The sequence below is a fragment of the Magallana gigas genome, chromosome 2 (genome assembly GCF_963853765.1).
Source record: "Magallana gigas chromosome 2, xbMagGiga1.1, whole genome shotgun sequence".
Taxonomy (NCBI): domain Eukaryota; kingdom Metazoa; phylum Mollusca; class Bivalvia; order Ostreida; family Ostreidae; genus Magallana; species Magallana gigas.
Window position 1 is genome coordinate 27,388,707 of NC_088854.1, and position 72,089 is coordinate 27,460,795.

At 32.3% G+C, this 72,089-nt stretch overlaps 2 protein-coding genes, 1 long non-coding RNA gene and 1 other non-coding gene across 5 annotated transcripts; 3 read left to right on the forward strand and 1 right to left on the reverse strand.

The window, feature by feature from the left end:
- Positions 1-4,831: 4,831 nt before the first annotated feature.
- On the forward strand, positions 4,832-16,679 carry LOC105317582 (tryptophan 2,3-dioxygenase). 2 transcript variants are annotated; one of them, XM_011414269.3, is made up of 14 exons: positions 4,832-4,960; positions 9,589-9,641; positions 9,857-9,947; positions 10,213-10,280; positions 11,369-11,434; positions 11,637-11,698; positions 11,985-12,060; positions 12,312-12,425; positions 13,523-13,633; positions 13,985-14,041; positions 14,205-14,259; positions 15,257-15,394; positions 15,926-16,016; positions 16,133-16,679. In XM_011414269.3, the coding sequence occupies exons 1-14, from the start codon at positions 4,936-4,938 to the stop codon at positions 16,344-16,346; spliced, it is 1,221 nt and encodes a 406-aa protein (XP_011412571.2). In that variant the 5' UTR covers positions 4,832-4,935; the 3' UTR covers positions 16,347-16,679. The 2 variants fall into 2 exon arrangements, with proteins under 2 accessions (XP_011412571.2, XP_011412572.2); XM_011414270.4 differs by lacking the exon at positions 4,832-4,960 and adding an exon at positions 7,115-7,254.
- Positions 16,680-35,774: 19,095 nt separating this feature from the next.
- Positions 35,775-37,282, reverse strand: LOC105328628 (uncharacterized). The gene is made up of 2 exons (XR_010710204.1): positions 36,659-37,282; positions 35,775-36,545 (listed from the first exon to the last, which is right to left on the reverse strand). It is a non-coding gene; the product is annotated as an uncharacterized protein (transcript).
- A 9,509-nt stretch (positions 37,283-46,791) lies between these two features.
- Positions 46,792-48,229, forward strand: LOC117681527 (uncharacterized). Its single transcript, XR_010710205.1, has 2 exons — positions 46,792-47,252; positions 47,376-48,229. It is a non-coding gene; the product is annotated as an uncharacterized lncRNA (long non-coding RNA).
- An 18,190-nt stretch (positions 48,230-66,419) lies between these two features.
- On the forward strand, positions 66,420-68,407 carry LOC117681528 (POTE ankyrin domain family member B-like). Its single transcript, XM_034446450.2, has 2 exons — positions 66,420-66,724; positions 66,838-68,407. Exons 1-2 carry the CDS (start codon positions 66,445-66,447, stop codon positions 67,188-67,190), a joined length of 633 nt encoding a protein of 210 aa, XP_034302341.2. The 5' UTR covers positions 66,420-66,444; the 3' UTR covers positions 67,191-68,407.
- Positions 68,408-72,089: the final 3,682 nt, after the last annotated feature.

Sequence of the window (72,089 nt, forward strand, 5' to 3'; positions counted from 1 at the left end):
CGATCGACTGAATGAAATTTGAAATCATGATAAAGCGACGGACGTAATCAGGTAATACATATGCATTTTATGTCCGACCTGACGTAGCAACTTAGCCGGGAACCGTAATAGTTATTGGTTGGTTTTACATGCATAATTACATGTATATATTATCTAGAGACATGGATTTCCACTCAAGCTTAATAGCTGACAGAGTCTATGAGGTATGTTAACTTTTTCTGTAATGATCGCTACCTTCATAATCCGCTTGAACCATCAGATCATTTTTATTGTTTATATTTACATCTTTATCTTAACAAATTGATATAAAATGAAAACTAAATTATTGTTAATGTACACCAAAACGTTAGATAAAAAAGAAATAGCCGAATCATCTCCTATGGGAATTAGAGTGTGACATTATCATGTTATGTTATTTTTTCTGCAATGATCGCTACCTTCATAACCCGCGTGAATCATCAAAGAAAGCATTTTATTGTTTATTATTTCATCTTTCTTTCAACAAATTAATGAATTGATCATAAAAAGTTAGTAGTTATTGTAAGTGTACATAAGTGTGTCAAAGAAAAGAATCAAAACAGACAAATAATAGTTTGGAAATAATATTATACTATGGGAATTTGAGTCTGGCATCATTATGTTTATTTCGTGCACTCCATGATTTTTCTTAAAGTCTGTCCAAAGATATTTTTGCAGCACATTTGGTCGATTTTTGATAATTTTTTAGAAATACACAAACCTGTAAAAGAAGTGCAACTAAAATAAATATACAAGATAATTTAATTCATCATTAGCGTTTTTCACTCGAAAATTTAAGTTAACAGGAACGAAAACTGATTTCTTACGGAGATTTCTCCCTTCGGAAGTCACTCGGAATACCTCGCATATTTTTCAACATTATCATCCGGGTCTGTTGCAATAGAAAATTCCCGTAGACATCACATTTTTAGCCGTGTATTAGAAACCCGATAAGCTAGAGCGGCTTTCGCAGGAGAAATCTTGGAAATGTTTCATACTTTTGAGTGAAAATCGTTTAATATATCACTGAGGTATTTACAAATATCGAGTAATTAATCAAAAACTGAATCGAGGATATCTTGGGACAGAGGATAGGTCGATAAAAGTCTCGACCAATCGATAAACTTGGCGTGTAGATATCAGTCATGTCAGTTTCAGTCGCTGTAGGTTTCGACCAATGGATAAACGGGGCGTGTAGATTTCAGTCATGTCTATGAATTGTAATCACTTTTAGTAAGAATTAGAGGGAATGGATGTAAATATTTTGTAATATTTTATTTCATGCATGTACAAGTACATGTAACGATAAAGTTGAAATCAAGTTTGAATACCTGAGTCGTCAGTTTGTGATCAAAAAGTAAATATGATCTGATTTACACAAAAACAGAATGTATTCTTATCGTGATGTTCGAAACAGAATTATTTATTATAGCATATATTTGTGTATTTTGATACAACTAACCGGCTAATCGGTCGGAACGATTACCCGATCGGTAATTCTGCAATCGATTGCCATCCTTAGTAAATTCTTTTAGTATTATTGTTTTCCATAGAATTCCATAGATGGTTTGGGGGACCCTCAAAATTACCCGCGGCTCTTAATGACAAAAAATTACATTTTCCAGTGTCTTTGTGTACTATATAACCCATAACTTCAAATGACGCCAAATTGAGGCGCCAGCGGGGTTTGCTTATTTATATTTAAGGTCTTCCGTTTCCAACGGAAGACCTTATAGTTTTCGTACGATTTCTTCTTATTATTATTTTTTTCCACAAATTTTGTGCACGCGATTTCTCGAAAACCATTCGACCGATTTCGACCATTTTTTCACAGAAGATGAAACTTTATGTAAACCTCATACAGTTTTGAGATTTTTTCTGTCGTCACTTCCGGTACCGATTTATCGGCCATTTTGTACATTTTTACGACCTATTTTGTGCAGAGCTGATCTCAGAAAGTATCAAAGATATGACTATGAAATTTTCAGGATAGGTAGTCTATAGTTTAAAGTTGTGCACTATTATGTTGCTTTACGCCAGTGGCGCTATTTCTTGGAGCTCGCCTGGGCACGAAAATTGGGTACGAATTCTCATTCAAAATTTTCATACGTTTTGATCTGTATCTTTTTATCAGTTGATATTTTGTTAAGATATATATAACAAAAGTGGTATATAATCATAAGTTCTTTCCAACGAAATCAAGAAAAAAGGGCTGGCCCCTTTATTTAGGGGCCACGACACTCGTAAATTCTATAACGAATAACTTAAAAATGATTAAAATTTTGTTAGCATTATAGAAGCAAAGTTGTTGATCCTAACAATATCTATCAGTAAAAATTATTGCCACGCCCATTTATTACGTAATTAGGGATTTTTAGGGGCCAAAGTATTTAATTTTTGACGCAATATATCTAGAGAAGGAGACATATTTTGTTAGACATTGTAGAAGAGAAAATGTCTGCTTTAATTTGATGATTCAAATCGATTCCACTAATCAAAAGACCAATGTCTGTCCCCAATAAGGACTTAGAGGGCTGGCCCCTAAAATATTCAATCATTTGTATCTCAAAAATGAACAACAATTTTAGATGTGTGTAAGAACAAAAGGTGTTAGTATTCTTTAGACATTTTCAAAGAAATCAAGAAAAAGGGGCTGGCCCCTTTAACTAGGGGCCAAGACACTCGTAAACTCTGTTACAAATAACTTAAAAACGATAAAGATTGTTAAATCCATTACAGAAGCAAAGTTGTTGATCGTAACAATATCTATCAGAATAAATCAATGTCACGCCCATTCATTACGTTATTAGGGATTTTTAGGGACCGAAGTACTTAAACTACTTTGACCCAATATATGTAGAAAAGGAGACATATTTTGTTAAGCATTGTAGAAGAGAAAATGTGTGCATTGATAATTTCAATCGATTCCATTGATCAAAGCACAAATGTCTGTCCTGATTAAGGATCTAGAGGGGTGGCCCCTAAATGTTCATCATTTGTATCTAAAAAATGAGCAACAATTTTAGATGCTTGTAAGGACAAAAAATGTTATTAATCGTGAAACCTTTTGAATGAACTCAAGAAAAAAGGGGCTGGCCCCTTAAATTAGGGGCCAAGAGACTCGTAAAATCTCGTACACATACCTTAAAAACGATCAAGATTTTGTAATGCATTATAGAAGCAAATTTGTTGATCGTAACAATATCAGTTCATAAAACTCATTGCCACACCCACTGATGACGTAATTAGAGTTTTTAGGGAACTAAAATCTTAAATATTTAATGTGTTGTATTTGAAAAGCAAAACTCTTTGCAAAGCATTTGAAAGGATATTGACAATCGTATGTACATTATCTAAAAGCGAGGGGTTGAGTGAAACTTCTGAAATTTCATTGATATTTTAATCGTATCGTTTACAAAATTGAACGGAAGACCTACTCGTTACTCGTAACGAGATCGTATCTAGTTAAATATTTAATCGTACGATGGCTTAAAATCATATAAATATAAATAATACGGAATCATTCTTTGAATATTATGAGGTGATAATTTCGGTCGGGGCGTGATCAAATCTATCATAAAGCCCTTCGCGCTTTATTGGATTTGATCACGCCCCGACCAAAATTATCATCTCATAATTCTCAAAACTACAATATGCAATGGGTAAAATGAACAGACCCTGGTTTAAATTTATTGTTAAAATATTGAATGATTGTGGTCTATCTATTATTTTGTATCAACAAAATGTAAATATCCAGTGGCTTAAGAAAACAGTTTTTCATATACTTCTAGACCAATTCAAGCAGTCATGGAATAGTGAAATGTATAATTCATCAAAAGGTATTAACTATAGAATTTTTAAAACTACATTATCTTTGGAAAAATACTTATTAGATCTGCCATACAAATATCAGAAATCTTTTTGTATGTTTAGAACAAGTAATGCTAAATTGCCTATAGAACGAGGTAGATGGTATGATATACCTCGTGAAAACCGTATATGTACCATATGTAACTGTATTGAGATAGGAGATGAATTTCATTATTTATTTCATTGTACAGATGTAACAATTAAAGATAAGAGATTTTTATACATACCTTCATACTTCTACACACAACCAAATGTTTACAAATTTCAACAACTCTTTAATACTAGTAATAAAAAATTGATGATTAATCTGTGTAAATTCATTAAAGTTATAATTGAGAGAGTTAGCTCTCTAGGTTAATTGTTTATCATACTTTTTTCCCTTTTTCATTTTTTTTTCACTTTTGTATTGTCACTCCAATGCATGCAATGTATGTTTTATATGTATTATTGTTCAAACATTTTTTTGTGATTTTTCTCAACACTGTAATTTATGCAGTTCAGAGAATAAAGAAATTGTCATTGTCATTGTCATTGTCAAAGAAATTGATTCCTTATTCCATAATTAAATGCATGCGTGACCCTATGCAATTGTTAGGATTCATTTAAATATGAACAGCTTAACCTAAAACTGTCCCAATGACCGAAATTAAACTTAGACGCTGTCTTACCTATGCAGATTTTTCAAAGCAATTAGTATGAATGAAAACCTACATGTAAAGCCGATTGTCAATACAGATCAACTGCAATTATCCTTAAGTCGACGTCTGATTTTAGACTCACTGCTTAGGAAAGTAGTGATACACGAGAATCGGTAAAGTTTTGATGTTAATAAAACTACTATAACTCGATCGCGATTGTTTGTTTGAGTTGAAACCCTTTTAGAAAGAAACCATGCCTGAAAAAGGTGTGCATGTAACAACCAATCAAATTTCAGTTTGTTTTAAAGGTCAGGGTCTCCTAGTCCACACAATTCTAAACATCGAAAGTTTGGTTTATTCGTATACGTGATTTATTGGCAGAATATTTAACTGTATTTTGACTTGACAAATGGCAACTAATGGAAAGCTAGAAGGTTAGTGTCTTATATTTATTTTTTGCATCGGAAAAGGTTTCCCCACCTATTTTGTCGTATGTCAACTTTGGGACACAATGTCTGTAACTATTTATATATCGTTGTTTCAAGAACGGACATTTTTAATAGCGATGTAAAAAAATAGGATGTCAGACTTGACGTTTAATTTATGCATGATTATGCAAACTCTAAACTAAATCTAAAAAACACAGAATAAACTGCCATTCTCTTAATCTTTAAAGACGAGCTGCAAGTGTACGAGTTCCATACACTTAAAGCACAATTTTAAATGCCTCTTTTTTGGACACGAATCAATGGTTTAAAAATAGAAAAACGACTTCCCAAAGTAAACTTTGAACTTTGCCAATGTTTGATATCGATTCATGCGATTCCTTAACCCCCCCCCCCCCCACCCCGCCCCGCCCCTCCCCTCCTTATTCAGTAGAAATAAAATAAATACCAATATAATGTGTATTATTCCATAAATTATATGATGCTCTACATATATTTGTTATCGATGATTCAGTTAAGTTTAAGTCTATACTGTATATACGTTCCCAAAGAGTAATACTATGAATTAAAAATATATATAGTTTTAATATTATCCTAATGGGAATTTTAAGAAAAAATTACCTGTCATATATACATATATACGTAAACCTTTGTTAGTAAACGCAAATTTTACTGCTAGACAATGCTCTAATGATAACTATGAACTGTGGTATGAAAATGTCATTTTTCATTTAATGTGTTTGTCAAGGTGTATACCTAATTATTCATACACATATATCAGTAAGACTAATCTCTCTCTCTCTCTCTCTCTCTCTCTCTCTCTCTCTCTCTCTCTCTCTCTCTCTCTCTCTCTCAATTTTTAGTTTACTATTACATTTGTACGAACATTTTTTTTTTCAAATTACAGGACTTGTAATAATAAAGTCATTATCTGGTTTCTTTGTTAATTTTTTTAACTAATAAATTTCAATTTCTTAGACATAAGCCTCTTTATGGTAAAGGAATGGAGTTTTGACATTAACACAAATGCGAAATAAAACCACACAGAGTATACCCCCGTTGCTCAGAGGACGTCATTTAATTCATTCGAAGTATCGCTTCATACACATTCGGAGATTCATGTCTGGTCGATTTAACTGAATATCACAATCTGCGAAAAGATGGAAACACATCGTTAACTTTGCATAGTTACACGGGATCTGTCGAATTCTTTTTGTATTTTCCCATCATTATTTCTAATCTAAAATCTACATACACTTTTCTCCCTTATAACGAGGGGGTAATTATTCTAAAAAAAAAGAAAGAAAGAGAATACATGTAGTTTGAGATTGGCGCGATAAAATCAAAATCGGTGAAAAATACAAGAATGATTTGTTGTCAAATGTAAGATATACTGTAGTATTCAGTTCTATAACGTTTACAAAATCTATGCAATGATTACTAAAAGAGTTGTTCTTACTGCTACCTGGAATCTTCATCTCTAAAATGAGAAAGGCGTGTCCGTACCATATATAGCACAGGGACGTATCATTTTGGAAGGGGGAGGGGGGCTGTCCTGCCCACTCCCCCATTTTCTTCAAAACAGGCATTTTTTTCGAGATTCACATCAGGAATAACGAATTTTAAACGAACTTAAGTAGAGCAGTATTAAAAATCACTGTGGGACATTATATAAGGAATTAAGGATCAAATTTGTTTAGAAGATACGACGTAATACACCTCTCAACCCCATCCCCATGGATTAGGGTTTTGAAAATCGTCGAAAGTTTTTTTTTCTTTCAGATTTGTGGGCGGGAATAGACCCCTCCACCTCTCTACTTTTAAAAAACTATGCTACGCACCTAACTAAAGCAAGTAAATGCTTTAAAATGAAAGAAAGTGTGTAATATTTTATTTTTCTGGGTAACCAACTTGCAAAGGAGTCCTCGTCTCCAATTAGCGAAGGGTTTCAAGGTCATTTTCTGATAATTCAAACACTCGCAGGTCCCGAGGGGGCGAAGTGCGGGGTCCCGACACTGACCCGGACCCCTCCCCCGTTCCTTTAGGTCCGCCCGTTTATTTGTCGTCAATATACATCCAATCGAATACATTCATTCATAATTCCTTGTATGGGTTTAACTCAGAAAAGATTTAAAAGAGTACCGTGTGATTTTAAGGAAAGGCGTGCAAACCAAACTTATTGAGCCGCAAGGCTACAAGTTCAGCTTGTCCTTAGTCATGTGAACGATTTATTTATATAAAATCAAGGTTGTTATCTCCAAAAGAACACAATTACTGACCAGGTAAGTCTTACCTATTTCTCTCTCGCTATCTAGGAAGTGGGTTTCTCCCTTTTCCACGTTGAGCGGGCTATCGCTTTAACTGTTTTATTCACTATTTACAGACTGAGGCGAATCGATTTACTTGTACCTCTGAACGCATGTCTGTAAATAATATCACTAATTCGTAAAAAAAAAAGTATAATTACACAGCAAATTCCTTTAGTCAAAATATTTCAGATTCAGAAAAAAAACCAAGATTGTTAAATGATAGCCCCAACTGATATTTCGCTTCATAACAGACGCTTTACATATAATTATAAGTGCATCTGCCATCGAATCTTATTTAAATTGACAATTACGATGGTGTAATAACGATTCAAAATTACGTTGGTGTGACATGTATAATGCTATATATTTTCTTGTTATATTTCTTTTTTATAATTTTTTTTCACTTCACCTTCATTCAATTATTGTCAGAAAAAAAATATTAGTACATCAGTCCTTTTTTGCCTTTATCTCTTCTATGTGTGTTTTATAAATGTTTTAATAGAAAAATTACATTTTAACTGAATAATTCAAAATTATATGAAATCTATGAATTAACCTATTCATTTTAAATATTAGACACCAAAGCGTTGTTACAATTATTTTTCCGGTGTTAAATGGTCGATTCATGAACGGGTGCAATTTTAAATCCTTAAATTATCAAGTTTGAAAGTGAGACAAAACGTCACGGTGACAAGGGGCGAGAAGTGTCAAGGCTTTGATGGTAGATAGTAGATATAGACATACCTATGTATCCAACAATGTTGCCCTGTGTTTTATTATGATAAAACACCCAATTGTAGAGTATACAAGGCGGATGCACATGCGGTGATTACAACTATAAGGAACTAGTCTACATCTAGTGCAGCTTTTACAAATGGTACATTATGTCGATTGTGAACCAATGACCTTTGTGTATCGCCTAGCTGATTACAATGTACTTTTTTCTTTTCAATATAATAGTTTTATTGTAATAGTATATAGTGTAATTCATTTTACGTTACATAGTGAGTAGCATGCGGCCAGAACGACCTTTTGCCTATCTGGTTTGGTATGGAAATGATTAAAAAAAGAGTGAATTTAGTCTTGTAAAGATCTTAAAAAAAAAATATTGAGCTTCAATTGTAAATTTCAGAAGAAGTAAACGAATTTTACTATTAAAAAAAAAAAGAGAGAAAGGAAAAAATGTGAATTATATAACTCTCTATCTCTCTCTCTTATTTTGTCGACCATTGTGTCCCCTCCACCCACCCACCCCCCCCCCCCAAAAAAAAAATCCATTTGTGTTTAGTCACCCAAAAATATTTTTATTTCGATGTGTAAAAATAAAGTTCAAGAATCAAATTCCTATATAATTTATATAGAATTTTAATCCAACAAAAAAATACATTGTTACGAAAATTGTGTAATTTCATTTTTTCCTGTTTTAGATATATATATGTAAAGGTAGCACGGATAATTTGAGTTTAATAACCACCGAATCTTTCAGGTCGAATACTTCAAATGAAATCATTCGTCATATTTAAAAAAAACATGTTGTTCTCTATCAAGACATGATCTAGACCACCTTTCTTACGGAGTAACGATTTCGAAGAATGTTTATAATACTGATAATTGTGAAGGAAATCGGGATTTACAAAATTACAAACTGTACACTGTTTATTTATGCAATACACAAACAAAAATACGCGACCGTAAAAATCACAGGGGCCAAGCCCGCTTGGCCCCTGTGGTAAAAATGTTTCAAAAGAATCTGTGTCCCAGGTTTAAGGTTAGTGTTTCGTTACTTTATTACTTTTTTTTACGACACATCCAAATTAACAGAAAACATAAAGCGTTTTGGCAAGGCAAAGAGGTCTCAGCAGGTGTCTGTTGTACATGTAATAAGCCCCACTTATCCTTTCCGTTTAATGCTTAAATTTATCGCGACACTTTAAATAGATATTTTTTTTACATTTTGGTTAACCATTTTTTTAACGACAATTTTATAGAAAAAGCCTACAAAAAATTTGTTAAGAAAAACATCAATAATTTTTACATGGAATATATTTTAGATTTTTTTTTTTTGATAATATCAGTTATACTTCTGAATTGAAATACTAAAATTGGAAACGTGAGTTATGTAGAAATATTCATTTTGCTGGTGTGTACATGTGTGTGTGTGTGTGCTGGGGGGGGGGGGGTGTCTGTAATATGATGCAAAATTTCAAGAAAAATCTTAATTCCCTGCGCACAATTATCATAAACACCACTCTACTTCACATGTATCATAATTAGTCAAGAGTTTTAAATATTTGTTTATATTTGTAGCAATGGAAGAAGACAAAGCGGCGGCGCCCAAAAACTACCAAGAGTACTTAATGGTATTGTCATGTTTTATGTAACTGTTGTATCATTTGTGACATTTGTGGCTTGTATATTTGTACATATATAGCATGTTATGTACCACGAAACAGCTCAACTAATGAACTTACGTAACAAACATCCAAAATGAACGTGATCAGCTAAAATATGTTGTTATGTGAAATCTTTAATTAATAGAAATTGTTTTGAAAATGTCCCTGTTTTTGGTTCGCAGCTTCAAAGATTACTGAAATGCCAGGTTTTACAAAGCGCCGAGGCAGGGAAGGCCGTCCATGACGAGCATCTCTTCATCATCACACATCAAGGTGGGCGAAGCAGTAAAAAACTGGGATAAAATAAAAGAAAGAAATACTAATGATTATAATACGCGACGAAAGAAAATAAGAAGTTGCTATCGCGATGGATCCGTTAAAAAACGGGTGTATATTTAGGCACAAAAAATGAAAATTTAAAAAATATTTCTTGAAAATCCTTTCAAAATATCGCAAAGAACACAAGAACCAACTCACAGTTTTGTAGTGACTATTGAAGGGTTATCATGTTTACTGCATTTCGGTCTTTTATTTCCAGCCTACGAACTCTGGTTCAAGCAGATGCTTTTTGAGATAGACTCCGTACGAGACACGTTTGCATCACCGGTATGTTTCTATGCATCACTTACAAAAATCCATATTTTTTTTACTTAATTCAAATATTTAAAATCAGTTGAATATGCAAACTTTAAATAACTATTTCTTAATTTCTAATTGCACTGCCTATATTGCAGTGATCTTTTTTTAAAATTCACCTGAGCTCAAATGAGCTTTTCTGATCATTTTTTGTACAGAGTCTATCTGTCATGATCAGTCCGTCCGTAAACGTTTTACATTTTGGACTTCTTCTTCAGAACCACTGTGCCAATTTCAATCAGACTTGGCGTAAAGCATTATTGAATGAAGGAGGGTTCAAGTTTATAATTGAAGGGGTACATCCTCTTTCAAGGGGGGGGGGGGGTAATTTAGAATATATGCCAATTTGTAGACATTGTTCAAAATATTCTCTAAAACCAATCAGCCAGAAAAGCTCAAACTTGTGTGGAAGTATTCTCATTTAGTGTAAATTCAAGTATGTTCAAATCATGTTCCTCAGGGATGGGGGAAAGTCAAATTTTTACATATGACTCTCACTAATAAAACTCTAATAGGACATGTGTTGATTCTTAGTTGTTTAGACTGTGGTCCTGGACAATTCTTGGTCCACGTAAGGGGTTCAAAGCTTAATTAAGGTTTATATTTATACGAACAGTACATGTATATAACTATGAAATCATCCAGTTACGATGTTTAACATATTCAGAACATCTGGAACACATTATATTTTTGTCCAGATATATTTTGTATATGGTTCCATAAAGCTGATCTTATTATAATAACTATTGTTCCTCAGATGAGCGGCGTGGTACACAGGCCTCATTTTTCTATGCACACATGCAAATATGTCCTTATTTCAAGCGACGATAAAAACATTTAAAATTTGATTCAAAATTCTTATTAGCTGTATTCTATAGATATATTTACTTTGCTCTTCACGGTTACACAACAGCGAAAATTTCACCTTTGCCATAAAATCAAATACAAGTGCTGAAGTTTTACCTTAATTAAAGCGTCTTGGCAAACAATGTATCTTCATAAAACCTGACATTTGTAGGGTTATTATTTTATAGATTTTTTGTTGTTGTTTTTTTTAGTCCATGAATGAGAGTCGAATGCTTAATGTGATTAACAGACTACAGCGGGTCAGCCTTATTCTAAAGGTAATCATAATCAACGAAAAGCAGGATCATTAACCTTGTGTGTTTCATTTACAAATCTAAAAAAACAAAACAAAAATAACATCAGTAACATATGTTACAAGATTATTTACCGTCGCATCAAATGTCCCATCATTATTTTAAAATAATTGATAATGGTATATTCTCGAAACATTTTCAAATTGACACTTATTTTTCATTTCAGCTTCTTGTGGACCAGTTTGTAATCTTAGAGACGATGACACCTCTTGATTTCCTTGAATTCAGGTAAAAACGAATATACCTAAAAGTGGAGGAAAAGGTCAAGGTTATTCCGTAATTATTGTTATTTAAACATCAAAAGAATTTAAAATCATGTGACAAAGAATATTGATCTATGGTGTCATTTTATTCTACATGTGTGAGACTCGCGGTGATGAATAGTAGGCTAGAAAAGAAAAAAAGTAGAAAAGTAAAAAAGGAAGCAGTAAAAGGGGGAAAATATCCGATGAAAAAAAAAATATAAAAAGAAGATAACATTTCTTTTCTATGTTTTCTATATTTTATGAAACAGACAGCACCTATCTACAGCATCTGGCTTCCAAAGTCTTCAGTTTCGTCTCATAGAGAATAAGCTTGGAGTCAAACAGGTGCGAGTTTATGTACTCAGTATCTTATATTATCGGATAATTATACAAAATGATAATCAAAACAAATTTAATTCCCTCATTAGAATACATATAATTCACGTTTAAAGAGCTAACTGTCCTTTAAAATGTAAAAATATGATGGTCCAATTGTGATCAATGAAAAAATAAATTCTATTAATTTAAAGTAAAAATGTATCCTCTTCTCAAAAGGAGAAAAATCATTATCTTTCTCTGTTTTCTTTGGAAAAAAGGAAAATCGAGTGAAGTACAATCAGCAGCATTATATGAAGGTGTTCAGCGATGAGGAATCCGTGAAGATGTTGATGGAATCCGTTGAGCAGCCATCGCTTCTTCTGTTGTTGGAGGTAATACCATTCACTTTGTTATTTCTCAGGCTTTAGAGCTATCTAGATCGTAATCGCATACATAAAGCTCATTAATAAAATCTTAGGGAGAAAAAGAGACCGTTAACTGCAGAAAACCTTTTAAAAAACGCCATTACCTTTTTTTTGTCTGTCTTAGGCCCATACAAAAAGACTGATAAGAGTAACCTACATGTATATTCACCCTTGCCCACAATCCTGTTTGTGTCTTGTCCGAATTACAATGATATTACCTACATAATCACAGTAGGAAAGCCGAAAACTGAAATATATATTACGGTCATCAAAACATGTCGCTCCAGCTGATCGGTAGGAATTTTTCTTTAAAGATTTTTTTTCATTTGTAAGCATATCTGAAACTTCAAATAAAAATTGAATGTACGCTAATTAAAACCTGCTATTGGCTATTTATATATAATTTGAATTAGAGAAAATAAAACTGTTGTACAATATCAAAGTTTTTGAGGATGATGACCGTAACAGAAATATTAGGATGACCGAAAACTCTCTTTTTTTCCCCATAAAGTTGGATGACCGAAAATTTATGATGACCTCAATATACTAATGCAATGTGTTTTTGATTTTGCTACAGAGGCAGATATATCCTTTTTTTGCCAAAAAAGACTCCGATGTTGATTTTTCTTTTGCGTACATTAATTTTTTATTGGAAGTTACACATATACATGTATGCAAACCAGATGTAATGAAAGAAATCTCGCCAACCTTTTTTTGCCCATCTGAATATATATTTTTTATGCATACATATTTTTATGCTTCATCATACTATTCTATGAATAAGAGTATTATTATATCTTGCACTTTTTATGTATTACCTTGCACCTTATGGAGAAGGCTTACATAGGCATTGCCTGCTGCCTAATCCATTTATGTATATGTATATTTGCATAATAAAATATGTTCAAATCTAATCAAATCAAAGAAATCTTGAATGAAAAAAATCCTACCGATCAGCTCGGCCGACATGCTTTGATGACCGTAAAATATGTTACGGCCATCGGCTTTCCTACATGTACAATGATATTTATTCAGTTAAGCATACTTTGTTATTTTGATTTCAGAAATGGTTGGAAAGAACCCCAGGACTGCAGCGTCACGACTTCCGGTTTTGGCAGGCGTTTGAAATAGCTGTCGGCCGTTGGCTGGATGAGACTATATATCAGCCATACATAGTAATGTTATTTAAAATTCATCTAAAGTCAATTTGTTCAGGGGGTTTTAAGGTTCAATATATCAATGGATATCTCATATCAAAAGACGTACAAATATGTTTATGGTTTAAGACAAAACGACATAAAATTGTATTCCATTATAATTTATGGCCAGAAAGTACCAGTTCTTTTGAACACATTTATGAAAATAATGTCATTCAGATTACATTTACTTACATGTACTTAACTTATTGAAAACTTCAAAAATTAATAAAAGACATCTATGTCTAGTAAAACACATACACTGTTCACATTTTCTAATATTAATTAACATTGTAAAATTAATGCGATGGAATTATTGCTTTATAACAGGAAGAAACTGACCCAAAAATAAAAGAAACATTAATGGCAGAGTATCAGAAACAGAAGGTGAATTCCAAAACCTATGAACATATTCTCTCTCTCTCTCTCTCTCTCTCTCTCTCTCTGATGAAAGAAAAATACTAAATCTTATCAATTAAAAAAAACATGTATAAAACCGAAACACAAGAAAAACTGTGCAATTTACATGATGAAACCACTTCATTTTCAGGATTCCTTTGATACCATCCTTGACCCAATAAAATACAACACTTTTATAGAAAGAGGTAAGTAGTTCTATATTCTAGAATATCACCGCACAGTTACGCTGAATAAAAATGACACCCTGCATGGTTCAGTGGTTGTGCCTTACCCCCTCCCCTTACTCCCCTAGAGGGACCGGGATACACACTGGGATTCGAGGTTTTTCAAAAGCCAAATAACGATGACTAGCTCAATAACTGATTGTAAATCTTTTCTCGATCATTAAAGAATCGAAGAAAAATTGACACGTGAAAATATACGTGTATAATGTACCAACAACTATTTAACCTTGGAGTCACATGAACAACTCAATGCCTCACGTGGATGGAAGATGGTATATAACTTGTCACGTTTTTTGGGAGCTGCCTTTTTCGTTACAAAATCTTTTTTTTTTAAATCCTGCATTTTAAATCATTTAAATAAAGCGATTATGAAATTGACAGTCGACAGTCCGTTTAAATGATTTTTTTCACGAAGCTGATTATCTTTTATTAGGTAATATATTTTAATAATAAATAAAACTATGGATATCACCATTTTTATGTAAATAATAGATTAAAAGATATTTTGTTCGTATTACATTTCATGCACTTTATTGCAAGTAAGGTAAAAGCAAAATCCTTATAAAACACATGTATATCTTTATGGAAGGAAGTAAAAATAAACAAAAAAATAAACCCTACAAAACATGAACATGTAGTTGTAGTGAAAGGATTATTAATAATTTCTTAAATCCATGACCACTTTGTACAAAATTATCGCAGAATTTTGTCAGGATCCTACTGCGTAGATCATGGGGAAAATTCGATATAAGACTGCAAAGTTGACATGTGGCTCTTTCTTCTATTTCGTGAATTTCAACAAGGACTTAACAAAAAAAAAACCGGTCTCTCAATACGATGATTTTTATGTCAGTCTTTGTGATTTTTTAGATAGACTGAAGCGTAAGGCAAGAAAAAACGAAGTGCATAATTTGGTACATATCAAATGATATATTACGCAGGAAGATTTTTTTTTCAGGTGAACGTCGGCTGAGTCACAAAGCATTTCAAGGCGCACTTCTTATCTCCCTCTACAGAGACGAGCCTCGTTTTCATCAGCCGTTTCAGGTTCTAACCCTGCTAATGGACATTGATTCCCTGATGACGAAGTGGAGATGTAATTTTTATCTTTATTTGATGAATATGAAAAATTTATATCAAATATGAAAAAAAAACCCACCGGAGTTCGAGATTTGGCAAGAATGCGTTAAATATAATAGACATATCATTTTATATCGCAACGTTTAAATGTTTAAAAATGGATAATTATAAGCCCGTTAACCTTTGGACAAAATAGAATATACATGTAGGACTGCAACATTTAAATATGATCAACTTGCATACTAAATCAAATGGCTCAATAATTATAACACAAGCCATACAACAATAAATGAATTTAAAGAGCTAGAGCCACGAATAAGTTGATGATTTAGTTTCGATAAGTTTTCTCTCTTCTTTATCTTTGTTAATAAAATAAAACTACTTTAGATAGAAATCATAAATAATTCTTATCATGTTTTATAGGAGTGAATTTAAATGCAAAATATTTTGAAATTTGGATTTGTTTATACGATAAAACCAATAAGTATAAATTATATGTCATAATATATTATATACACAAACACCTTATTTCTTTATCTTAATGTAGATAATCACGTGATGATGGTTCAGCGCATGATAGGAAGTAAGGTTGGAACCGGCGGGTCATCCGGATATCATTATCTAAGGTCAACCATTAGGTAAAGTCTAAAAAACTTTTGTCATCCATTTTTGGGGGGGGGGGGGAGAAAAAAATAGATAATTATTCAAATCTTAGTGTTTACTTATACTTCTTTGTACATTTTCACTACTTTAGTGATCGATACAAGGTTTTCCTTGACCTTTTCAACCTGTCGACCTACGTCATTCCACGAGAGTATATCCCACCTTTGACGATGTCAATGAAGAGGACACTAAGCACGCTGTTCACTGAAGCGGAATCAGAGAGTGGAATAGAAGACCAGAGCAGCAGTCTAGAGAGCAGTGACCAGTCAACCGAGGAAGCATCGAACGCCATGTTTACCACGTAGACTTCCGTTAAACTTTATTATGTAATCTCAGGCGTTACGTCACGTGAATAAAAAAAAATTAAATTATTCAAGTAGACAATGAAGTATCAAAATCTATTATACCTATGAAAAGATACTCCTGTAGTTCGAGTTTTTCCTGTTGTCTGCACTATTAGTGATTCAAAGTCATTAAATCACGCGACTTGGCGCCAAGCTTTAATTATGTAATTGTTAAACATCTCAATTTAACCCAGTTCCTATGGAATAATCTTTCTGATGTATATCTGTGATATCACATTATGAATGTAACATGTAGTGTATGGAAGTCTAGAAGCAGGTGTTCATGTACATGTAAATATTGATGTAAATATAAATTGTACTCCGAACCCAGACAAAGTTTGTTATGTCCAAAAGTATTATTGATTTATTTACATATACATGCATGTATTTTATTTTGTATATATGTACTTTTGCAAAAGAAAATATGCTTTTTCCTAGAAATATTTTAGATTTTTTTCTTCAAATTTTATGTTTATTTTTGAATGAAAGAAATATATGTTTTAATTTAGAAGGAAACAAATGTATATACATTATCAGCAAAGTTTTTACAGAATTGTTATTCACAACGAATTGATACTAACTTGCATAAAGCATTCGATGTAGAAAAACCGAGTATTCAAGATTTGTTATTTCACCCTTAAACTAAGTTTGTGAGTGTATTACTGAGACAATCAGAAAATGTTTTATTGTTCAATTAGGAAAGTAAAGATTATCCTCATACAACTGTTTGAATTGGTTCAATTCTGAGAGGCATGCAGTACCACATGACTACATTATGGATCAATTAACCACAGGCTGTGGATCAAGGTCTTACTGCGTTTTAAAAAAAAAAAACTTGCTACTTACGACCAAAACAATGAACTCATTGCTAATCAACAACGTACTAATCAATGCTTTATTCTAAAGACTGTAAATTTTAAATATAATTATGGAAATGAAAGTAGTTGCGTGAATAAATAGTTTTACATAAGTTTTGTTCAGTAATGATCAATTCATAAAACTGAAAATACCCGTTTTTAAGATTTTATCGTAATTTCTTTTGTAAAACGCAGATATACATGTAACTTACATTATAACATGTACTTATACCCACTGTTTACAGACATAATTGTATTGATTGTCAGATGTGCGTACTTATTTTCCTACGGGTTAGTTGTACCGATTAAAATACGTCATAGACTAACACAGTCCCTGAATTATTTTCCTTCAGATGTTTGTGCATGTATGACATTTTGCAGCTTCACAAGTATTTTATTGTGTCTTCTTCAGTTTAATATCCCTCCTAAAAGAAAGGAAACGTGACATTCCGAACGCAATCCACTTGATGGCAGGAAGTTGCAATAGCTGTTTCAAAAATGCACTGTATCTATACATTTTAAAAAAACATGTAGTCAATAAATGTTTGACGAAAGCAGTCATCCTGCAGTTATATGAGTCTGGATGCAAAACTGTAGCTATACGGGAAGTGTGAATTGATGGACCTTAGAGCTATATGAAAAAAAAACCGACTTGCTAGTATTGAGTTTTATTGAAATTGAGAGTCATATATACATTTATTACCTAATCAAAGATATTTTGTTGTTTTATTACAAATTAAATATTTGCATTAAATAATTGTATAATATAGATATATGATGAAATTTCTGTCTTTCGGTCGGTAATTAAATACTTAACAATTCAAGATCCGGTAAACACATCAGCTCGACTCCAAGAGATTGATATTCACGAGAGAACCTGCAAAGACAAAAAGAATTTTGAAGATGTGATACCGACTGTACATAAACAAGACGTGTAGCACAATTGGATGAACAATTTAATACTTTTTATTTCTTTTATTTATTTATTATTTTATAAGTCATATATCACTGGGTACAGTGGTGGCGGCCATTAAAAAGGCAGGTGTTTGCTTCATGTTCTTGCCCATACATGACCTGATAGACATGCAGGCGGGTTTACCGTCCTCTACCTATTGGCTATCTTTGTACATGTACATACATGTACGCCCTACCCCAATCCTCGTCCATCTTTTTTCCGAATTTCAATATTGATATTTTCATGCAAGACGTTAAGCACAAATTGTAAAGTTCGTTAACATATTGGGGGCCTATAGGTGTCATAAAAGTTTTAATCATACGGTGATAACGAACGGTATAATTCAAAATTGTTTAATACTTTTATTCAAGATGATAAACACAAACGATATTAATAGCTCGTTAACATTTTGGGCCTCGAACTTTTCCTGCTACGACGCAGGATGAACTTTTAAAATGGTGAAAACACGTTAGATGCCTGACCTCGTTAATTTTGTTTTAATACTTTGTCAAAAGCTTGGAGTTTCAGTGTTCATTGTTTATTTCAAAGTACCAATCTGTTTTTACTTTTGAAAACGGAGTCCCAATTTTTGTTAAGTTTTGTTTCCTTATGATAGTCTGGTTTGATATGGGTATATAAATAAACAAAAATATTTTGATTCCATAAAACAAATGTAAATGATTATTTTTATGTACAAATGGATTTTAATGAATGAATGTTTTTGATTTTATACATTGTTGCAAGTACATTATAATATTCATTGTTTTGTTGTAAAGACAAAGATGGATCACAAAGTGCATTAAAACTCGTTCAATTGATTGCTATATCGATACCTGTAGCTAATGCACATTTAGCCTGACACCACAATATGTAGTGACCGTGACTTGTTTAATATGTTCATGTAAAAAAGTATTTTTTTTTGTTTTTGGAATCTTTCTAAAAAAGAGTTCTTTAAGCTTTCCAAAGAAGACTTAATTAAATCATTTAATTGGAAGTACCATTGTTTTGGAATATTACGTAAATAAAAAGGAAAAGCAGACAATGCCGCCGATTCTGACATATTAAAATACACCACCATGGCCATAAAAAGTGACCACCACTGACTGGCCGGTTCAGCCTGGTGGTACTGAGATAGCTTAATAACATTTGGCGCGTGTCGAACCTCTTGTGGAGGTGCAGTGATGGAGGATGAGCATGTATAAGGCGGTAAAGGGGATACACAATTTACAGAAGGAGACAGAGCAGACGAAGAAACTATATAATTGCTTGTGCTTCCAACTGCTCCATTCGATGAACGTGCTGGCACGTTTGGAGATGGTGTTCCTGTCGATGGAGAGCTAGTGAGATCGCTCAGGATTCGTCTAGCCTTTTGTAGGCCTTGCAGCCTTACAGATGATGGTGTCGTAGGGGTTGCACCTATGGAAGTGGTTGGTGCTGAAGTTAGTCGGATTGGGAAAATTCCATGGAAATTGTCAATTGATTTGCCATTTCTGAGATCCATTCCGGATATCGTTTTATTCTCCACCAGATTGTAATAGTTGAAAATATATAGTTTGCGGGGTGCGGGAATGGTTTCAGACTCTATGTCTTACTAGACTTATTTGGCCTTTGAAAAAAAAAAAGGTGTGTAACATTAGTTTTATAATTTTAATGAGAAGAAACCGCAACTCTTTATTAGAAGAGAAAACTATCCTGAAAAATAAAAAAATGATTAATTACTTCTTAAATTACAAATTATTGCAGTTCCGTTGCGTTTACTGAGTACTTATAAATAATATTACTAATGCTAAGATGATTAGAATTGCACATACGTACCTTAAAAGAAAACAAGTTGTGTAGTTTTACAATTTCAATGAGAAGAAACAGCAACTGAGGTCGCCAGGGCTCGCATGGCCATTTCATACCTTAGAACCGGGTTACTTTCTTAGTAGCCATGTGATTTGTCCGCATCTGGTCAGCCTGTGATCACTGTTTCATAATCTTACTTAATTGATTAAAGTAAACCCATTGGCAAATTTCCAATTTCATATTTCATGACCCCAATATCAGAAATGGCCTAAGATAATAAGCTTTGTAAAAATTCAACTTTCTAATTTTTACTCAAACAGTGATCACAAACATGAAATATTTGATGTATTTATTACGAGTAGTTACCTCAGTACTAAGTTGTAATCAAAGATTAGATAATATGTTGATCGTCTTTCGATAGTGACCACCTGAGTTACATAATTTGTGAATAATATCTCAACACTGACCCATAACTTATTTAACATTTGATCTTGCACTAGATATACGAAAAAGACCTTTAAAATAAATGAATACTGTGAATATACAATCGAATAGGAAAATCTATACTACTATATTGAAATAATAGACTCGATTTTTTGGTCTTTGATACCGAGAAATCGGAAGAATACTGTCTTTTGTTTTATATATTTTAAACATTATTGGTACTTGAAGATTACCAATTTGTTTTTATTTTTTCTCAGTTAAGCTTCGCTAATTGAAAATCAACGAAAATTCCTCAAAAAATCCCGGAAATCACCTGGCTTTTCTGGATTTTACAATCTTGCGCTTGCGCAATACATTCCCGCTAACGGGATCTTTAGTTTATGTTTCCACAATATCACATCTGCATGAATAAACTAAGAAATGATAATACAAATACGGGTAAATTTTCATTGAACTTTTGCTATATATATTCTGTTCATATATATTAATGATTTCTTATGAGAGAAAGTAAAAAATAACAAATAAACATTTCAACTAAGTACTTACAATGTACTTTTGTCTTCGTGATGACAAAAAATATTTGATTACATGCAAAAAAGTTACATTGTATTTGTTAGGAGAGTGAAGATAGAATATGTTTTATCGTAAAAATGAATAATGTCCTACGGACCTAGTTTTACAAAGAAAATACGTGTACGTTGGTGAAAAGGTGTTGAATTCTTCCATTCTATGGATTAAAATTTTTAGTTGAAAGATATTAATATTTTGCAGTCTCAAAATGGTTTGTTGTGATGAATTTGACTGTCATTTTCAAGGCAACTTTATTAACTTTTTCCAAAATCGTTCCGGAGCGATTCTGCACTTTTCTGTTACATTACGGGTATAAGGGAGGCATTCTAACTGTGGTGAGGGCCTTTCCCGAGACACAGTTAGATTATTCAAACTAAGGAAAGAGTAGTGAAATTAATAGCATTATTGTAGGCATATAGCTTTGTAATGTAAATGTTAATAATAAGATGTGTCGATGTACCTATTTCGTAAATTATGTCCGATATGCAATGTCAACCAGTGCACGCACGGGTCAAAGTCTAGTAATACAATAAATTCTATATCGTATGGCTTAACCATTCATCGGAAGACGTATAAAATTTGGAGAAACAAGGATATTTGTGCTCAATTTGATTTGTTTGCCATCAAACAAAGAAAGACAAGTCAGTAAGAATGCTAGTGTTTTATTATTAACCAACGATTATGTTTTGTGTGGCCAAAACGGATCCCAAACATCGATTTTCAATTATATTGTACTGTAATATATTTTTCACGTCAACATTAATTAGAACCATTTTAAAAAGGCTTTAGACTTTCAATAGGGCATAGCTTTCTATTTCTTGCGTCAAAACAAATTAAAAATGACGCGGTTTCAAGTAAAATATGCACCGATTGCGTAGTTTTAGCTCAAATCCAGACAAATCTTGTTGATTTCAAAGAACTATAACTGAGTGGCTAGCAATGAAATAGACAAGCCTTCGTCACATTGCTGTTTGACACAACTACCCAATTCCAAGCTCTTGTTAAAATGGTTCTAATTTGACATCCGGCTTCTTTATAATATTATATGAAAGCAATAAAATTCTTCCTCTGTTGATTCATGTGGGATATGAGGGTAGCAACATTGCAGAATTTTTTTTTTTCTGCAATGATCGCTACATCCATAACCAGCATCAAAGAAAGCATTTCATTGTTTTTTTACTTCTTTTTTAAACAAATTACCTACTTGATCATAAAAAAATCGTCCCCCATACTGAAACCTATTACCTTGAATGGATTGATAGTATCAAAACTACGTTTTATTTAGAGATTAAAAAAACGAACAATCTAATTAACAAGCGATAACATTCATGTATATAACAGATAACTGAGAGCGAGATAAAAGGACTAGTTTTAATTAGATTGAGAAACGAACATCATCATTGGTCACTGATGTTTGCTGATGAGCGAACCCGAGATCTAAATATTTTTTTTAAATGTTGATCATCAGTTGAAACGTCGGACAAAGTTTGAGTTTTGTTCGGATTAAATATTGACCAAGAGCTGAGGAAGAAATTACGCTAGAAGAAATTCCATGCCTAAAGTGTTCTATCTTTGGTCTAAACATGCTCGTATATATTCTTAACACCGTTTCATTGTATTTTATTACAAGAGTTGCATTTCTTGTTATAGTTATACTCAAAATAGACTTCAAAATACATGTAATTATTATGATGGATTGTGGCAGTATCAGGCAGAGTTTTCAAATAATCATTGCAATAACAATACTTTGGAGAGTAAAAACTTATGATGATAATATATCAGATTCGTGTAGGTTTAACTTTGCAACGATAATCATGGAAAATTTGACCATGATATATTTACCATAATGTTGTTGAAGCCGCAATGTACATTATTATTACTTATTAGGTTAGTTACTGATTCACTACGGAAATATATTGGGTTGATCAATCTCATAGATGGCGAGGCGAAGCCGAGCCGTCTATGAGATTGATCAACCCAATATATTTCCGTAGTAAGTCAGTAACTAACCTAAGTAATAAGTGTTTTGTTTTCCCGAGGACTATTAAGCGACATATTTATTCACAGCGATGATCAAGGCACAGCCATGTACAAGATGCCTAACATCTCGTCCAATTTAACTCATTTAAACTCTTCAAAATTTTCAATCTCACCTTTCAAATACTCTAAAAATCTTTGCTTCACCCATGTTTACCTACAATGTTTTGTTGCTATTCAATTTTAAATGTTTTCTCCCTTTTCCCTGCAGAGATTTGAGCAAATTTCGACGCTGCCATTTTCTTCTGCTCCAGACAAAACAATGTGACGTCAATATTCTAAGGGCAACTACTCTAATTTTAAAGAATTTCAAAGGGCAACTACTCCAAATACTTTAAGAACTTACGGCATGCGGTTTATGTATTAAATACTATGAAATGTCGAAATGAGTAAGCGAAGCGTTGACCAATGACGGCCATATTGCCTAATGTTTAATTCTCACAGAACAAATATAGAGATAATATATGAGGCAATCACGTGCTATGTTTAAACCAATGAAAATGTGACATTTCAGTCCAAAGGAAAACAATGAGGTCTTATATTGTAGAATACTTGGCCAGCTATTAGTAATAAATGCATGAAACAAAATTACCCCACACTGATTTGGCTTATTTGGTGTAGATATCCACCTTAAAATAATGCACTAAAAAGAACTTTAAACAAAATCTAAGAATGTCATGAAATCCTAACGCAATGCAGAATACAATGTTCATCTTGTATACATAGATAACACTGTGCCGGTGTTGATATTTATGGTCCGGCTTTCCCCTATAAGAAAATAGTCTGACGGGTAGGAAATCCTAATTTCCTATAGGAAAACTACCTGTTTTAATTAAATTCAAGTAGGAAATACTTTTCTCCTATAGGAAATACAAATTCCTGTAGGAGTTTTTGATTCATGTGAGAATTATTATTTTCCTATGGTATTTTAATTTTTAAAGGTAAATATCCCACCTGGTGCCACCTTCACCAAAATTTTCAAACCCTCAAACCAGTCCTCAACTCAAATACTCGACAGAAATGTACAAAATTTTGAAGTCAATACTCGAACTTGAGGCTGATTATTGACTACGGAAAACTACCCAGATTCTCCACCAATTATAACCGCTGGATTTGTACCGTATGGGGTAGTCTTCCGTATCGGGCGTTTACTAGGGAATTAGCTCAACACTCGCTGTATTTTTCACACTTATTCATTTTCATAACACAATCATACAAACAGGTACTCTCCTCTCTGTACACATTAAAAAGGTGGAACTCGCTTATTAATAATTCTAACTTAATGTTATCCTACATATGGCAGTGAGGGAAAACGGACGATTTGCATTTTGATCTTAACCTCTAACTATTGAACTCTGACCCCGACTCTTTAGACTCTGACTCTCTTGGATTCATAAAATATAACATGTAATAATATTTTACTATCGTGACCTTCTAAATAATTTACATGCATAAATCATCCACTGGCATATTATCCGGTGTAATGAAGAATAATGACCCCCGTAGAATAATGACCGGGGGTCATTTTTCGACGTAGAATAATGACCCCCCGGTCATTATTCTACGCAGAAAAATGACCCCCCGGTCATTATTCTACGTAGAAAAATGACCCCTTTGCCTGAAGAATAAGTGTCATTTTCATAAAAATGAGCACACTCCACATGAAGAAAAGTGACCCCTGTAGAATACTGACCCCCCTTGTAGATTAAAGTTTTTTCAGTATATTTTTTTATTATTTGTGAAATAATCTGTACACTATTGTAATTCAACGCTGCAGTTTACAGAAAGTGACAGAAATTATAATTCATATTTAAATAAACTTAAAGTAAAAAAAAAAAGGGGGTATATCTTAGAAAATAAAAATCCTTCCGTTATAACAAGACATTGACGTGTTGCATCGGGGTATGGTTGTCATCTTAAACGGGCATGGTCACGATTTTAGTCAAAACTTATTTTTCCGATTTTAATGTTCACAATACTGCAGTAAGGCATTTTTAATAGGCAACCAAAATTTGAGTGTCATTCGTTGAGTTATAAGCAAGTTACAGAGCTTGCCATTCTTTGCTATGTAAATGAAGCTTTTGTTTACTTTTTGAATATTGAAGTAAACATTCCAATTTTAGACCTAATGAATGTGTTAAACATAAGGAAATGTTTATTTATGCTTAAAATGAATAAGAAGATAGACAAATCAGCTTGAAAAAGATTTTTTACTGGTATATTGAACCTATGTAAACAAAAGCAGGGCACAAACCTTGTTTACATGACACAGATTTGTGAGCCCTGTATCTTGCCTATAACTTTACAACTGACCCTCAAATTCCATTTGATCAGTAGAAATGCTTTCCTTAAGCATTTTAAATAATGAAAACAGAAAAATAGAATTTGACCAAAATCGTGACCATGCCCCTTTAACAATTACATTTACATATATCGATAGGGCCACTTCGACCTTAGGGCGAAGATGCGAAGTTGCAAAGGCGATTGTGTGAAGGCGAAGGAGCAAAAGTGCGAAGATGCGACGACGAAGCGCGAATATGTGATGCCTAAAGTGCAAAGGTGCGAAGGCGAAGGAGCGATACTAGCTACTATCGCTCCTTCCCAACTTCGCAGTTTGGCCTTCGCATCTTCGCACTTTCGCCTTCGCCTTTTTTTATTGCATTCAGCAAGTATCGGTCGATTACATAGAATTTAATGCAGACACCGTACTTGCCAAGGTTTTACGATCAATCCAGGCTATTATTGGTACGCATCCGCTAGGCCATCGCGCTTAAAATGAATGTTTATAAATATTTTGATGTGTACATGTGACATATACATGTATGTTTACCAGTGCTGGCTATGCCTAATCATTATATAGTCCACATAAAATTTAATGTTCACAATAATGTGTACATTTGCACTTCCAGACTCATGTCACTTACCAGCTGTCTGTTTACCGTGGACCAAACACAGTAACATTCTAATTTCATTATGCGACACTCCTTGCTCATGCATGGATCTAGAGGGGGAGTGGGGGTCCGCGGAAAATTTAATATTAATAATTTCACGCAGTAAAAGGGGAGAGGGGGTCCTGACCCTTTCCCCCTGGATAATTTAAGTTTATCAATTTTATAAAATTCAAATTTCTAAAATATGCCTCTGAACCCGAAAACGATAGAGAGCTCCGCAATTATAAAACATAGGTAATCACAGATTACAAAGCTCACTTAGACGAGGCATTATCTTTATGAGGCATCAACTTAATGAGACCACATTTATCATATTATATGAAAACCATCCTTTATAATCTTGGATATTCATGGATTCTTCGCCTCGCCATCTATGAGATTGATCAACCCAATATATTTCCGTAGTAAGTCAGTAACTAACCTAATAAGTAATAATATTGTATAATATAGTATGATATTGTAATGTATGATATTGTATCATGTTTTATAAATAATATGACATTGTATTATACATGTATGATACAATATAATTTGATACAATATTGTATCATATCGAATGATACAATATCATGGGATAAAATAAAATATTATATAATATCATATCAAATGATACAATATCATGGGATAAATAAAATATATATAATACAATTATATTATACATATTGTATCATATGATACAATAATTTATATAACAACATCATAAAATACAATTTCATGTGATATGATAACATATCATATAAACCAATATCATATTATACAATATCGTAGGATACAATATTTTATAATACTACAATATCATATACACAATTTCATTTTATATAATTCTATATTACAGAAACCAATATCATATTATACAATACTGTATGATACAATATCATAGAATATACAATATTATATCATAGGATGCAATATTATATATTGCAATATCATATATAATAGTATCATGTGATTAAATAATTAATTAATAATACAATATAATATTATACATTATTATGTCATAATATACAAAACTATACATAACAATATCATGAAACAATATCATATCATAAAATATAAAAAAGTAATACAATATTATACCGTATCATATAACGTTTTACAATATAACATATGGTATTATATTTTCTCATATTAAACAATAGTGTTTCATGTCATACAATACTATATCATAGGAATCATGTTATATCATTTAACAACAACCTCATCAATCTATCAAGCAGGTTTGAGTGAGGTAGGAGATTTCTATAGCATCCTTGATAATGGAGATCAGACTCTGCATCTGAAGCAACCTCTGCCTTTCATTTATAATATAGTTAAATCAACTATGCAAGCTATCATCTATAAAACATGTGACCTGTTCCAAAAAAAAAAAACCTAATCAAGCATCATCAACCTATGGTTCAGATTCAGCATTCAAGCCTGTCAGGTGCATCAGTATCATAAGACGCACCATCCATGCAAATTTGGTGAGGTTAGGACCAGTAATAACTACGATATCATCATCAGAGGACACCAGGAATTAAAACATTTACCTCCTCCAGCATCCCCAACCTATTGCTCTGATTCAGCTTCAATGCCTGTCAGGTGCATCAGTATCATAAGACACACCATCCATTCAGGTTAGGTGAATTTAGCAAGTTTGATGAAGATGAGACAAGTAATAGCTTGGATACAGGAGCTGCAACAAAAACTTTAACCAGCTCCAGACGCCGACGCCGGGGGTATAGCATTAGCTCCTCTTGATTTCGTCTCTGTGAGCTAAAAAGGCGAAAGCGCGAAGATTCGAACGCGAGAGTGCGAAATTCCAAAGGCGTAGCGGTAGTAGTATCACTTCTTCGCCTTCGCAACTTAGCTGTTTCATCTTCGCGCTTCGCCGTCGCATCTTCTATATTCTTCATAATTTATTGTTCATGAATTATACTTGCATTGAGGATTTTCACTATTACTTTGGACACAATAAAGATCGTGTGATCAAAATCAAGGGGGATATAAACCCCTAACATGGGCCCTAACCTCTTATCAACGTTTTTAGAAACAATCTTTTCTTATTATAATCGATCAGTGTTTATCATCTATTAAGATTTACTATAGTCAAGTACTCTTCACACATTTGCTATAAAAGAATAAAGTCTATTCATGATCACAAATACAACATTACAACAAATGTTTAGAATATTGATGTCCATGTATTATGTAGAAGAAAACAAAACTAACGCAAAATGATTTTTTAAAAATCACTTTCCTCAAGAAATGTAAATAAGAAGTATTCATATTCATTCGTTACATGTATCTGCCCCCTTAGTTTTTTTCCATAAAGATATATACATGTATCATTCTAAGATTGACAATGAATATTGCTTAATATATTATTACAACAATTATTCTTTCATGATTATTGTTCGTAAATTATCACACAATACCCTCATTGTGTATGAATCTTTCTTTATTTGTGTCATTTCGTGTGCTTGCTACGGATATGAAAAACTATATACAGCGATTTATTTACGGGACAGCCTATTTCTTTTCATGTTTACAGGGGGGTCATTTTTCTATGGGGGTCATTTTTCTTCATGTTTAACATGAAGAAAAATAACCCCTGGGTCTTTTTTCTTCAGAAAAATCCAATTATTCTTCAGCTAGGGGGGTCATTATTCTACGTTGAAAAATGACCCCCGGTCATTATTTTACGGGGGTCATTATTCTTCATTACACCGGCACAGTGTTAGACGCAAACCATGAAATATTTCTATAATAAAATCTGGAATCGGAATTTGTAAGCAGACGACTAAAGTAAGCCAACGAGTTAAAAAATCCTTTTTGTTATGCTTTTATTATAAAATTATTTTCAGAAATATTCTAATTAATGAAGTTTGTTGAATGTTTCCACTTTGTTTGAGCTGTTTGAGAAAAAAAACAGTTTCCCATCAGAATAACACTGAATTCGTCCCTCAGAACGTTTTCAATGAATTTTTCTCTCTCTAACTATTGTGTTCACCAATTAACTGCTCCAAGAAATCCAAAGTCAATGTTCAAATACAGGAATCTACAATATCGTTAGCTCCAACCCTACATTTGCAGATGCTCTATCCTGCATCGCTTTGACTTTTGTAGCCATCCATAACATCCTTACCACCGCTCATAGGTACTCCACAAACTGGAGATTCAATTTTAATGCAGATAAATCCAATGTTCTTAGATCCTCCTCTTCACAATTTGAAACCAATTTGAATCTCTCATCGCTTCTTGGAAATAAACCTGTCAATTATCGGAATCATACAATTACTTAGGAATCTTCCTGCAATCTAAATTGGTCCATTCCGAAAAAATCGAAAACGAGTGTAGAAAAATACAGAACATCTAAATCCTGACACTACATGTATATCTCGACTGTATAGAAAGTTGTCCTTCACTCTATTCTCTACAGATGCGAACTCTGGTGCGACCTTCGGCAACGAGATCTCAAAGCACTCAACAAGCTCCAACACTTCATATGCAAAATTGCTATGGGCCTTCCAAAGACAACAAGATTCGATATTTGTGAATTTCTCTTCTCATATCATCCTAAATTGATAAAGGAAAACTTCTTTTCGTCGATGGATTATGTGCTGTACACTACCTCACCAAACAGATATTCCTATATCGGCTGCTTTCCTACCCAAAATCCCCGGTACGCAAACAACTTGACTTTATTCACGACATCTTTGCTCTCATGCTTAATTTCCTTTACTACCTCATAGTTTACCTTTAAGTTAGCTACTTTTCCCCAAAACTTCTCTGGAAAAAATCCGTCAAAAATGCAGTAACGAACTTGATTCAAGACGCCAGCGAATGCTTTCCGACCCAGATTTTTACCTTTTCAGTAAGATAAATGCAAGAAGACATCTTCTGCTATATGGAAAATCCCATTCAATGTTTTTGAAATTGAACTCTCTAAATTCATTGTTAAATTATGGACACATTCCTAAAGTGTTTCGTGTGCAGCACATCTCTAGCGTTTGCCCAGGGGGTGTTGCTAAAACGCGGAACGGAAAACGGAACGGAAAGCGGAACGGAACGGTAAACGGAAAATATCATATCACGTTTATCGCTTTAAAAGGGTACAGACTGGCCAGAAACGATTTACTTTGTATCATGTATTCATATCTAATGAATGATTATCAACATGTGGCTGTCTTATTGATATTCTTATAAGTGTCTATCAAATATACATGTAGCATTATATTCAACTGGCGTTAGTTGAGTACGAAATGTATACAAATTGTGAAATATTAACATGATTAAACGAGTAAATTTGCTGTAATTTTTTACTTATTAGTCCCCTACCGGTTTTCACCGGAGGGGACTATAGCTTTCCTCTGCGTCCGTCAGGTCGTCTGTCTGTCCGTCCGTCCGTCTGTCTGTCTGTCCCACTTCAGTTTTCCAAACTTTTTTTCTTTATGCGTTTGAGGAATAATATGAATTTTGCTGAACAGCTTCAAAATGTCAAACTACAGATCCAGTTTACACTTTTGTAGCGTCTGGTTGGCATATTTTCGAGAAAATTAATTTTTTATATTCAAATTTTTTAATGTTCGGGTTCGATATTCTGCATAACAGTGCATTGTTTTCACAATTTCCACAAACCGGTAGGGGACGTGTATTGCTTATGCAATACTCTCAGAATGCTTGTTTTTCTTGTATAGGATTGCTGGCATATCAGCGTAACGTATGCACTTAGTAAAAGCGTTTCATGTGTTTTATGAGTATTTTTATATTTCAAATATGATGTATATATATATTTACATCAACATTGAATTTTCGGTGTTCTATACGATCTTAAATCATACAGGCGATATAGTATCATTAGGATGAAAAAAAAACCCGCACGAGTGACGACATTCAAAATAAAAATACATTAAAATACCCGGTACTTAGTGAAACTAGTATTTTTAGCTATGCAATTTTGTTTACGTTTGCATTACTTGGAACTTGTTCATTCCTGCAGATATATACATATGATCCGAATAGAGAGCTCTAGACGTTGCCTGGTTTGATTTTCCGATTATAAGTTGGGACTATAGTCTGTCGATCTCAAAATATTCCTGCAGCACATTTGGATAATTTATAAAAAATACACATACCTGTAAAAGATGCAATTGAAATTGATGAAACGAGAAATATCCAAGAAAACTTCATTGGCACATTATCATTTTTAATCGGAAAAATTCACAGGATCGAAAACAGATTTCTTGCGGAGATTTATAATGGGAAATGTTGACACGTTTTCTTCATTTGGAAGTCACTCAGAAGACCTTGCACAATTTTTCAACGTTATCATCCGGGTCTGTTGAAATGCAAAACCCAGTAGACTTCTTTATTTTTAGCCGTGTATTGAAACCAGCTGATGAGCTAGAGAGGATCGACGTTTTAAAGAAGGAATAATGAGAATTATTCATGCTTCTGAAAGAAAACGATTGAACCCTGAGGTATAGAGTTATTCAGCAAAATGTGAATCGAGGATATTTTGGGACAGAATATAGTGGTCAATGCATGCACTGTTAATTTTGAGGAAATAATATTATTCTTGAATAAATAATCCAATATTCCTAATTTAAAAAAAATATATTAAAAATTACATAAAGCATATGTGTTTAGCATGATTAACAAATCTATCAAGTAAATAACATTAGATAAGATTTTCCGTTTTCCGTTCCGTTCCACTTTCCGTTCCGTTTTCCGTTCCGCGTTTTAGCAACACCCTTTGCGCAGGGACGGCTGCATTCTGAGTAGTCTGGTGGGACACAGCCATCGAAGACTTTGACATCACTCTTAGTGCTAAACTCGGTAGTCTCTGTCCACGAGACATCTACGTGTACCTCTTTCTGCGCGGATCTAGGTTCATCTCTAACGTTACAGTTAACTTTGATTTACGCACCTTGCACATTCTCAACTTCCGCTTCCTGAGGGACACTGCAGCATGGTATAACTTATATCTGTGCTCTATTCAAAACACAACGTAAAATATCGGTAAATTGGTCAAGAAATTTTTCTACACTGCGCACGTTGTTATAGCTGTACGTTGTATCATGTCATACTGAACTGGACACACCCATGTATATATGTTCTTGTATTTGTTTTCTTTCTTCAAAAGGTAACATAGCTTTTTTTGTGTACTGGAGTTTGTAAATTAACAATGCGAAAACTGAAACTACATGAATTACGTAAAGATGACGTTATAATAATGATTAATGTCTGGCAATACCTGAAAAAAGATGATGATGGTGTTGATAATGTTTTTGATTTCAATGATGATTACGATGATGATTACAATAATTATTATGATGATTACGATAAATAATTGTTCATTGTGAAATTTTATGCTACAACATCCTTTGGGAGGGTGTAAAGAAAGAATGAATGAACATATCCAAAGATATTGGTCACCTGACAATGAACAATCACAGAACATTACTCTTTTTTTAAATTTTCGAAATTAACTAGGTGACTTCCTGTATTGGAAGGGTACATTCACTATGTACAAACTTTCTGCACTGTTTTATTTTCTAATTTATTTTATAAATCACGAATCAACCTGATATATGAGACATATTTTGTTATCGTAGGAGTAGAAAAAACAGAGTAAGGGGTCTAATATTTCGCAGTAATATTTTTAATCTGAGTTATTATTTATCAGGTTCGAAATACTATATAAATGTGAATGTAGTAGATGCTGACATTTGTTTAAATTTTCATAAAAATTTTCTCGAGAGCTCGGTTCAGCCGTCGATACACAATTTCTTTATTAATATTAATTGTTATTTGGTCCTGGAAGTAGTATCACAAAAATCAAATTTTAAAACTTTAATTCAACTAAAATTTCAATATATAAGGAAGTAAATATAATTGCAAATTGAAGAACAATCGTAAATCATTAAATCAAGCTTTCACTGTAAAAACTGCGTAAATTGTATTAAATCTTTGAATTATATAAGTACCTTTTTACTTGATAATTATGACAATCTAATGCATTTAATGTTTAATTTGTAAAGATAATACGACCTCAACAACCACATATTATGTCTAGTTATAAATATTATAAGCCCGCCCGCTAGATTTCATTAAAATATGAATGAAGCTTCGTCACGATTTTATTTTCTTCCTGACGGCAAGCAAGATTTCAGTTAAAAAGAATAGTTATACACATGTACGTAATAGTAACTAAATTGAAAAAAAAAACAGCGATTCAAAAATGATTATTTTAATGTGTAATAGATTTTAAATTGCAAAAGATTTGAGTTAATCATCTTCTTAACAGACAGGCAAGCAAACAGAGAGAGAGAGAGAGAGAGAGAGAGAGAGAGAGAGAGAGAGAGAGAGAGATTTGAAAAAGATATTATTATGATATGATCTTTTCTGAAAAAATTCAGAACATACGTTCTTTTATCACTCATAGTCTCATTTCAAATTAAAAAAATAAAGAGAAGTTTACTTATTAAAATGCAGCCTTAATTATTGCTGGGGAATATTATATATTTTATTCTAATTTTGCTTGTGCACTTACTCTTTGTTTAGCTTTGTTGGCCATCGTCCAACTTTATTAGGAATACACGACACACAGGTTATTTTTTTTCATTGTTTACTTTTAATTACGTGTATTTTCTACAGGACAGGACACATCTGTTTCGCATTGTGTATTCAATGACTGCCATAGGACATTATGTATAAAATAAGCCCAATAACTGTCATCAGAAAGGGACTTCATCTCAACAAATAATAATCTAAATTTGTGATTTAGGAGAAAGCCAAATCATTTTTCATGCTAATGAATACTACTTTGACACAAATTTCCATTCCAAGCAACCTATCCTGGAGTTTTGTTCTGATAATTATACAATTAATGCTCTGATATTTTATTTCAAATCATGCACAATTATTATTGGATTAAGTGACATTATGTTGAAAAGGAGATGTATGAAAATCTTTCTTTTTATTATCCAATAAGGAAATTTATATAACATAGATCAACTCAGAATTGGATTAAAACTTCAATAAAGCAAAGCTATACTGGATAATTATGCTAGTGCCAAGGTTGTATTTTTGCACCCAACTAAGGTGCGTGTATCGAAAAACTCTAATATGCCAAATGATACACCACTGCATAAAGAACTTTAATTTTGATTTACCGGTATTTGACATTTCAAGTTTGATTTATATCTTCAAAAAATAAACTCCAATGGGAAAAATATTGTTTGTTCAATTACTAGGAAAACTTTTGCCTACAGGATATAGGATCTTAAAAATTTCCTACCGGAAAAAAAAGAACTTAATTTAAATTCCGAAAGGATTAAAAACAAAACTCTTTCTTGATATTAAAATCCAAAAGAAATCTTAATTTCCTAAGTGAAAATTGCCTGTCTGAATTAAATTCATGTAGGGAATACTTTAATCCTACAGGAATTTTTTTTTCTGCAGAAATTTTTAAAAATCGTACATAAGTTTCGAATTATTTTGTAAAAAAATATTTTTCACAATGGAAAGTATTGTTTTTCCATGGGATTTACATTTTAAAAAGTAAATATCTCACCTGTCAGGGGAGATACATTCAAAACAAATCAAGTTATTTTATTACCCTATAGGCAATGGTCTATCAATCGAAACATATGGATTCGAAATATATGCAGCTTTACGAAACTGCATTTTAGGCAGGTGCAAAGTGTGCAACCTTGACACTCGTACAATTATCCGGCACAGCGTAAAATGGTCTTATTTACATTGCTTACGGCCTCCGTGTGACTGAGATATTTTTTTTTACAGAATTACGGATTCTGGTCTTTACAGGCCATGTTAAGTTGACATACACATTTGAATAATGAGAAAATCCGTAGCTTATATATGCTGAACTATTTGTATCTATTACACCAGTATTTTGTGGAAGGAAAGATAGGACAACAATGTACATGTACGACAAATGGCAATAAAATCAATATAACTGAGATTGCAGCCTGAAAACCCAGTCCCATTTCAAAAAACGACGCACGGCCGTTGGTTTTTTTTTTTTTTTTTTAGGAAAAAAAGGATTATCTGGGCAGCAGTCGGCAGTTCAGCAGCCGTTTTCTAGGCCGATATAGACCTCTTTATTGGTCGGACGACCAATTTTGTGTTCGTTGGGTCAAGATATAATATTTTCTGTGTCGGTGGCCGACAGTCGTTGAATAATCCGTCGAACGTCCCTCAATCATCGTCCGTCCTTCGGCAGACAGTTTGTTATGTCTGTTGTTGGTCGGTCGACATTCAAGAAAATTCCCAATTCTTATTATATGTCGACCGACCATCGACAAACATAACAAACTGTCTGCATTTAGGGATTTGGAATTTTCTTAAATGTCGACTGGCATACCCTGATTAACGACCGAAAATCGGCATAGGGTCGACTAGTCATACTGATTATATTATTATTAAATAAGCATCTACCGTCAATCGGTCGACAAGCGACATGCTGAATGTTATGTTGTCATTAAATTGAAACAATGTCCACGTAGTTACAGGTGAATATTTAGCAATTTTATTATTGTTTATTTTGTCGGCTGACCGTAAAAATCAGACTTTGGCTCTACGGATAACTTACTGTTCATTTTTGAAACGTACACAATCGTAGTTTGTAGAAAATGATTTAGTTGTTTCTAAAAATTTAAAAAAAACCAGATAGGAGATACAGAACTGTATAACACCAATATCCCAACATTTCTGTACGAACCTTAAAATAAGGGTTATTGATAGAGACATCAAACATATTCTATATATATTGTATACATAAAAATCGCATATTTTATTTAATAGTAAAATATAATTCGAAATGAATAACTGAATTCATTTTTTTTTTAGATATTAAAATAATAAATAAGATAGTATTACTCAGAATACTATCATTTACTCATTGTTTTTAGTAAAACTAAATGCTTCCAAAGGCATACTATTACGTAGACATTAAATTGTCGTCTACAAGTAAACAGTTCGAGCACCACCTGATGCAGCTGCTGCAGGGTCTTCAGGAAGCGCGGGCTGACTTTCCCAGGTGTCTCTACCGAATGACCTTAATCATGAACGGATTTAGACTCTCCGATGTTTCATTTTCACCGACATCCCTTTCATTTCTTATAGCTACATTAATTGTAGTGAAGAAATGCATACCATTTTGACATGGCTCTAACAACAAACAATGCTCTTTTGAACAGTTACCAATCAAAGCACTCATCATCGTCGCCATAAGTTACTGTCTCTAACTTCTGAATAAGTTTCAGATACTTTCGAGCGACATTATTCAGTTTCTTCTGATCTCCCAGAAGGAGAGAATTGTCACTTTCTTTCACGATATAACCACTGTCAAAAAGAGTTTTAATTATTCTCGCACACTTCTTCTTTTTTCCGCTCAGAATAAAGCACAATGCACTCTGGTCGTGATCGTCGACTTCATTGACGTCACTTCCGTATTTTATGAGATATTCCGCTATTTTGAATTGTCCATCCTGCAAAGCCAGCAAAAAAGGAGTATGTCCACAGTGGTCTTTGTAATCTACACACGCTCCTGTAAGAAAAGAAAGAGGAAATATAATGGAGTCAAAAGCTGGTTCTGATAACTTTACATTAACCCTCGGTTAATGTTGTGAAAAAATGCAATTTGTCTTAATCTATGCAAACCTGCTTTAATGAGGGCTTTGACCATTTCCATATCACCCATTTGTACTGCAAGCATTAGTGCAGTTCTTCCATCTTTGCTTTCAATATTGACGTCACAATACGAAAGAAACACTTTCAGGATTTCCAAGTCACCATGGACTATGGGTGTAAAAAGCAGTGGTTCTCCGTCATATCCTAACACATTAGGATTGACTCCAGATTTGAAAACTTTTTTAAGAGAATAAGAATCGCCACTGTAAACTGCTTCCCACATTACAAAAGAGTTGTAATTTGACTGGGAAACCGTCATGATAATTTCTCTTTCTGTATCGTTGCTTACAGGAGAGTATCTTGAGGTATTGTGCGAAGATTCTTCAAAACATTTTGCTTTAACTACCCTTTAAGTTTGTCATTATCATTGTTTATAAAAATGCAGAATAATCCGGCGATTTGATTGGTAGATGGTTCAAAATATTATAAACAGAAGATTAATTTCGTTTGGTGACAGGTAATTACACGTGGTTACCACTCCTCTCAATAAATGACAAATATTAACAATTAACTTACATTATTTAATGCTTTGTTTACCAGGAAAAGGTTTCAAATAACAGACCTTCAAATATAATGCAGGGGTGATAATTATAGAGTGCTCAACCGCAGTGGAATGAACTCATTAATGAGATTAAGTAGCAAGTCAAGAACCGGCCACAGGGACCCTTCATTGTATAATTAACAAAATCAGACGTTTTCATTATTTTATGACATTTCTAATAAGAAATTAATAATTATTTGCAAATTTACCATTTAGTTAACTTATCATTTTTTATTTCATTAAATCATTTGGCAATAAAATATGTGCATATGTCTGTTGAAATAATATATGAAACAATTTCTTGTAACAGTTTTTATAATGTGTTGTGTAAATGAAATGATTTGCAATGCTTTATTGGCAATCTGAAATGGTTTTTGCATAATTATGAATCATGTACTACATAACTACTTTTGTTGTCACATAATTATATATATGGAAATGATACTAGTATATATATACCGAAACATGAAAATATTCTCAAACGATGATAATGCTTTTTCTAAATAATTTTACCTACACTTTATGACCACACCAATGTTTTCTTGCAATTGCATGTGAAAGTATTATTGCTACTGGTAAAAATTTATACCCGAAAATAATTATAAGTAAACATTAGAGCCAAACGATGGAAAAATGTTTTTGCTGCTGCTCATCAAACGGTAAATGTCAAGTGGGCATTTCTTGCTGCAATCACGTTATGTCTGTAATGTGAAAGCTGTTAAACGAATCGTTATAGAGTCCAAACTATAGCTTTTCAAAATTTTTCATTTGAATTCTTGAAAAAAGCAAATTGATTGTGTTCATTCTTTTGGCGCTTTTTACATGGCATTGTTGCATTGGACCAATTTTCAACATTGACCTACAAAGATCCCGAACTTTTTCTTTGTTCACTTTTGTGTGTGTGAAATATGAACATAAATCGAAATGGTATTGTGGGGTCCTCTCATTTCCCCTTCCATTTTGTAGAGAAAATTAACATAAAATTAACATACGCTCTGATTAAGCGTGCACGCTATTGGACATTACTATGTATTTATTTCAAGGTCTCGTTATAATTCTGTGGCATTATTAGTGACTGAAAGGACTGGATTAATTATAAAAACTGTCAGATGCTTCATTCACAATTAATGACCGTATAATTCGTGACTAGATTTCATCTAACTTCAAAATAACATTAGTCTAATATCCTGTTGCACTTTCTTAATGTCTTGTTTACCTAAGTACTTACTCTGATTAAAGCATGTACTTTACCATCATTATAAGTAGTTAACTTTGTTTATTTTGTTCTTTAAAGTCTTAACTGTTGAAGTAAATAACCATCATGATAGTTATCAGGGCCATGATAGTTTATTATCAGAACATATAAACCAAATGTGAACAACATCAATTTCCTGTAGATTTTAAATATACATGTATGTATAATTTATGTATGCCGCTAAGAACGATTCCACGGGTCATACATGAGGCAGAAAGGTAGTCATACCCGTGGAAAGGTATCCTCCTACACTTATTTAATTATATTTGGATAATCATTATTATTCCCTTTTTATATCTTACTGATAGTAAAATGAAAAATGACAATAGCAAACCACCAACCATCTCAAAATTCAATGAAGCAAAATACAAATTCAAAGCAGACCAACACCTACCTATAGATAAAAGATAATAAGAAATGGGATCAGGTGCCTAGGAGGAGTAGCCCCCCCCCCCTCCCCCCCGGTCACACCCGCTGTGTGCTCATTGTCAAGGTCATGAAAATGGAAGAAACTGCATAGTCAGTTCGGAGTAAAAATAATGGTCTAACAAGTATGAACAACGTCAGTCAGTATGTGTCTTAATAAACAATATACTTGCTGACAAGGTCATTGTATGGACCATAGAACTTGCGTAAATATGATTTTAGTTGTGGTTCTTGATATTCTTGTTCCAACGACTTGTTTGTTAGTAGCTTGCATCGTTTAAAGAAATTGCTCGTACGTAGAGCATACTCTCGCATAACGAATAAGATGAGAGACATAAGTTGATGGTATACTGCTACATAAATAATGGAAGTTAATGGATAAAACATCAATATATCTAAATGTGGAGATGAAGGCCATGGCAAGTGTTTTATTCTATTTTCTTGCATAAGAAGTTGGATTAATTCAGCTTCATATGAATATAAAAATAGGTCAGCCAAAAGAGGAGCACAATTTGTGCACAGGAGAATTCCTACTGATTGTTGGAAGACCTGGTCTCAAAAAACTACATAGACTGACGAGTTCATTTTTCTTGAAGAAACATCTCACGGGGAATGGTTGTATAAAACGTTAGGAAATCGTCGTATGTAATTGATTTTTGTAAGATTTTGTGACCTCAAAGTTTCTAATAATTCTTTAGAGCTTTTAAGTATCCAAATCTAATTTACACCGCTTCTGGAGTATATTGTTGTACAGTGCTCTTGAAGTTTCTCCTTTACTACTGCAAGAATTTTAGTAAGGTGAAAAAATGAGGCTTGGTAGAACATTTACCGGAACCGGCTATATGTCCTTGTTTGTAAGGATTTTTGTGAAGTTTTGGAATCCAGTCTAAATACGGTAAATCAAATTCATTTTGTTTACTGGGGATATTAAAGTTTAAATAAGTTTCAATAAACAAAATATCCGGAGGAATAATTGTTTTCCATCAACTTTTCACAGTTCATACGAGGTAATAAAAAGTAAAGCAAAATGACTACATATACATGTAACTGTTTATACCAATATCTATTGGTATAAATAATAGGGTAAACTTTTACAGAAACAAGTGTGTCGAATCAAACGGCTAGATTTATTGGTAGTCTGGTTTAAAGGTGGGGGAAATTTTCCGTATCAAAACAAAACCCGTGGTGAAGATTAAGTTCGTATTTGCGCAATTCTGGTTGTGAAGTAACTGGGACTTCTCTGAATTGATCAAATAACGGATTGTCATAACCAAAACCACAGCGCTTGAAGTCAATCATCTATCAAATAATTATTCACTGTAGTTAATTAAGCTGAATATTATGCATTATCATCAGTTCTAATGAACATGCGATTAAAAACGTGATCTTCAAATTTGACAATATAAATCGTTTGTGTCCCTGAAACAAATCAGGAAAAAAAATGAGGAAAATCACCTGTGAATTGATTTTTAATTATCAATAGGAAGTACGCTAAATATGGATATTTCCAATTGCACCCTAGTGGACTCATTTACAATTAAATTGTTAACTAGTAAAGGACATATACAATACTTTTAAAATTTTTACTATATGTTGATTCTACCGTAAATCATATACATTTTCTACAACCAAAAGATGCGTTCATAACTGCAAACACAAAACCAACTTTCTCCCATCTCAACATTTTGATAAATTTGAAGATGAAAAAAAAATCAGAAACATATAGATTTATAATTTACTAGATAATTTAAGTTTTTGGGTACTTATATTTATTTGAAAACAAAGCATTACGATTTTCGAATGCTAATTGTGCTACAGATTATGTTTATCGGATATCTTAACATGTGAAATGACATGCATGTTTTATTTAATTTTTCATTCAATTTAAAACAATTATGTTCAAATCAGGTTTGAGTTTTAAATGTCATTCTAGAATTACCTTTAAAATTATAAAAATGTATTATTAAGTTGATAACCTTTTATTATCGAGATATATGTATTGGTTTGCATTAAATATTTCTTTTACTTTTACTTACAAATGGAGTTTAATAAAGAAAAAAAAATGCACACTATTGGCAAGTATCATTTATATGATAATATCTTGTATCTTGTAAAAGTGAACAGTAAAATACATCCTTGGGCCAATTAATTGAATATCAGCGGTAAACCACAACATACAACAAGCAACAAATCTAAATGCTCTTCCTTTTTGTATTAGTTTGTATCAATATTGTTTTAACCTATCATATTTGCTAAATGTATGGAAAATTGTAAAACAATGCTAATGAAAACAGTTGGAAGCCATAAAAAATCAGATGCAATCTTCTACCAACACATCATTTTGACAAATTATTCAATTACTCTGACACTTAAGATAAAAAAAAAGCGAAAGCCTTCATCTCAAATCTCTCTCTTCACCAAGCAGTAATGAAAGAAGAAGGTTCTGGATTGAAACGGTGTCTAGTTAGAGATTTTGTCATTGGTAGAGTTATAGGCAAGTTACAGAGCTTACAATTCTTTGTCATGTAAATAAGACTCATGTCCTGTCTTTGTTTACATTGGTTCAATATACCGATAAAAGTTCTTTTTCAAGCTAATTGATATCTGTTCGAATTCTTTTTAAGCATAAATAAATAGTTCTAAACGTTTATCACATCAATTTTGTGTCTAAAATTGATTGGACTTTCGACTTAAACATTCAATTTGTAAACAAAGCTTTGTTTACATGACAAAGAATTGTAAGCTGCTCTGTTTCTTGCTTATAACACGAAGACTGACACTCAAATTTTGGTTGACCATTAGAGATGCCTTACTGAAGCATTGTAAAGATTAAAAACGGAAGAATAATTTTTTTACCAAAATCGTGACTATGCTCCTTTAACCCAATGTTTTAAAAAAAATAGATTAACATATCAAAAACATTCAGTTTACTTATTTGCAAACTAAACTCTATAGCGTGACTGCAGAACGAGGCTCTAAAATATATCAAAAATAATATTCAAGTAAATATTTTTTAATGTTTGTCCGAAACAAGGTTGTACAGTTTTACCCCACTCGAGAAATATTCTTGAGAAGAATCTTCCAAGATTCATAATAGTTGTGAACTATTTTATCGAGGACTATAACAGTCAAATTTATTTATCGCGTATGTATTTTTAAAATGATAAAATAAATGATTGCTATGTTACAACACTGATTTTTTGCATAATTATGATGCCCCTTTCGAAGGAGGGAGGTCATATTGCTTTGCTGCTTCCCGGCTGTCTGTCTGTCGTTCGGTCGGTCGGTCAGTCTACCGATTGTTTCAGTTAATTTTCCTTTCAGAGGTGGTACATATTAAAATAAAATTTGGTATACATATTAATCATAAGATTATCTGGGTCAAATTTTTCAAACATCTCTTGTTGCATTTTACTCCACATACATTGTTTAAGCAATTTTTAAAAAAGAAATGAAAGAATTGATGGAAGAATTCAAGATGTAATCAATATTTTTAGGCTATATCTATTTAAAATAGAGATTAAAGCAATGCAAACATGAGAGGGATTTGAAAGCTTTCATTTTTATCCGAAATTTCATTTGGAATATGTTGCCTTCTGTTCTTCTGTCTGTCTGTCGGTCGGTTGGTCGGTCGGTCCACCAACAATATCTATTTTCTTCGCAGAAGATGCATATAGAAATGAAATTTAGTGAACAGTTTTATTATATGAATATCTTGGTCAAGTTCGATTTTGGGTACAATTGAATAATTCAATGCCCCTTGCACTTGGAATAAAAATCCAGTTATTTGCTTTCTGTTCATTCATATACAGAAATTGAAACAAATTTATAGATCCATTTTATGATATACTGTAGAAGCAGAAATAATCGTTGATGATTTAATTTCGTTATTTTCGTTGGCAGTATTTAGCAAAGAAATAAAATCCATGACGAATTTTTATTTCACGTATTCATAAATACAGAGTTGATACTTAATACATCTCACAGATTATGATAAAACGAAATTTAATCGCAACGAAATTGAAATTGGTTTAAAAACAACGAAATTACATTTGCTTATACAGTATTATTTAAAAAAATGGATTTTTTGCCCAAAATGTGTAGAAGATTTTAGCAACATCTAATTCTACAACTTTTTAGCTTGGACACGTCATGATATGTTATTGTATCTCACTATTAGATGAACCCTATTGATTTATTCATATCCATGTATACTGCCCATAATGTATACTGCTCATTATGAATTTTTGTGCAGCCTATAATATATGACTAAATGTTTTACAACACTTTAGGAATATAAAATCATATTGGATGTTGATACAGCAAACTTATAATATAATAATAAAAACAATAGTACATGTGCATATCCAAAGGAGGATTATACAGTTACAACAGATTGGTTTAAGTTTTTGAATCGTTTTAGCCAGGTGAGAAACACTAAAAGCAAAAGTTAGACACTGTTCTATCATATGCTAGATATATTCAGCTATGCGTTTATAGGTTCTTGTACCTTAAACATTGAAAAAAATGCTACCAGCCAATAATATATAACTATATTTTCTTCTCCTCTTTAATTGTGTAAGTATAGATCTAATTAGCTTATTAATTCTTTAACATCGTTATTTTCAGCAACCATTGATATAAAATATGCTAAATATGTCATGAAACAGATACCTGTTATAATCGTTTAATAATTTGCTTTGATTCTGTTGACAAGAGACAAAGTAATATTAACAGGGAACCCCCTAAAGACTTGATAAACAAATGAGCAATCATAATTAAAACCACAAAGTATTAAAAGGTAATTACAATTATAAAGCAAACTTAAAATGGAGATTACTTACTTTTTTAATGCTAAGGCATCGGCATTCATGATCATGCGTTAAATTCATGATAAGATTAGGACGAATTCAGCCTTTTCTCAAGCAAATGATGGTCTAAATTAATTGCCTCTATCACAATCATTAACCATAAGACTACATCATTAAAATGAAATAGTTTGCTTATTACACAATTTGTGGAATTAATTCATTAACTTGATTAGTAAAAATTACATTTCATGAAAGATTAAAAATCGTATGAAATGTCTGAGATGTGCATCGGATATGAACATGTCTAAAGTTGAACAGCTATGATATCTAGTCTTATATCTGCTTCGCAGGATGTTAGCAATTTGTAAAAAAAAAATAAAAAACATTCAGTTACAGATTTTTAATGTTGCAAAACTACATGAACATATGGTTTGACGGTTTGGTACATTACTAAGTTGGAAGATAAAAATTAAAAAAAACCCAGTAAATTTCGGATAGTAATATCATACATTTATAAGAAATTTCGCAATGTTTCGGTTAAGTGAAAAAAATGAAAGAATACCGATGTAAGAAAGTATCTTATTGATATCAATTACAATAGTAAAAAATCAATATATCAAATAATTGAGGTACACCATGACCAATCTTTTTGGTTATAATCGACACTGTGCACGTAATATTTTGCATTTTTTAAAGACACTTGAGTCTATAAGGTCAACGGGTTTTGTGCGTCGTCGGTCGTGCGTTAAACATTCTACATTTTAAACCTCTTCTTGAAAACTACAAGACCAATTATTACCATTTTTGGTTTGAATCATTCTAGGATAAATCTTAATTAGGAAATTTATGATTATAGAATGTCAGGGGCCTTACATACACACGGGAACAAATATGCCAAAAAGCAAAAATTTCAAATATTTTCTTCTCTGCTCCCACACAGGTTGGGAGAAACATAATAAATAGTTTTGTTATATTCAGTAGTAAATTCTCACTATATAACTGTATATAGACGAAAAGTCAATAACTATAATATTAGCTCGTCCGAAAAATATTTTTTAAATATTGACCGGCTAGGAATAATACCTTGAGAATATTCCCTCTATTTCAATTAATCGATTCTGATTTGTTGATTCGAAAACGATGACGTAAATAGCTCTTCGCGACTCCAAAACAAGGTGACGTCATAATAGACAGTCAGTCAAGGCAAGCAAACAACAGACGCGCAATGCGACGGTTTGCTATCATTACGGATGTAAGGATTTGCGAATAACTTTGAAGTAAAATCAGGTAGAACATCTGTATGTTAATTCTTCCGAGCGGCGGAAAATCACCAGTGACCGTTTGATGCTGAGGATATTTTGGAGATGAAATTTGCACAAAATTGAATTCGTGAATTCTTTGTTGAGCTGAGAAAATCACGACGATCTGTTTTTGATTACTTTCTTAAATTTTGGTTTGTTTTTTCATATAACAAACAAATGTTGACTGTGTTTTCGGGCAACATTGATTATATTAGCACCCTTGGGACGAAAATATTGCCCTCCGCTTCGCGTCAGGCAATACATCTTCCCACGGGAGCTAACATAATCAATGTTGCCCTCAACCCCAGTCAATATTTGTATAATGTTGTCCATCAAGCCCTCTACCAACATTATGAAATTCATGGCCCCTGGGTTAGGGATTTAGACCCAATAGTGGGGCCAATTTAGCCATATAATAAAAATGCATCAAATCCTAGATTTTCTTCTTTGTCCCTTGCATATTTGAGAAAAATCTAAATGCGTGAATCTGATGTCCACATAGTGTTCTGCCTGCATTATTTACTTCATGACAGAGTTTCAGGCCGTATGGCGGGACTAATATGGCCACCTGGTGAAAATATATCTTATAAAAACCTTCTTCTTTATTCTTTTACATATTTGAGAAAAACTGAATGTGGAGTAAAGATTTCCATAAAGCCCTCTGCTTAAATTGATGACCCCTTGATTAGGGCTTCAGCCCCTATGGCGGGAATAAGGTAGCCGTATAGTGAATCTCTATTAACTCTTAGAAAATCTTCATTAATTTGCTCACATGCCTTTTTGTAAAAAACTAAATAAACGATTCTGATAACCACGAACTCCTCTACTGAAACTAAAATTCATGCTCCCTGGGTCAGCAGTTCAATATTGCCATCTGGTGAAAATGTTTCAAAATCTAAGAAAATCTTCTTCCCTACTCCAACATATATTTGAGAAAACTAAATGTAATGTTATGATGTCCAAGTTGTTATCTACCAAACTCATGACATTCAAGGCACCTTGGTCAGGGTTAGAACCTAGGGCTGGGCCGAGACGGCCCTATAGTGAAATGCATCCATTTGATAATTTATTCTTCTGTACTATGACACTCGTGGTAGAAAAACCAATGCATTTTTATCTTGTTCATATTGTCATGATGGTAAATTTTAAAATTCACTGCTGTGTGTCTTCCATTAGCTTCATCTTTAAAACTACATGGTAAGTTGTCACTTCGCAATATTGAATTAAGTATATGTTATATTTAAGGTAATTTTCTTTAATTTCCTGTGTATTGTATACTTGTAGAAATAAACGGTTTACATTTTATGTGTATTAATAATGAATCCATGAATATCATTAAAGATTTACCATGAAAGATTTACAGGTCTCTTATTACGAAAAGTTTACACTTTTTGACCAATGGAGCTAGGGTATAAATAATCCGATATTTTTTCTGACTCTTGAACCATCCATTCCAGTTCCTTCCATCCAATTTCATGAATAAATGTTTTTCAAACAAAATGCAATAATAATTTAATAAATTGAAATTATCGAATACCTTTCATCTATACCAGGCGAAAAGTATTGAGCTGGCAGTTTAATGTTATCAGAGCAACTGCTCATAAAATAATTATATAAATTTTGACTAGTAGAATACGCTTACTAATATTACTCACTTTATTTATTATGTGTCTGAACATGGAAACAATTTGTAGTCTATATATTTATCCTTGAGCCAATTCATTAAAAAAATGCGGCTAACCGCAACGTAGTATTAGCGAATGTAAATGCTCGGTCTATTTGTATTAGTTTGTTTCAATGAAACTTTAACCAATCGCATCTGTTGTTTGGAAGGAAAACGTTAGAATATGTAAATGTAACAAACGATACAAATATAAAAGCAGATCAACTCTGCAATTATCATATCATTCTAACAAAAGCTTTAGTAAGCCATCAGAAGGAAATCAAAAAATGAAAACATCAATTTCAACCCCTTCTATTCAACAAGCAGTTGTAACTGGAGATATAGCTACACTGCAGAAGTGTTTTAGATCAAGAGTTGATACCAATATGTTTGATGATAATGGAGAACCACTGTTGTTTACTGCTATTGTAAATGGTGATATGGAAACTCTGGTCCTCCTATTGAGTAATTCTGATGTCAATTTGGCGAGTGAAGATGGAAGAACAGCTCTCATGATTGCTGTCGAAATGAACGATATGAGCATGGTCAAAAAACTAATCAAATCAGGTATGTCCATTGAAAATCAATATCTATTTTTAGCGAACCTTATCGAAATCCAAATATTTGCTTCTTTTTTTTGTTTTAAAAAAACGTATGTTTGGCAATTAAGTTTTTTGTTTTTAATTATAGGTGCTAGGGTAGACAGCAAGGACAATTCCGGTAAAACACCATTGTTGTTAGCACTAGAAAATGGAAAATTAAACATTGCAGAATACTTGATCAAGCACGGAAGCGACGTCAATGAAGTCGACCATCTTGGCCAGTCTGCTCTTTTTTTCGTGGCAAACGCAGATTGTTATGGGTCTTCGAAAATTGTAAAAACCCTTATCTGTTGTGGATACGTATTGAAAAATTGTGACAGTTGGTTGTGCCCTGACAACTTTACAGGCAACAAAACGAAGGAGTCAAAATACAGAAATTTGATTCATAAACTGAAGCTTTCATTTAAAACCATGTCAAATTCCAAACACATGGTGCTATGAGAACTCTAGAATTAGTCTGTGCCTGTGCAGACTTGTACATGAAAGCAACATTCTGCTGAATGACGTTAGTATATCTGCCGAGCTTGGGCTTTGCAGCGTTAGATTGAGTTAACGGTGAATCGTGCCACATCCCTACTAGGACAGAAAAGATCCAACTGGAATTTCATGCGCACGTAAGCATAACCAAACATGCTCAATGTGAATAGAAAAATAGAGGATCGATTTAAAACTTGTTACTGACAAACTGACTCTAGATATGCTACTGTACGAAGCCTTTTTTTCCTTGTCCTGCAATAGCTTTAGCACAAGGATAGGATAAAATTCATGCGGAAGATCTTCATTACAGCAGTGCATGCTTTGGAAAAAGAATTCTTCAAGACATGCTTAAAAACAATGGGTGAATAGTTAATTCATGATTTCGATAAAAGCTGTCAGTTCTTTATTTCAACGTGTTTAAAGATGTCAACAATATAAAGAAATTAAAATGAGACTAGTATGCATTGTACGTATTTTTTTTGTTTTAACACATCTTTCCTTTATTTAAAAATAGAAAAGAAACTATAAGTAGATTTAAGTTAACCCATTTACATTTAATTACATTGTACTGAGTACATTGTCTCATATATCACTGTATAACGACAACTGACGGAATTATTGCTCATACATAAATGGTTGGTCCAGTTGAAGGCCCCCGTCTTGATGTTGGCATGCTAAGAGAAGGCAGAGTTTATCAACATGAGAAAAGCAAAATTAATGCAAAAGACTACTCCGTCTACGGTGACCCCGTCCAACCATTATCACTATATGTTATTCATCCTTTCGAGGCGCTGTATTATTGGCACATCAGATGCGTTTTAATGAATTAAATGTCAGCGTTGAGAGCATGCGTAGAAGGAAAGTATAGCAAAATTTTAACTTGGTTTCTTGACAATAAGAGGAACCAAAAACAGTTATTGTGCTCACAGTCTTTGGAAAATTATTTCAGAGTAGCCATAGCTCTTACCAATAACTACCTTTACTGTATGGAAGTAACCCCGGCACATTCTTTGATATTACATCAAAGCAGTTTCTACACGATTATTTTCCGTCAAAAATGAAAACTTAAAAGAAACCTACAATGATTCTCAAACAAATGAGAGCAAACAAGATATTAAGTGGTTCAGTTACATTTTAAATTGAGTGGTGAAAGGTACAAGAGACTAAGCCTGATATAAAGATGGGTGTATTTCTATAAAGTGTTCGTGCGTCATCTCGACGGCGTGTTTCATGTTTTTAAAATCGGGTAACAAAAAAAAAACTCCTCCATTAAATAGACTGCAACTTCACATATCAATGTGATAAGTAAATATATTATTCTGTTTTACTTATTGTTTAACTAGAACTAAAACAAATGAACTAATTTTTTTACTACATTTACACGAAAACTGATGTCAATACTTGTAAACTATTCATACAGAATGAGACGTTTCACAATAAGTTGACTTAAAAATTTTGTTTAATGAAAAATCAAGAATGGAGAAAATATGTAAATGTCCTAAATTGAAAACAAAAGATGAGAAATGAAGAATAACTTATGTTTTTCGTTTGCTTGTAAGGCGGTTAAAGTATAGGAGCATGGAAACGCGCAAAAATAATGTTGCGATAAGTTTGAAGTTTGCTCCAGGGTCAATGGACGTTGGTCAGCTTACCAGGTGCGATCTAATAATACCGCTCACTGAAAAATTTCAGTTTTATGATAAACGGTATTCCGGTTTACTTTTTTATGAAATTTTAATGGTATCTTTTTCCCCAAAGGAAGAAAGAGTTAGTCTCCATATTTTCCGAACATCCCTCACACATATCAGTGTCACAAAGGAAAAGATGGTAAGCTCTCGTTTACTTAATATTTCACCAGAAAATCTTGTGTAACATCCCTACAACTAAATCTGAATGGTGTTTGACTTTTCATGGAAATCTCATGAAAACAACACTTTTTATAAACTTGGGGTGCCAACATGTTTTGCTCTAAGGTAGCATTTTACGATATATGACTAAAACGCAGGAATCGATCTTATGACTTAGAGATTCGTAGTTAACACATTGGTTTACACTAATAGGTCACGAATTGCGCGAAAAAATATAAAATAATACTTGATTGTATTATTTATGTTAATAACACAATATTGAGATGACGCATATTGCTTTAATATGCAACACTTTTACAATGCTTGTTATATTACAGGGTGAACTTTTACAGAAGAACAAGTGTCGAGTCGAACGGCTAGCTTTGTTGGGTGTCTGATTTAAGGTTGGGAATATAATTTCGTATCAAAACCATACCCGTTGTGGAAAATAAGTTTGTATTCGAGCGATTCTGTTTTGGTGGTTACTGGGACCTAACTGAATTGATTAACAAACGAATTGTCCTTACAAAAACCACACAATTTCAAGTCAATTATCTATTAAATAGTTCTAAATTATTCACTGAAGTGAATAAAGCTGAATATTATGTATCTTGCGATTAAAAACATGATATTCAAATTTTACATTATAAAACAATTGTGTTCCTGAAACAAATCAGGAAAAAGAAATGAGGAAAATCACATGTGAATTGATTTATAATTATAAATTGGAAGTACGTTAAATATGGATATTTCCAATTTGCCTTAATGGACTCATTGAAAATTAAAAATTGTTAATTAATAAACAACCAAAAGATGCGTTCACAACTGCATACACAGAACGAAATTTCTCTCATCTCAACTTTTTGATAACAAAAATTTTGAAGATAAAAAAAAAATCAGAAGCATATAAAATTATTATAGGTTTTTGAGTACTTACATGCATTTTTTACTTGAAAACAACTCATTTAGCTTTTTTAATGCTAATTGTGCTACAGATTATGTTTATCGGACATCTTAACATGTGAAATGACATGTATGTTTTATTTAATTTTTCATTCAATTTAGATAAATTATGTTCAAATCAGGTTTGAGTTTTAAATGTCATCCTAGACTTTTACCAGTAAAGAATTACCTTAAATTTTGATTAGAAAAATGTATTATTACTTTGATAATCTTATATCATTGATATATATGAATTGATTTGCATTAAATATTTCTTTTACTTTCACTTACAAATCGAGTTCAGTAAGAAAAAAATGCACACTATTGGCAAGTATCATTTATATGATAATATCTTGTATCTTGTAAAAGTGAACAGTAAAATACATCCTTGGGCCAATTAGTTGAATATCAGCGGTAAACCACAACATACAACAAGCAACAAATCTAAATGCTCTTCCTTTTTGTATTAGTTTGTATCAATATTGTTTTAACCAATCATATTTGCTAAATGTATGGAAAATTGTAAAACGATGCTAATGAAAACAGTTGGAAGCCATAAAAAATCAGATGCAATCTTCTACCAACATATCATTTTGACAAATTATTCAATTACTCTGACACTTAAAGATAAAAAAAAAATGTGGAAGCCTTCATCTCAAATCTCTCTCTGCACCAACCAGTAATGAATGAAGAAGGTTCTGCACTGAAACGGTGTCTAGTTAGAGATTTTGGTGTCAGTCGTAGAGTTATAGGCAAGTTCCAGAGCTTACAATTCTTTGTCTTGTAAATAAGACTCATGTCCTGTTTTTGTTTACATTGGTTCAATATACCGATAATTGATCTCTGTTCTAATTCTTTTTAAGCATAAATAAATAGTTCTAAACGTTTATTACATCAATTTTGTGTCTAAAATTGGACTTTCTACTTCAACATTCAAATTGTAAACAAAGCTTTGTTTACATGACAAAGAATTGTAAGCTGATATGTATCTCGCCTATAACACGAAGACTGACACTCAAATTTTGGTTGACCATTAGAGATGCCTTACTGAAGCATTGTAAAGATTAAAAACGGAAGAATAATTTTTGACACAAATCGTGACTATGCTCCTTTAACCCAATGTTTTTTTAAAAATAGATTAATATATCAAAAACATTCAGTCTACTTATTTGTATACTGAACACTAAAGGGTGACTGCGAAACGAGGCTCTAAAATATATCAAAAATAATACCCAAGCATGTTTTTTTAAGTTTGTCCGAAACAATGATGTTAAATTTTACCCCTCTCGAGAAAATTTCTTTTCAAAAGAATCTTCCAAGATTGATATCAGTTTTTAACTTTTTTATCGAGGAATTATCGCAATAAATAAATAATTCGTTTGATACAACACATATTTGAAATTATTTTCACATAATTATGATGTCCCGTTCGAAGAAGGGGGGGGGGGGCAAATTGCTTTGCTTCTTTCTGTCTGTCTGTCGATCGTTCGGTCGGTCAGTCTACCAACTGTTTCAATTAATTTGCCTTGCAGAGGTGTTACCTTCTGTTCTTCTGTCTGTCGGTCGGTCCACCAACAGTATCCGTTCAGTTTCTTCGAGGATGCATACTGAAATGATATTTTGTGAACAGTTTTATTAAATGAATATCTTGGTCAATTTCGATTTTGAGTATAGTGGAATAAATTTATGCCCCTTGAATTAGGAATAAAAATCCAATTATTTCGGATAGTAGTATCATACATATGTATCAAAATTTAGAAATGTTTCGGTTACTAGTAGGTGAAAAAAATGAAACAATACCGATGTAAGATAATATCTTATGATATCAATTACAATAGTAAGAAATCAATAGATCAAATAATTGAGGTACACCATGACTAATCTTTTTGGTTATAATCGACACTGTACATGAAATGTTTTGCATTTCTTTAAGACACTTTGAGTCTATAAGGTCAACGGTGCTTCTCCGTCGTTGTGCGTCGTCGGTCGTGCGTTAAACATTCTACATTTTTAACCCCATCTTGAAAACTACAAGGCCAAATTAATACCATTTTTGGTTTGAATCATTCTAGGATAAGATAAACATAAATTAGGATATTTATGATTATAAAATGTCCGGGGCCTTACATAGACACAGGAACAAGTATGCCAAAAAAAGAACAAATTTCAAATATTGTCTTCTTTACTTCCACACGGGTTTGGAGGAACATGTTGAATAGTTTTCAATGAAGCCCTCTACCATCATGATAATATTAATGGCCCCTGGGTCAGAGATTCAGACCCAATAATGGGGCCAATTTGGTCATATAATAAAAAATGTATCAAATCTTAAATTATCTTCTTTGTTCCCCTGCATATTTGAGAAAAATCTAAATGCATGAATCTGATATCCATAGAGTGTTCTACATAAATTATGAAATTCATGACCCTTTAGACATAGCTTCAGGCCGCATGGTGGGACTAATATGTCCACCTGGTGAAAACGTATCAAATCTTACAAAACCTTCTTTATTCTACATTTTTTAGGAAAACTGAATGCAGGGTAAATATTTCCATAAAGCCTTCTGCTTAAATTGATAACCCCTGGATTAGGGGTTCTGGCCCTCTGGCGGGAGTAGGGTAGCCTTATTGTGAATCTTATTAACTCTTAGAAAATCTTCTTTAATTTGCTCAGTCTGCTTAATTTTGCCTTTTTGTGAAAAACTAAATACACGATTCTGATGTCCATGAAATCCTCTACTGAAATTAAAATTTATGGTTCCTGGGTCAATATTGCCATCTGGTGAAAATGTTTCAAAATCCAAAATCTTTTTCCCTACTCCAATATATATCTGAGAAAATCTAAATGTAATGTTATGATGTCCAAGTAGATATCTACCAAAATCATGACATTTAAGGCCCCTTGGTCAGGGGTTTGAACCTAAGGAGTGGTCGATACGACCAAAAACTTAAATGTATTGATTTGATAATAAATTTTCTGTACTATGACACTTGTGGGAGATAAACTCATGCATTGTTATTTTGTTCATATTGTCCTGCTGGTGAATTTTGAAATTCACTGCTGTGTCTTCCATTAGCTTCTTCTTTAAAACTACATGGTAAGTTGTCACTTGGCAATATTGAATTAATTATGTGTTCTATTTTAAGAAATTGTCTTTAATTTCCTGTGTATTGTATACTTGGAGAAAAAAACAGTATGCATTTTATGTGCATTATTATTCAATCGATTAATATCATTAAAGATTTACCATGAAAGGTTTCTTATTACAAAGCGTTTACAATTTTTGACCAATGGAGCTGGGGTATAAATAATCCGACTCTTGAACTCCCCATCATGAATAAAAGTTTTTCAAACAAAATATTATAATAATCCAATAAATTAAAATTATCGAATTATTTATTATTATTTATTTATACCGGACGAAAAGTATTTATATTCAAAAAATGAGCTGGCAGTTTAATGTTATCAGAACAACTGCTCATCATTAAATAATTATATAAATTTTGACTAGTAGAATACGCTTACTGATATTACTCACTTTATTTGTTATGTGTCTGAACATGGAAACAATTTGTAGTCAATATATTTATCCTTGAGCCAATTAATTAAATAAATGCGGCTAACCGCAACGTATTATTCGCAGCAAATGTAAATGCTCGGTCTATTTGTATTAGTTTGTTTCAATGAAACTTTAACCAATCGCATCTATTGTGTGGAAGGAAAACGTTAGAATATGTAAATGTAACAAACGAGACACATATAAAAGCAGATCAACTCTGCAATCGTCATATCATTCTAACAAAAGCATCAGTAAGCCATCAGAAGGAAATCAAAAAATGAAAACATCGATTTCAACCCCTTCTCTTCAACAAGCAGTTGTAAATGGAGATATCGTTTCACTAAAGGAGTGTTTTAGATCTAGAGTCGATACCAATATGTTTGATGCTAATGGTGAACCACTGTTGTTTACTGCTATTGTAAATGGTGATATGGAAACTCTGGTCCTCCTATTGAGTCACTCTGATGTCAATTTGGCGAGTGAGGATGGAAGAACAGCTCTCATGATTGCGGTAGAAATGAACGATATGAGCATGGTCAAAAAACTAATTAAATCAGGTATGTCCATTGAAAATCAATATTTATTTCTATCGAACAATGATCTAAATATTTGCATTTTAAAAAAAATACGTATGTTTGGCAACTAATTGTTTTGTTTTTAATTATAGGTGCTCGGGTAGACAGCAAGGACAATTCTGGCAAAACATCATTGTTGTTAGCACTAGAAAATGGAAAATTCAACATTGCAGAATACTTGATCAAGCATGGAAGCGACGTGAGTGAAGTCGACCATCTTGGCCAGTCTGCCCTTTTTTTCGTGACAAACGCTGATTGTTATGGGTCTTCGAAAATTGTAAAAACCCTTATCTGTTGTGGATACGTATTGAAGGATTGTGACAGTTGGTTGTGCCCTGACAGCTTTACAGGCAACAAAACGAAGGAGCCAAAATACGGAAATTTGATTCATAAACTGAAGCTAACATTTAAAACCAAAAGCATGATTCTATGAGAATTCTAGAATTGGTCTGTGCCTTTGCAGACTTGTACATGAAACCAACATGACGTCAGTATATCCGCCGAGCTTGGGCTATGCAGCGTTTTATTGAGTTAACGGTGAATCGTGCCACATCCCTACTAGGACAAAAAAAATTCCAATAGGAATTTCATGCGCACGTAAGCATAACCGAACATGCTTGAAGTGAATAGAAAAAGAGATGACCGATTTAATTCCGGTTACTGACAAAATTCTGACTCTTTCTAGATATGCTACTGTACAAGCCAAGACTTTATTTCCATGTCCTGTAATAGCTTTAGCTATAGCCTTACATACAAGGATAGGATAAAATTCATGAGGAAGATCTTCATTACACAAGCGCATGTTTTGGAAATAGAATTCTTCAAGACATGCAAAAGAACAATGGGTGAATTGTTAAATCCTGATTTCGATAAGAATTGTTAGTTTTTTATTTCAATGTGTTTAATGATGTTAACAGTGTAAAGAATTAAGAATGAGACCAGTATGCATTGTACATATTTTTTGTTGTTGTTTTAACACATCTTTCCTTCATTTAAAAATAAATAGAAAAGAAACTATTAGTAGATTCATGTTAACCCATTAACATTAAATTACATTGTACTGAGTACACCCTTTTTAAATATCATTGTATAAAGACAACTCACGAAATTATTGCTCATACATGAATGGTTTGTTCAGTTGAAGGCCTCCGTGTTGATGCTGGATTGCTACGAGAAAACAGTTTTTACCAAAATGAAAAAAGCACAAGTAATGCAAAAGACTACTCCGTCTACGTTGACCCCGTCCAACCATTATCACCATACGTAATTCATCCTTTCGAGGAGCTGTAACATTGGCACATCAGATGCGTTTTTACCAAATAAATGTCGGCATTGAGAGTATAAGAGAAAGGAAGTTAAGCAAAACTTTAACCTGGTTTCTTGATAGTAAGAAAAACTAAAAAACAGTTACTGTATTCACAGTCTATGGAAAATAATAACTGAGTAGCCATAGTCTATACTAATAACTAAACTATTCTGTATGGTAGTAAAACCGACACATTCTTTGATATTAAATCAACGCCATTGCTACATGATTATTTTCCGTAAAAAAAGAAAACTAAAAAAAAAACGATTCTCGAACAAATGAGAGAAAACAAGATATTAAGTGGTTCAGCTACATTTTAAATTGTGAGGTGAAAGGCACAATAGACGAAGAGTGATATTAAGATGGGTATATTTCTATAAATGTGCGTGCGACATCTTGACGTCATGTTTCATGCTGTTTTTAAAATCGGGTAACAAAAATACTGTTCCATTAAATGGACTGAAATTTCTCATTTAATTAATATAAGTATTAATGAATAGATTATTCTGTTTTAGTTATTTTTTAACTACAACTAAAACAAATGAATTAATTTTTTTACATTTTATACGAAAATTGTTGTCAATAGTTGTAAAACATTAATACAGAATGACCGTATGAGACGTTTCACAGCAAGGTGACTTAGAAATAACCCATTTTTTAAAATTAAAAATCAAGAATGGGGAGAATAAGTAATTGTTGATATCCTAAAATGAAAACAAAGGGTGAGAAATGAAGAATGATTTATGTTTTTCGCTTGCATGCGAGGTGGCTGAAGGAAAGGAGCGTGGAAACGAGCTAAAATGATGTTGCGATGAGTTTGAAGATTGCTCCTGAGTCAGTGGATATTTTAAGCTTACCACGAATGATCTTATAATACCGCTAACGGGAAATTTTCACATTTATGATTAATGGTATACTGGTTTACTTTTCTGTGAAATATTAATGGTTTATCTTTTTCCCCAAAGGGAGAAAAAGTGAATATTTCAATAATTTCCAAACATCCCTCCAAATGTTAACAAAGGAAAAGATGGAAAACTCACGTTTACCTAATATTTCACCTGAAAATCGTGCGGACCATCCTATGAATGGTGTTTTAATTTTCATGGAAATCTCCAGGTCAATGAGGACAACATTTTTTTTTATAAACTCGGGGTGCCGACATGTTTTGCTTTAAGGTAGCATGGGACTTCTGTGAATAAAAAGTATATTTTGATCAAAATGCTTTCACGGTTTTAGAATTTTAAATTTTAAAATATATGACCAAAACGCGGGAATCAATCTTATGATTTACAGATTCGTAGCTAATCTATTGATTTACGGTCACTATTTTGGAAAAGAAAAAAATAATACTTGATTTCATTGCTTATATCAATAGGAAGTACATGTACGCACAAAATGGATGTGTCACATTACACTTTTATATACAATACTTTTAAAATGTTTGTTATATGGCAGAAATTAGTGTGTCGTGCTGAACGGCTAGCTTTGCTGTGTGTCTGGTTTAAAGTTGAGAAAAAAACCATACCAGTTGTGGAAAAGTTTGTATTCGAGCGATTCTGTTTTTGAAGTTAACCCCCTGACTCCTCTGATTTGATTAACAAACGAATTGTCATAACCAAAACCACAGCGCTTAAAGTCAATTATGTATCAAATAGTTATTCAATTAGCTGAATATTATACATAATCATCAGTTCTAATGAACATGCGATTAAAAACGTGATCTTCAAATTTGACAATAAGAGTCGTTTGTGTCCCTGAAACAAATCAGGAAAAAGAAATGAGGAAAAGCACATGTGAATTGATTTTTAATTATAAATCCACTGGCATATTATATTTTATTTAAAACCAAAACAGTATAATTTTCTTATCTAATATGTCCTTCGGTTTATGTTTATTTGACATCATTACACAAAAGGGATGAACTATATTTTATTAATTAAATTTCAAGTGCATATATTTATGCATTTAAGGTTGTATTAGCCACCTCTCGATAAATATGTGGATAAGAGTACATTATAGTCAAAATGTTCTCACCGTTCCAGAATATTCAATTTAACGATATTTGACAAAAAGCGGAAATTGAACTTACAGACGGAATTGAACTTACAGACGGATTTGTAGCCAACCCAATGCTCTAAGCTATAAGGTCACAATTTTGGGAAGAAAAAATTATTAAATTATATTTGATTTTCTTTTTCATTTCGGTAGGAAATACGCAGAATATGGATGTATCCAATTACACCTCAATGGACTCGTTGACAATTAAAAATAAATTGTAAATAGTAAAAGACATATACAATAACTTTAGAATGCTTGCTATATGACATATTATATGTTGATTCTACCCTAAACCATATATATTTCTTACAAACAAAAGATGCGTTCATAACTTTATTCACAAAACAAAATTTCACTCATCTCAACATTTTGATAAAAAAAAAATGAAAATGAAAAAAAGAAATAAGTAGTATAAAAATTTATTTGATTTAATACGTTTCTGCCTACTTATATTTTATTTGAAAACAAAGCAGTACGATTTTATATTCTAATTGTGCTACGGATTATGTTTATCGGACATCTACATACCTGAATACAAGTATTTTTTTTTTTTAGATTTCATTCAGTTTTAATTCATTCAGTACAAATCAGGTTTTGGTTTGAACTGTCATCCTAGAATTTTACAGGTATGTTATTTCTTAACAATTTGATTATAAAAATATATCATGGATTACCTTTTATTATTGAGATTTAGGTAGTTATTTGTATTACATCAAATGTGATTCAAGAAATATATCATTACGTGGATTACCTTTTATTATTGAGATATGGCTATTGATTTGCATTACATTTTCCTTTTACTCAAAAATGGAGTTCAAATAAAGAAAAAATAAAAACTAAATGGCAAGTATCTTTTTTGATAATATCTTTTAAAAATGAACAATAAAATATTTTCTTATGCCAATTCAATGAATATCAGCAGTATACAACAACATACAATATGCGACAAATCTACATGCTCTTTCGTTTTGTATTAGCTTGCATCAATTAAGTTTTATTCAATGACATTTGCTAAATGTATGGAAAAATTGAAAAAAAATGCTAATAAAAACAGTTGGAAGCCATAAAAAAGCAGATTCTATCTTCTACTATCATTTCATTTTAACAACTTATTCAATAACTGTCACACGCACTTAAAGGTAAAAAAAAAAATGAAAACCTTCATCTCAGATCTCTCTCTGCACCAAGAAGTTGTGAATAAAGACGTTTCTGTTTTGAAACGGTGTCCTAAGCTATGGATATCAGATCAATAAATCTAATGATAGTAGAGAGTCACTAGTGTTCACTACTTCAGTAAATGGCAAAATGGAGATTCTATTGCTATTAATGGCACACGCTGATGTTAATATGGCGAGCGAAGAGAAAAGAACGGACCCTATAATTGCAGTTTTAATAAACGGTACAGAGATTGTCAAAGGCATAAAGCAAGTATGGAAACAAAAAATCCAAAACATTATTACATCAATCAATGTAGAAATAACTTAGTCTATTTAAGAACATTTTGAAGCAAGTTTGCAATTATGGTTTTATATTTTATGTTACAGATTCTTTGATAGACAGTAAAGACAGTTCTGGCAAAACATATTTGCTTCTTGTGCTAGGGAAAGGAAAATTTAAGATAGCTCAATACTTAATCAAAGACAGCGGTGACGCCATGGCAGTCGACCATCTATCTTGGTCAATCTGTCATTCACTTTATAGCGAATGCTGATCGTGGCGATCAAAGACCGTTATATACGAAAAGAGGGCTACCTTTTTGAATATGTCGAGACGAACAATTCCAAATCCAGACTGACAGAAAATCTCACATCAGAGAACGCAGAAGCCACGTGGCCAAACCTGATAGGGAAGCGCGCCACAACTGACTGTTGTTGCCTTGAGAATAATATACTAAAGAACAGATGACAAAGATGTCATTACTGTTTCCAAAATGGTTTTGAAAAAAGGCTTGTTTTATATTAATTCTTTAAATAAATGTTGTTGTTTTTTAATAGATTAATTTCAATTATATATTGTATGACCTTAATCCATGACCAATTAATTTATTTATTTATTTATTATTCAAGGTCACTGCATACCATTTCTAACAAGCATTTTATATGAGCAATGTAGGTAAAAAGGGTAACGAAAGTTTTGTCTAGACAAGACTTTTGAGGTCTGAAGACTGCAAACACTTATATGTTGGGGAAATATGATTCAGATTTGTCATAGGGTAGAGTATATTTGGTTCGGACAAGTGATGTCGGACGAACGTACATACTGATTACACTAGGGCGACTGCAAAACAAGGCTCTCTAATATATCAAAACAATATTCAAGTATATTTTTTACAGTTTGTCCGAAACAATGTTGTTTAATTTACCTCTCAGGAGAAATTTCTTTTGAAAAGTATCTTTCAAGATTCATCTCATTTTTCAACTATTTTATCGAGAATTATCACAATCAATTTATTTCCTGCATATTTCTTTTTATGATAATAAAATAAATTATTCGTATGTTACAACAGTTTTAAAATTATTTTTTACATGACTATCATGCTTCCTTTGAAGTGAGGGCGTATTGCTTTGCAGCTTTCCGTCTGTCTGTCGGTCGGTCGATCCACCAACTGTTTCAGTTCATTTTCTTTGCAGAGGTTGTAATTACTAGAATGAATTTTTTGTTATAGTCATTGATCATGAGATTATCTAGGTCAAATCACAACCATCTCTTTTTACCTTTAACTTCATGTACATTGTTTAAGCAATTTTTAAAAAATGCAACACATGATGAAAGAATTTAAGTATATTTATTTTAAATCGAGATTAACTCAATACAAAAATGAGAGGGAAGAGAGAGATTTGTACTTTTGTTTCATCTGAGATTTCATCTGGATTATGTTACCTCTTCTCTTCCAATTTAAAATTAAGAGTTAGAATTCCATTTTCCTGCAAATGATAGTTGCTGAAAAAAACTTTGACGAAAACTTGAAGTTGTCATTTAACAGGAAATTTCATGATACAATGATGAATCCCAACCTATGGCATAGCTAAACAAAGATTGTTTTAAAATTTCAAGAATCTGCAGTTAATAGTTGCTGAGTAATATGTCATTGGTTACGGACAAACATACGTCAGACAGACCAGCACACAAAGGTAAATCAGTATACCCTCGCTCCGAAGCGGGTGTATAAAAAGAGTTTTGCTTCTGTCTTTCTGTCTGTTTGTCGGTCGTTTGGTCAAACAACAGTATCCATTCATTTTCTTCGCAGATGGTGGACATAATGAAATGAAATTTAGACAGTAAATTATTATATGAATATCTTGATCAAGTTGATTTGGGGTACAATAGATCAATTTTATGCCCCTTGGACTACGAATAAAAAACCAAATATTTGCTTTCTGTGCATTATCTTTACAAAAATTGAAACTAATTGATTGATCTTTTTTATGATATATTATACAAAACGTGTTTTTGTCAAAAATGTGATGTAAAAGATTTGAACAACCTCTAAGTCTACAACTTTTTAGCTTAGACACGTAATGATAGATTGATGTATCTCAGGTAGTACTATTAGATGAACCCTTTTGCATTTTCTCATTTCCATGAATATTGCCCATAATGTACACTGCTCAACTGCTCATAATAAAGACCTCTGCAACCTATAAATCCAAAGTAGTGTCCAAGGTAGGGACCTCAATGTTTCACAACATAGTTTATGTTTTATTTCAAATAGATAAGATAATGTTGGATCGTATTTCACTAAAATTGTAATGTAATAATGAAAACAAAAATAAATAAAAAATAAATCCAATGGAGGATTAAACAGTTACAACATATTGGTTTAAGTCCTCAAATCGTTTTAGTCAGGTGAGAAACGCTCAAAGCAAAAGTCAGACACTGCTCTATCATATACAAGATATATTCAAGTATGCAGTTATTGGTATTTGCGCCTTAAACAGGTGGAAAAAAGCTACCGTGGCAATACCAGCCCAACGTTTCATGTATATACATGTAATTATGTTTTCTTTTCCTCTTTAAATGTGTAAGTATAGATCTAATTAGCTAATTAATTCTTAAACATCGTTATTTTCAGCTACAATTGATATAAAATATGTTAAATATTTCATGATACAAATACCTGTTATAATTATTAAATAATTTGCCTTGATTCTGTTGACAAGAGATGAAACAATATTAACAGGGAATCCCCTAAAGACTTGATAAACAAATGAGCAATCATAAATAAAACCACAAAATATTAAAAGGTAATTACATTTTTGAAGCAAACTTAAATGGAGATAAGTGACTTTTTAAACGCTTAGACACAAACTTACATGATCATGCTTTAAATTCGTGACAAGATTAAGACAAATTCAGCCTTATGTCAAACAAATGATGGTTTAAATTATTTACCTCTGTCACATTCTTTAAACTTAAGACTACATAATAAATATTAAGAGTTTGCTTGTAAGACAATTTATGGATTCAATTAACTTGATTGGTATGAATTATATATCATGAGTGATTAAAAATCTGATGACATATGAAAAGAATATGAACATGATCTCTAGTCCTACTTTAGCTTCACTGGATGTTAGCAACTTTTAAACAAATTTATACTTACAATTTTTTAACTTTACAAAAGTACATGTACATTTGGTTGGACGGTCTGGTACATCACTGAATTGAAAAATTAAATCAAAATCAGTAATTTTTGGGTAGTGAAATCATACATAATATCAATATTTAGCAACGTTTCAGTTGAGTGAAAAAAGTAAAAGTGGGCCAATATAAAAAAGTATGTTATAGATATGTATTACACAACTCGAATTCCAATTTATCAAATATTTGATGTAAACCAAGAAATAGATCATGCAATTAATCTCAATACTCTTCTTAAAAGTTACTTGCTTATTGAAATATAGTTTTCAACAATGGAAAAAAGGCAGCAAAAAAATTTTATATTCACAATAGAATGGAAAAAAGACAAAGATGATTGAACTATTTGTTGGATATCAAATATTTCAAATTCGATAGAGGTTGACTATACTTTTTTCGGAGACCTCTCTGGTACAACCATTTACTACCTTAACTTGATGTAAGATTCAATCAAACAATGTATGCTTGATATACTTATTAATGCGTCTATTGGATTTTGCCCTTTAAGTGCTGGAAAATGCTACCTTGACATCACCAGCTCAATGTTACAGGTTAATAACTATGTTTCATTTTCCTCTTTAATTGTGTAAGTATGGATCTAATTAATTCATTAATTCATTAATATCGTTATTTTTAGCTACAATTGATATAATATTTGCTAAATATTTCATGATACAAATACATGTTATAATTATTAAATAATTTGCTTTTGATTCTGTTGACAAGAGATAAAGCAATATTAACAGGGAATCCCCTAAAGACTTAATAAATAAGTGAACACTCTTAATTAAAAGAACCAAGAATTAAAAAGTAATAACATTGACTAAGCAATCTTAGATGTAGATAACTGACTTTTCTAATGCTTATTCATCGACAAACATAACCATTCTTCAAATGCGTGATAAGTTGAGAACAAATTCAGCTATTCGTCAAATAAATGATGGTCTAACTTTAATGCCTTTGTAACGATTTTTAAACTTAAGATTACATCATTAAAATGGAACATTTTCCTTATTAAACAATTTATACATTCATTTCATCATTGGTATAAATTATGATTAAAAATTGATGTAATGTTTGGCATGTGCATTTGATATAAACATTTCCAAAGTTTAAATGTTACAGATATGATATCTAGTCTTGTTTCTCTTCACGGAATGATAAGAATTTGAAAAGAAAAAAATAATAATAGTTAGGTAACATACTTTTAACGTTATAACGCTATATGTACAAACGTTATAACGCTATATGTACATAAGTGGACGATTTGATTCATTTCGTAATCGGAAAATAATTTTAAGGGACGGATAATTTCGTGTGGTAGTATCATACATTTGCATCAAGTTTTTGCAACGTTTTAGTTAAGTGAAAAAAGTTAAAATTGGCCAATACAGTATAGTATGTTATGGATATCAATTAAAAAACTCAAATTCCAATTTATCAAAGAGATGAGATAAAACATGACGTAGAAGATGCAGAGAATCTCAAAACTCTTCCCAATAGTTACTTGCTTATTGAAATATAGCTTGCTTTTGCCGATCGAAAAAGATGGTAGCAAAGAATTTTGATATTTATATCATAATGGAAAACAGAAAAGGATAATTAAACTATTTGATGAACATCAAATCAATCAAAATTGGTGAAGGTTGACTTACACGCTTCTTTCATGAATCCCCTATGGTACACTCATTTACCACCTTAACTTAATATACTATTTCAATTTATTACAAACCAAAAAATACAAAGTTTGTTATTTAAAAGCAAAATCAATTGTGTATTTAAATATTTGAAGTCGAATTAAATTAAGAGATAAAAATATATATTTTACATCAATGCCAACATGCATTCAGAAAGAAATAATGAAATACAGTTAGCATCAAGTAATAGGTAGATTAGCTGTTCAATTATCTTTTTAGTTATAATCAACACTGTGCACGTACTTTTTTATATTTGTACGGAATGTAGTATTTAGGACACTTGAGTCACTGAAGTCAGCGGTCTTCGTCCGTCGTTGGGCGTCGTCCGTCGTGCGTTATCAATTTTACATTATTAACTACTTGAAAACTGCAAGGCCAATTATTGCCATTATTGGTTTGAAGCATCTTTAGGATGACAGAATTCTTTATTATAAAATTTATGACCTTATAATCCACAGGGCCGTGTATATACAATTGTACGCGTGACCAAATATGCCAACATTTCTTAAATCTGATCAACTCCCACACTAGGGGAAATTTTTTTTATATGGTTTTGCTGTCCGTGAAGGCCTCTACCAACATTATGAAATTAATGGTCACTGGCTAAGGGGTTCAGACCCTAGAGTGGGGCAATATAGCCATATCGTAAAACTGTATTAAATCTTAGTTAATAATCTTTGTTCTCGTGCATATTTAAGAAGAGACTAAATCCACAATTTTGATGTTCATCAATTCATTTAGCTAAATTGTAAATTCCTAACCCCCGTGACAAAGCCTCAAGCCTCAAGGCGGGACTAATATGAAAATCCGCAAGTTGATTTAAATTATACAAAATCGTCTTTACACCCATACTTATTTGAGAAAAAGTAATTGCATAGTAACAATTTTCGTAAAGCCCTCTACTTAAATTTATTAATAACCCTGGATCAGGGTTTCTGGCCCCTGGGGGGGGGGGGGGATAAATACCCATAGAGTGAAAATATATAAACTTTTAGAAAATGTTCTACTTTAATTTGCTTCCATGCATTTTTAGAAAAACTTTATATAATTCTGATATCCACGAAGTTCTCTACTTAAATTGTGAATTCATGGTCCTTGGGACAGCGGTTCAGGACATAAGTCGGGACTGATGTTGTCATCTAGTGTAAATATCTATGAACATCTTTTTCCATACTCCCACATATGTTTGAGAAAAACGAAATGCTAAATCTCTGCCAAAATATATATGATATTTAAGGCTCCTTGGTCAGGGATTCAGGCGCGAGGGTGAGGCAAATTTGGCTACAAAGTGAGAGTGTATTGAGTTAATAATAAATTTATATGTACAATCAGGTTCAAAGGAGATAAATTGATATAATAATAATAATATAGTTATTATGTTTATATTGACCTGATGTTAAATTTTGAAATGCATTGTCCAGGCCATAAGGCAGAAGTTGATGATTTTAATTGAAAGATGGGGGTAGACATGTGTGGCCTTAAAGTAAAAATATATTTTTCTTAGGGTAAATGTTGCATGTCTTCAATTAACAATAGTAATTTTATTTTTAAAAGTACATGGTAAATTGTCAGTTGGCATTATCAAATTAAATAAATGTTTTATTTTAGAAAATCTTTTATTTACTGTGCACTGTAGACTAATAGAAAAAAAACTGTTTGTATTTTATGTAAATTATAAATGAAACAGTGAATATTATAAAACAATTGCTTATAAACTATATATTTAAATTTGAACCAAAACACTTATTGATATAACTCACTTTATTTATTATGTATCTGGACATGGAAACAATTTGCAGTCAATGAATTTATCTTTGAGTCAATTCATTAAATCTAAGCGGTTAACCGCAACGTAGTATTCGCAAGACAAATGAAATTGCTCGGCCTATTTGTATTCGTTTGTCCCAATGAAAATTTAACCAATCACATCTACCTGGCATGAAAATGGTAGAATATGTAAATGAAAACAAACGAGACACATATAAAAGCAGATCAACTCGGCTATCATCATATAATTTTAACAAAAGCTTAAGTAAGCCATCAGACGAAAATCAAAAATGAAAACATCGATTTCATCTCCTTCTCTTCAACAAGCAGTTGTAAATGGTGATATAGCTACACTGCAGAGGTGTCTTAGATCAAGAATCGATACCAATAAGTTTGATGCTAATGGAGAACCACTGTTGTTTACTGCTATTGTAAATGGGGATATGGAAACTCTGATTCTCCTATTGAGTCACTTTGATGTCAATTTGGCGTGTGAAGATGGAAGAACAGCTCTCATGATTGCTGTAGAAATGAACGATATGAGCATGGTCAAAAAACTAATTAAATCAGGTATGTCCATTGAAAATCAATATTTATTTTTATCGAACACTGATGCCCATATTTGCAACTTTAAAAAATAAGGTATATTTGTCACTAAATATTTTCTTGTTTTCTAACTATAGGTGCTCGGGTAGACAGCAAGGACAATTCTGGTAAAACACCATTGTTGTTAGCACTAGAGATTGAAAAATTCAACATTGCAGAATACTTGATCAAGCATGGAAGCGACGTGAATGAAGTCGACCATCTTGGCCAGTCTGCTCTTTCTTTCGTGGCAAACGCTGACTGTTATGGTTCCTCGAAAATCGTGAAAATCCTTATCTGTTGTGGATACGTATTGAAGGATTGTGACAGTTGGTTGTGCCTTGACAGTTTTACAGACAACAAAACGAAAGAGTCTAAATACGGAAATTTGATTCATAAACTGAAGCAATCTTTTAAAACCATGTCAATTTCAAAAAGCATGATTCTATGAGAATTCTAGAATTGGTCTGTGCCTGTGCAGGCTTTTACATGAAATCAACATTCTTCAGAATGACGTTAGTAGACCTAGCGAGCTAGTGCTATGCAGCGTTATATTGAGTTAACCTTGAATCATGCCATATCCATACAAGAGCAAGGAATCCAAACTTGAATTTCATGCGCACGTTAGCATAACAAAACGTGCTTAAAATGAATAGAATAGGTAATGATTGATTTAAATCTGGTTACGGACAAAGTTCTGACTCTCGATATGCTCTTGTACCTACGAAGTCTTCTTTTTCCATGTCCTGTAACAGCTATAGCTATAGTACATGTTATGGAACATGTTATGGAAACAGAATTCTTCAAGTCATGCAAAAGAACTATGCGTGAATTGCTAAATCCTGCTTTCGGAAAAAGCTGTCAGTCCTTTATTTCAACGTGTTTAAAGATGTCAACGTTATAACAAATAAAAATTATACCAATATGCATTGTACGTATTTTCAGTTTCAACATATCTTTACTTCATTTGAAAATAGAATAAAAACCATAAGTAGATTAATGTTCACCCAATTACATTTAATTACATTATACCGAGATATTGGTCTTAAATTCCATTGTATAACAACAACTGACGGAATTATTGCTCATACATGAATTGTTGGTCCGGTTGAAGGACCCCGTCTTGATGCCGTCATGCTAAGGGAAAGCAGTGTTTCACAACATAAGAAAAGCAAATGGAAAAGACTACTCCGTCTACGGTGACCCCGTCCAACCATTATCACCAAACGTAATTTTCCCTTTTGAAGAGCTGTAATACTTGCAAATCAGATGCATTTGAACAAAATAAATTCACTATTGAGAGCAATCGTAGAAGGAAAGTTCAGCAAAATTTTAGCTTGGATTCTAAACAATCAGAGAAACCAAAAACAGCTACTGTTTTTACAGTATATGGAAAATTATTACAGAGTAGCCATAGTTCATAAACTCACTACTTTATACTGTATTTAAGTAAACCCAGCACATTCTTTGATATTATTTCAATGCCATATTTGCTCGAATAGTGTCGAATATGCTAGCATACGATTTAAACAAGCCATCTAAAAAAAACTTTCCTTGCCTCTTTAAAAATCTAGATTTATTCGTTTAGTTCACCTTCAATATAAATTATTTCTAATTTTAATGAAAGGCATTGAAAGTTGATTTTTGCTCCAATTAAAAAAAAGATAAAGTGTAATGATTTGTTTTTATTTATTGTTTGTTTCTTTAATAAATCTATAAAAGCAATTTTCTGTTTTTCTATTATCATTTTGCAGTGTTTCCTCCCCGTCGAGTTTGAACTGCACATTTTGTAGCCACATTTCTTCTCAATTATACCCAGTTCTCTATGTAGCCATTTCCATGTTAGTTTTCTGATAATCCAAAAATTAGGTCTGGAAATGTCTCCTCTTTGATACATCACTTTATTCTAAAAATAAATCCCCAAAATCTCAATATTCAGCAATACATACATAATGAAAGTGTTGTAAATAGGACCCGAAATAAAAAACTTTGGTTAACCACAACCCCGCCAGACAAATATGAATATTTTCTAGATCTGCAGATGTGTTATAATTTTGTACTTTTCACTTTGATTTTCATTTTTTTATTCTGATTTTCACAGTGCGCCGAATTTCAAAATTCTTCCTTTTAACAATTTATTTTCATACAACATCAGATATTAAAACAATTTCAATGCAAATAACTTGAACCATTTGTTGCTCAAGTTTCATTTTCCCGTGTCTTAGACAAACAGTTTAATGCAACTTGTCTTTTTTTCTGATAATTTTTTTCGCCATAATTGATTTAATATTTGTTAAATATTATTACTTATTAGGTTAGTTACTGACTCACTACGGAAATATATTGGGTTGATCAATCTCATAGATGGCGAGGCGAAGCCGAGCCGTCTATGAGATTGATCAACCCAATATATTTCCGTAGTGAGTCAGTAACTTACCTAATAAGTGTTTTGTTTTCCCGAGGACTATCAAGCGACATATTTATTCACAAATAGCGATGATCTAAGCAAAGCCATGTACAAGATCCCTAACATCTCGTCCAATTTAACTCATTTAAACTCTTCAAAATTTTCAATCTCACCTTTCAAATACTCTTAAAAAATCTTTGCTTCACCCATTTTACAATGTTTTATTGCTATTAAATTTTAAATGTTTTCTCCCTTTTCTCTGCAGAGATTTGAGCAAATTTCGTTGCTGCCATTTTCTTCTGCTCCAGACAAAACAATGTGACGTCAATATTCTAAGGGAAACTACTCTAATTTTAAAGAATTTCAAAGGGCAACTACTCCAAATACTTTAAGAACTTACGGCATGCGGTGCATGTATTTAATACAATGAAATGTCGAAATGAGTAAGCGAAGCGTCGGCCAATGACGGCCATATTGCCCAGTATTATTTCTTACCGAACAAATATAGAGATATATGAGGCTATGTTTAAACCAATGAAAGTGTGACATTTCAGTCCAAGGGAAAACAATTGATGATATAAGTACCTGGTATGATTTAATTAATATTGTTTTACTTGTATATTTGTCATCTAGACGAAATCTAAACCAGAGAACTCCCTAAAAGTTTTATTAACAAACGAGCATACATTATAATTATCATTCAAAATATATTAGAAAGCAATTAAATATATTGAAAGACTTTAAGCTGTTTTCTAACGCTCAGGCATCAACATAAATAATGCGTTAAACTCGTGATACATAAAAGCCAAATTTCAGTCTTTTGTCAACTAAACTAATTGCATCTGTCACATCTCTAAAGAGTTCATTATTAAAATTTAACAGTTTGCTAATTAAAAGTATTGTATTGTATTTAATTAATTTGATTGGTTTATAACTAATAAAAGGGTAAAAATCAGTTGATGACATGTGCTAATCTGATTTCCGTTTAACTGAATGCTACGTAAATTGATTAATTAGAGAGTTTTAAGGTTATGAAACTCAATTAGCTTACTCAAGACATTTTATGAGTGGACGATCTGATATTGAAAAAGCTTTAAAGTTATATATTGATCATTTGAAAACAATCAATTTTAAACATACATTTTTGATCATCATATGCATATTTTCGAACGTGGGTTGTCAAATCAATGAAATGTGTCAGTAAATATTTGGAAGTAACGAACTCCAAATATATATAAAAATTTAGCAACGTTTCAATTGACTCTACCATATTAGGCTGCTACGAAAGATAAAGTGTCTTATTAATATCAATACAAACATTCTAAGGCCAGTCGATCAAATAATTGTGGCAAACCACAACGCGTAAGTTACAGCGAATCTCAATACTCTTCCTCTTTGAATACCTCTGCTTGAAATATAGTTTTATCCAATAGTAAGTTTTTAAAGTAGTTGATAAAGAATTATTTTAATATTCACGACATAATGGAAAACAAACGAGAGTGATCACTACAATATGAAGGATATCAAATCATACATAGGTGGCATCATTGAACAGTAACTAGCTTTGTGTCTTAATGACTTTGATATGAGCTGAAAATTAATAAAAACCGGATATATACCAGTTACGCAATTTAAAATCAATATTAACTGCAAATCGAATATTTGCCAGCAAAATTAATCGAAAAGTTAGAATATTTTATCTCAAATTAAGAATATTGTTTACATTAATAGCCCAAACCTTTTCATTTGTGAATTGTTTTCTGACAGTGCATTTAGCGGTTTTATGATTTATGAAATCATTTAAAGATAATACTTGTAATATTCACAAAAAGTTCATATTTAAACCAATTGAGGATGATCACACCCATTTGAAAACATTCGCTTTAAATCAAAAACTTCTATTCATATTACCGTAATTATGGACTCGATTATTTGTGCTTTAATAGCAGTAAATTAAATTAGAAATATCAAATGTTTTATGTACTATAAGCATTGTAACTTAATTTAAAAATGCCGATCGAGGCTTATTATCTTTGTTCATATACTAGCTTTAAAAGCAAAAATAGGTCCTACAAATCCGGAATTTGAACCCAAATAAACAGTCGCCGAGACATAAGCTTACCGTTCACATTGATTTTAGTTAATAAAGCTTATCCACATTTTACAGTTTTATTTTGATAAATTTCTACAAAGAATCTTGCTCTCCGTCAAATTATAGAATTTCAGGACAGTGCTCACTAGAGATTTCTTTAAATACACGTATAAAGATTCGCAGAAAGTGGAGGAATGTTATTGTTAGACAGAGCTATAACATGAAATCAACTTTATTTTTCACTTAAAAGGAACAGTGCAAATTATGCGTTAAAATGAAAAAAAATCTCTGCACACTTTAGTTTGAAAAAATTGTGTCTTGAACTGTGACGAAAGGGGTCGAAAAAGACCATCAAACCCAGGGGAGGGACTTTCTCTTCCACGTTATTTGTTCTTAAAGTCTAACAGAAAAAGATTGTTTGGAGAGAAAGGCTGGTTAAAACTAAAAGCGTAGATTGTGGCAAAATTTTAATTATATCCTTTTCTCAATTCTAAAATCTAGTTCGTTCAACCTGTGCTTGCACAGATCAAATGTAGTATTTCTTTAAATCAGATGAAATTCTAGCATGCTTGAGGCTTGCAAATGGGAGAAAAAAAGTAAATTTTCTCTTTTTTGGGGGGAGGTGGGAGGGGGTTTCTTTAAATAAGATGAAATTCTAGCATGCTTGAGGCTTGCAAATGGGAGAAAAAAAGTAAATTTTCTCTTTTTTGGGGGGAGGTGGAAGGGGGTCAGGGTTTAAATATTTATTGCTTTTTCCTGTTGTGTTTGGAATTGGAATTACTTGTCTACTAATACGGAGATAACTATCTCAAGCTCCAATTTCCACTTTTCAAAAAAAAGTTTTAAAGCTC

Bases quoted from the DNA above. Each gene is read 5' to 3' on its own strand.
- LOC105317582 (XM_011414269.3), top strand. From the start codon at position 4,936: ATGGCAACTAATGGAAAGCTAGAAG. The intron at 11,699-11,984 runs GTAAAAACGAAT...TTTATGAAACAG, and splicing joins CTTGATTTCCTTGAATTCAG to ACAGCACCTATCTACAGCAT. The intron at 12,061-12,311 runs GTGCGAGTTTAT...TTTGGAAAAAAG, and splicing joins ATAAGCTTGGAGTCAAACAG to GAAAATCGAGTGAAGTACAA.
- LOC117681528 (XM_034446450.2), top strand. From the start codon at position 66,445: ATGAAAACATCGATTTCATCTCCTTCTCTTCAACAAGCAGTTGTAAAT. The intron at 66,725-66,837 runs GTATGTCCATTG...TTCTAACTATAG, and splicing joins CAAAAAACTAATTAAATCAG to GTGCTCGGGTAGACAGCAAG.